The sequence below is a fragment of the Clinocottus analis genome, unplaced genomic scaffold (assembly GCF_023055335.1).
Source record: "Clinocottus analis isolate CAN_PGR_092001 unplaced genomic scaffold, fCliAna1.0.p SCAF_17, whole genome shotgun sequence".
Classification (NCBI taxonomy): Eukaryota; Metazoa; Chordata; class Actinopteri; order Perciformes; family Cottidae; genus Clinocottus; species Clinocottus analis.
The window spans coordinates 15,855,457-15,926,519 of NW_027175898.1; the positions used below are offsets into that span (position 1 = coordinate 15,855,457).

Here is a 71,063-nt window from a genome sequence, read left to right on the forward strand (position 1 = left end):
AGTATAAATCTCATGTAAACTGTGCCGGCGCCACAGCATAATGTGTGTGTGCGTGTGTGTGTGTGTGGAGATATGAAGGCCTCCTAAGTGATGCTAAATCACAGAGGAATGTGGGTCAGACTACATGAGACCTGCAGTCCGCGAGAGGAAAAAAAAAAGGGTGTTAAATCCAGCAATTTACAGCCGGTTTAAGTCTGCAATCGCTCTGCAGTTTAACGCCGCTCAGGAGACACACACACGCTGTAGACACATGAATTACCTCCCAGCCCACACACACACACACACACACACACACACACACGTCTTCAACTATAAAAACCAGATGACTTGTATGTCTTTTCAAGCTGTTGACTAACAAGCCATGGCCACAAAGATTTCCCTCTTTTTCTCTCCTCTCGGTGACTAAGTGGCTTTTGTGGGTCTTGAACGCGTCACAAATGATAAACAAGACTGTGTCCAATCACTTGAGGCCCAAAGGCAGTCGCCATCAGCCTTGTGTGTGTGTGTGTGTGTGTGTGTGGGAGGGAGGGGGGGCTTTTGCCAGTATTTGCTTGATTAGAGGCCGTGGTACTAATGTAAATAAATGTTGCCAGATGTGGAAGGAACCCCCTCCTGCTCGGCCTCCCACATGGTTTCCATTTAGTCCCGTGGACGGAGCCAGGATTCGCCCCCAAGAGGGTCTGGATTTGAGGGGGGAACGGTGGAGGGGTACGGCGACACGCTGGAGGAGAAGCTGAACAAGCTCACGGAGCGGCGTGTTGGAGGAGAAGAGGCTCGAGCACGAAGGCCACAACTTTCTGTGAGGTCTGACTTCTGAGAAACAGCCAAAAAGAAAGTGTCAGATGAAACATGTCTACTGGATTTTGTTGCGCCAGCGACTTCTGCCGTTTGATAATCCCCCCAAAAAACATCACAAATCCATGTTTGGATCATCCTGCTTTGAGTTACCCTTCCGCCCAATTACGCAATCTCTTTGCATTTCGGTTTATTCCGGAGAGGACGCTCTGCAGGCGGCTGCTCGCTCTAAATTGCTCTCGGTGCAAAGAGAGAGAGAGAAATACTGGAGATGCTGCAAGTAAACAAGGGTCTGAGGTATCAAGGCGGCATCAAAGAGTCAAGCTGCCGCCACGGAGTTCCCCCGACTCGTCTTTAAAAAGAAAGAAGAGGAGAACGGCTCCAACGGCCCTGAAGAGAAACATTGAAATAAATGATCTGCTGCGAAATAAAAGCTCCTTTTTGCATCGTTAAAATCCTGAGATTTACGCCTCTAATCTGTTTTTTTACTGTGACCTTCAAGCAGGTTTTTCATTCCTGCTAAAAAAGCAACGAGAGAAGAAGAAGTGTGGCATCTACACTATACATTGAAGGCCACGCCGCTGGGATTACACGACAAAATCCAGCTCCTCTCAGCCACAAATACAGACTCCACTGGACTCGATTCTCCTCTCATTTGTCACCCGACCGTCTCAAAAAGCAGAGGATCTGAGGTTAATCCTCTCCTCCGCTCTGTTGGGAAGCCGAAGAGGGAGAGAAAAGAGGAGAAAAAAAAAAAGGTATAATGCCAGAAAGCCCAGGCAGGCACTCGAGATTAAGCCACTAACTATTGACATTGTGTGAGTGGCAGGTAAAGTCACCTCTGCTCAGCGGCCGCCAGCGGAGAGCAACAGCTCCCCCTGGTGGCCGGCAGGGTGCATGACAGCTCTGTGATGGACAACACAGATGTCAGATGTATACGCTTGTGTTTTTAATCTTCATTATTCCTCTTATGAGTCGAGGCGACTTCAAAGTTTCCACAGCAACCTGCCGCTTCTCCTGGGAGTCACACCGACCCGCTAAAGCCGGGGAAAAGGTCACAGCCGAGTGGAGGATGATGGGGGATTATTAGGGGAATATAAAAATCGAGAGCGGCGTTTTCACATCAAATTAAGTCTCCTGCACGCCGACGGCTCCCCAGCGAGGAGGAGGGAGGAAGGTCGGCTTGAGACGAGCAGGTTTCAGATGGGATGAGTACAAAAAGTTGGAAAAAAAAAAATGTAGTAAAAGAAAAATAAAACAGATTAAAATAACCCACCGGTCGTAAAACAGGATGGGAAACGTGGAAAATGTTACAAAGTGTTGATACGGAGCAGCGGCTCCACAGGACAGAGAGGAAAACCAAATGAGGCAGATGAAAGGAGGAACAAACTAAAGATTTATTGAAGGCAGCAGAAGATGCAAAGAGACAAGAACAGAATGGCAAAAACTAAAATAAAAGAGGGGGAGGAGGGGGCGGGGCACATACAGAGACTCTTGTGTTCAGATAGGTTTAATGTCTTTGTGTTACAAAAGTTTTTTTTGCGTTTTTATTTTTTTACAGCTCCGCAGAGCTCAATAGGTCTGTATTGTTTTTATCAAAATATACATGTTTTGAACGTAAAGTGGATATAATCCAAATGATTGTGGTACAAAAACATGAATATATACAACCATCAATCCCCCGCTTCGTACAACAACCCCACCCCCACCACCCCCCCGTATAAAAGAGAGAAACATAAAAGCTTTACCAAATGAAAAAAAAACAAGACAATTAAAGGCATATAATCTTCTACACCATCAACATCACAGCTAAGACTGTGGTTCATTTAAGTATCCGCACTAAAGCAAACTATCACAGCCGGCTCTTTGTAATGTCGACCCGACGGGATGGGATACGATATACAGTATAGACTGACACCCAACACACATTTTAAACTTCATGTGACATTTAAAGTCGTCCAAGGCATCTGAGAGGCGGGGAAACCGACGCCTCGTGTACTCGTGAGAAAAGAAAAAAAAACTTTTAGAAATCACAACACTACAGAAAAAAAACAAACCAATCACAGCCGGGGGGGTAGAAGATACTTTGGTCCATAACAGCAAGAGTCGCCTGTAGCTACATGAAGCTTTTCGTTAAACCATGCATAATAATCTTTTACAAAAATAAAGAGCCAGAGTGAAAAATCTGTGTCTGGTTTCCCCCCCAAAAAACTACAGTGGTCGAAAAAAAAGGCTGCGGAGGAACCGGTGCTCGAAGGCACGCAGGAATGTGACGACGTTTTAAGACTTTCGGGCGCGACGGCGCCGAACCTGGAACCGATCGTTGAGGGAGGGGAAAAAAAAAAAAGTGCACTAAAGATACCTGGATGTGGCGGGAAAGAAAGGGCGAGGGGGCGAACCCCGCCCTGTAATCCTGAAGTTAAGATAAATGATGTATATATAGATATAAAGTAGGTTTAGGATATTGAGACACACTGTTGTTACGTTGAGTGACTCCAAGCTGCTCTCTCACAGGTATTATCACCTGAATGTACAACAACGGGATAAAGGCATCTTTGCAGAGCGGGAAAAGATAAAATCACCTGAACGAGAGGTAAACAAAGTCAACTGACCGGGGAAAAGAAAGAAAAAAAAAAAAAAGGTTTTCGGCCTCACGATTAAAAACTCAAGGCACTGTGATAATGATCAAACCCAGCCGCTACGTACGGGTATCAAGGTAAGCGTAGCAGTGATACATGTCAACACTAACATTAAAAAGAAAAAGATAAATGAATATATATAGGCGTCCACATTTATAGATGAACATAATATGGTTAAATGGCGCCCCCGGGTGGTGGGGGGCGGTACGACAGGACGGCCGGCTACAGCTCCCGACCCCCGCCACAAAAACACCTAAACAGAGCTACATCACCTAGCGAGGATATTAGGCAACTAACCGACATACATTCATAGTTTCTACGTACATTTAATGGGGATATGCGTACAAATCTATAGAAAAACTCAAGTTTTTGAATGAGCCGCTTTTCCTCCCCGATGTTTTAATGCTGGTGAACGCCACAGGGCATGAAAAAGGGGGCGTTTGAGAGCCGCGTCTTTGCCGAATGAAGCCAGAGCGATGCTTAAGGCAATCTGGTTTTGGGGGGTTAAAAAAAAGGAAGGCACGAGACTGTAGATACAGATATTGTGAGAAGAGAAGAAGCAAAAAAGAAAAGGCGTCCTTATCGAATGACTCCAGATAGTGGTGTGGATCCCCCGAAGCCAAAACAGGCGGGTACTTACAAGAAGATAAAATCAAAATGGATACTGGGATATTAAATCGTTTGGTGGTCCGTGAGCCAAAACTAAATCCTTTGTATCGAACCGTCTGACTGGCCAAACTGGGTCAAAGTGGCATCGAAAAAAAAAAAAAAAAAAAGGCACGCGCACACACAGATATATCCACATGACTATCACGATAAAAGGAATGCTGAAGTGTGTCTTGTGTGGATGTGATTCATCCACATGAACATCTGTGGTGTTGGGTGTCTTTTTCTTCTCTCTTTTGTGTTTTTTTATTTATTGAAGCGATTTGGTCTAAAGTGACAGTTCATCGGCTGCCTCTACTTCCCCTCCAATACGACAGGTTTCCTTGCAGATTGTTGCCAAGAACCCCGATCACCAACTAAATGATGGAACCAATTGTGTGGTTTGAGTACCAAGGACTTTTTTTTCTTCCCTTAACTGGAAACGAAAACGTTGATTCTGTTCACCGATTCCTGAGCCGAGTCGTTTACGTCGTCTCGGCCCGATGCGTGCGACTGGTGTTCTCGCTTATGTGGAGCGCAGCTTCACAAAAAAAGAGAGTAGTGATACGGGAAGATGTAATCCCTCAGTGGGAACACTTCCTCCCTCTCCTCTAACACACTGCGGCTCAAAGCACGCTGGTTTTAGAAGTTCCCCCGGTCAGAATCGGGTGACGTTGGCCAAAGTAACTTCAATACAAACAAGTAAAAACCAGCAACAATGAAGCTTCGTGGGGGAGGACATACTCATATTTGATTTTGTGGTAATTTAAAACACCGTAATTAACGGTTTCAAAAGAAAAATCTAATTTTTAACATGTTTTGGGGACATACGACAAAGATCAGGAATCGGGAAGCAGAATCGATTAAATGCGATACCCAAACCGATTGAGGAGAGGAATGATTAAGAATGGCGACCGGGGGGGCAACAGTCTAGAAAGAGACCTCGACCATCGAGATGCAACGGTGGGCCATTTGCCCACAGAAGGAAACCCCCCGATGGCGCTCGGAGGGAGAGGGAGGAACGGCACTCAGATGGTGGACTTTGAGAAGGACACTCGGAGGTGGTGGTTCTCTCCCAGGTCGTGGTTGTGGAACTCGATGAGGGACTCAATGGCCTCCTCGACTGAGCCCATCTGGATCAGGGCCATCTTGCGGTCTTTCCTGGTTCAATAAAGAGAGGGAACAACGGGTTATTAAAGAGTCGACATGAAGCCATTTGCATACAAGTCAAACAACCAATTAGGACGTAGCAATTGAAGAAGACGAAGTGACTGGACTCTTGACTTACTGAAAGAACTTGAAGGCTTTGACTGTGGCTCCTGAGCTGCCAAAAAGCCTCCTGAGGTCATCCTCCACCACTGAAGGTCTGAAAACAGAGGAAACACTGGACGTTTACACAAAGCTTTCACAATTTTCCGGTTTATTTACTGGTATTGTGAAACAAAGAGGGCTGATTAAATCTAAAAATGCATCTCTAGAGCAGAATAGAAAGTACGGAGCACAACTTCTTAATCCCAAGCGCCGAATATAGAAAAGAATGAGTCACGACTACAAAGGGGGAGAAAAGCTTACAGCTCAAAAGCTGCTGGAGAGAGCGGGAATGGAAATGAGGCTCTCGCGCAGGATGAACTCACGGTATGTTGGAGAGGTGGAGTGTTGCCGAGGGTGGGAAGATGTTGGAGTAGTTCTTGGAGCCGGGCTTCTTGAAGCGGTGCAGCGGTGAGTTGCTGTAGTCCTTGGTGAGGCCCTGGTCCTCGTGGCCCTCCCTGGGCAGCTGCACGGTGGTGTGTTTCGACGAGGTCACGCGCATGGCCCGGCCGTGGAGACGCTGGCCGTTCAGGTGGCTCATGGCTGAGAAAACGGCAGGATTAGTTAATCCCCATGCTTCCATTGGAGGAACGCTGTCCTCTACACAATGTACGGTAAAAGATTATGGAGGAGGAAAATGATACGGATTTGCAGGGGGGTTGGGGATTGGAGAGTAGCTACCTAGCTGAGCCTGAGTGCTATCAGACATCTGGATCAGAGCGTTCTCCTTTTTATTAAACAGGATCTTCACTCTCATCACGTCGCCGTACACACCTGCGGGAGGAAGAGGAAGGGGTCACGACACGAGTGCAACAACAGGACACAGCCTTAAGCTACAGAGCCAACCACAGCAACAAAAACAATGTAAACCATCACGTCGGGCGGCATTAATATTCACACGGCTACTAAAGAGGACACCGTCTGATTAATCAGTAATTGTCAGGCTATCCTACTAATTTTCCGTCCAATTCTGCATGGGATATCTAGAACTAAGCCGACGTAAACCTCTCGGATTACAATTACACAGACGCCGACGGTTAAAATGGTTAAGCCTGAGAAGGGAGAGGTAGTGATTTATAGGCATAAATGAAAAAAAGTAGTAAAATATGAGTGGTTTTGTTGGTTTGATCGCTATAGAGTGAAGAAAATGTTGACTACTTCACCAACTTGGGGGCTTAATAAAAGGACACATGCAGGAATAAACTAAACATGCACATACCTACATTAGAGTAACTGAGACAAACCGCAGAGGAGTAATATGGTGACATAATCGGAGGGATATGTCAACTCGCGAATCACTAAAAAGCAGCAGCATTTCATCTCTAAGTGACTCGAGGCGACCGTAGAGAAATCTACTTAGCAAAAATGGTATTCGCTGAAATTTCACGGGTTCGGGTTGGACCGTGCCGAACCAAATAAAGTGTTGACTTTTATCCTCTTCCCGAGGGAGCGACACTTTAGAATTTAGATTGCCTTCCCGCCTCAGTCGCAAAAACAAAAATTATCCCCATATTTCTATTTAGTTAGGCAAAGCTTCCATTAAGAGGGCTGTGCTCTTTGAAGATGGAAAAAAAACTAAATGTGTTGCCCGTGGACAGTAAAACCCAGCCCTGTTAGAAATGAAATGCTGCCGCTTTGTGTGGTGTTTTCACCTTACTTTCCTCACACAAACCCACAACAAACCAAAAACAGGTCATACAAAACCCCCCCAAATAAACAAAAACAGACACCCCCACCCTTCATAAGCCCTGTAGCCTGATGACGAGCCATCAGCGGTTAAAAACAACAAAACAAAGCCAACAACATGAGACAAGACATGCCCACCTTGCCAGGTAACAGTAGTAATAAAAAAAGGAGATGAAAGGATGATAACGTACCGAAAAGAATAAAGAGGCAGTGTGGCGTAACGCTCTTTAGAGACAGCAGGGGGAGCAGCGGGGCAGGGGGCCAAAGGGGGATAAGGGAACAGGGGACAGGGGAAAAGAGACGGAGCGGAGTGGAGGACAGTGGAGTGGAGTCGGGACATGTCCGCAGGCCACAGGCAGCGAGGTCCACAGGAAGGCCACAGTACCATGGAGGAAGGAGAGGCATGAGGGACGAAGAGGATGAAGAGAGAGAGAGAGGACAAGGGGAGAGGATTCAAACAGCATGAGAGAGGAGGAGGAGGAAGAGGAGGATGAGGTTGTGGAGAAGACGACAAGTAGAAGGGGTGGGGGGGGGCAGATGGTGGCAAAAATCGGGAGGGGTGGAGACCAATGAGAGAGATGCCAATGTGGTGTTTTTGTTGAGTTTACAAATTGTGGGTGGTGACCAAATTGGGCATGATGGATTTTGGGGAAGTTGTAGTAATAGACGAGTGGCAGAGGGGAGGAGGAGGAGAGAGGGAACAATTGGTCGTGGGGCGTGCGGTCAGTTGGCAAGAGTTGAGGTGAGGGGGTTGTTTTTTTAAAACAAAAGGAGGGAGAGGGGGACAGAGAAAGAAGAGAGGGAAAAAAGGAAGTAAAAAAACAAGGTCAGTATACACAAAGAAATGTAGTGCTTCAGACAGTAGTACTGGCTAAATTAAAATGCACTGTCACTATGGGAACACTAGGAGAAAAAGAAGAGAAAAAAAAAGATTAACAATGAAATACAGAAAAAAGGCAGAGACAATATGTACTTGTGATTACAGGTTGTTTGTTTAGATTAGAATAAAACAGTCAAATCTGAATGTATATTATAGTTATCCTGTTGCGACTACCAGCTGACGTAACGACTACAGTAAATGTAATGAGTGCGACAGACTACCAATACATTTTACACGCTATATATTTGTTAAAAAAAAAAGAGTGCGTTTCTTTACAAAATACAAAGTTAAAAAAGTAATATTGTCTCTCCAACAACTCAAGAATGATTTCAACTAATGGACAAAAAATGAAGATATGAAATGGTAGGTTTAAAAACAAAAAAAAGAAGTTAGTGTTTTTGAATAAACTTAAAATTCACAGTGAGCAAAAGTGGCAGGTCAGAAATGCAGCAGGTTTGGTCAAACACAGAGAGGTCCTGAAAGAGAAGACGCTTGACTCCATGACGCCCTTTTTCATTAAAAACTGTTGTGTTGAGGGGTGTGTGTGTGGGGGGGGTGTTCTCCAACTAGTCGGCTCACAGGGGAAGTGGTGGGAAGGTCAAAACAATGGAGCGCTTATATACAAGTGGATCCAGGTCAATGAGCCGTAGTGTAAACAAAATGGCACTGTAACATGTTTAACGATTCTCGGCGCTGCACTGGAGGAGGCAGAGCGGGGCTCTGTTCGGGCCCAGTGAGAGTACTGACCTCAGGGTTCAGGTTGCTGACCAACAACACGTGGTGTCCGCCGGCGGTGGCGAACCCCGTCAGGCCGAGCCGGCTGGCGGCAGCCGCGGCGGCGGCCATGCCGCCGTGGCCCACGCCCAGGGACGCCAGGCCAGGCATACCGGGCATTGACAGCCCTAAGAGGAACAAAGGGTTAACTTCATCTATGTGGATTTAACCATTACTTGCTATTCTTTTACACACTGAAGAGATCTTGTCAGGAGAAAACTGGGTAATATATATCCAGTATGTTCGCGTCAAAGCAGACAAATATTTGGATCACATACAGGGCAGCATGGTGAAATAAAGTGTGTGTGTACTGACCTGACTGCTGGATGGCGAAGGCTTGAGGGAAGCCATGCGCTGCACCATAAGGAGAGGCTGAGATTAAGCCCGGAGCAGCTGTGAGAGGAAGCAACACAAACAAAAACCACACCACAAGTGAGAACAAAGACTTCTTCCAGGGTTCTTAAAGTTGAATTTGAGACTCTTTTTAATCCCACTTCAAATTCTCTGCTCCCTCGGCCCCTTAATCTGTCCATGCAGCTTCGTTTTTAGAACGACACTTGTTTCGTCACCTCTAGCATTAGCTTGTTAGTAGCCGCGAGCGAGGCTTTTTGCTTTCTTTCCCGACAACTGACTGATAAACGCCAGTGCTCAAGCACACAGCACACTTCATGGTCAATAACATCACGCAGTAACCTAATAATACATACAAGCGGTAAAATAAGACGGGTGTAAACAAATGCGATACTTTTAAAGGCCTTCATTTGAGAATATGAAATGCAATACTTCTATTAAGACCCCACGGTGCCTTGTTCTACAAATCATGCCCCGATCTTACCAAATGCAGCAGCTGCCATGGTCTGGTGGTCAAGGGAGACCTGTGAATCAGCAGTGGGGAGGTCTGGACGGGTGTAATCCCGGCTCTTGTCGTTGTTGTACTTGACATTGAGGCTGGTGAGCTTGGAGAAGCTGATTCTCAGGGTGCAGCAGGCATTGTAGATGTTCTGTCCATCCAGAGACTAAGACAGAGAATTGAGGATTTAGACTTGAGCCAACATGAAACTGTGTTTAAACTCTAAACGACGTGGTGTAAAACACATCACACAGTTATCTTAATGGGTCTCAAGATGTTTACACTGAACTGAATCTCAACCCTTGTGCAAAAATGTCAGACTGAAAAACATCATGACAGAGCATTAGCTGTACCAGTCTTACCAGTTTGGAATGCTGAGCTGTCATGCCGTCGGCATACTGGATCAGAGCCTGGAATTGGTTGTTCTTGGTAAATGTGATGATCTTCAACACGGTGCCGAATTTAGAGAAAATCTGGGGAGGTGGAGACGGCACAATTAGGGGGAAAATCACAACACACACACACTGAAACTGTACCGGAAGATAAAGGGAGCACATTTGCATATTTTCTCTTTGAACAGCACACTTGGCAAACTGGAGACGTTTACATTGGTTGCAATGTGCAACCTTACAGCTAGATGCCGCTAAAGCCTACACACTGGCCTTTTATAAACAACAACGAGGTAACTGTAGTCTGTACCTGGTGAAGAACATCCAGGGTGACGGGGTAGAAGAGGTTTTCCACGATGACTCGGAGCACGGGGCTCTGGGACCCGGCTCCTCCCATGCTAGACACATCTGCTGGAATAGCCATGCCCCCCATCCCACCGCCATGCAGAGCATTGACCGCCTGCAGAGCTGCCTGGGCGCGCTAAAAAAGAAAAGAAAACTTCTTAGCATGGATAGAGAAAGGGTCGCAGTAATAAATTAAATCGGTGATTGTGGTGCAATGGCAACAGTAATTTAATTTGTGTGTCAGATTACAAATCCTTACCACTTGGTTGGGGGAGTTGTCGGTCTTCAGCTCCTTGTGAGTCGAGTATTGCATGTAAATGGGGTGGTTTCTGATGACGGGGGTTACAGAGGAGTAGTAGCTCACCATCGTCTGCGCACACTCCTCGCTGGTCATTTCTAAGAATGCCTGCAGGGGAGGAACAAGAGAAAAGCATTTCATTCGACGGTCCCATCACGTATACGGTGCCACACTATGGCAATGTTTAAGTGATGCAGATAATCAGGTCTGATATGAACCCTATGAGCGTTTTCATTACCCAGCACCATGTACAAAGAGCCAAAGCTCATGTGACCCCTTTGTTGTTTGACACATAACAGCATGTATTGGAAAACAGGAATTAAAGACATTCAAAATGGATTCAATGTCTCAGCTAGTACCTACTATACCATGAGATGTGACAAAAGGGTCAGTCAACATGTTTAGGACAAAGGGCAACAAAGATCTGTGGCATAAAGAGGGCCAATCACACCGGCCTGGTGGTGAAGACCGGCACTTATCAGTGTCCTTACCTGGTTTTTCCCCTTCAGCATTAGCAAATTAGTGACCTTTCCAAAGGGCAGTCCCAGGCCAATAACTTCAGCCTCATTTATGTCGTTGGGCAGCTTGCGTACGTGGACAACACGTGATGGAACACCGGGACTGCGGACGTCACCTTTGAATTTTTTGCTGTCGTTGCCATTGGCTGCAAGAAAAAAAAAAAAAAACAGAAGCAGATACAATCAGGGAGGGAACAGAGGGCTCTGGTTCTTTCGTGAATAATGGATTGATAGTCATGGCAACACAAACCGACACAAACCACAAGCACTTCAATAAAAAAAAAGAAAAAAGGATTCAACCCTCCATGGCAACAAACCCCCCGCCGCCCTCTCTTCTTACCTGGGTTCATGATATAGGGCCCGTTGGATATGCAGGTAGAAAATAGTTCGTCGGATCCCCTCTGCGGAAAGACAGAAGACAATGGTTCACTTCAGTGCATTCACCGATGCGGGCACGGCCTAGCAGGTGGAGAGCACGGCTCTCGTATTACTGAGCCATTGTGCGATGGAGCAGGAAGTAATCTGATAACCAAAAGAGGACCGAGCGAGCCCGCTTGAGAAGAACCCCACCTTCCTCGCTAGAAATAATTAAATGACCCCAGCTTGTCAGCGAGGATATTTGACTTCTCATCGTATTCTTTTTCTTCCCATACCATTTTATACTGTTCCCCAACAGTAATTCCTTGTACCAACTCGTAGCCACGGCAAAAAATAGGCCATTATTTCTGACCTCGAGGCAATGTGCCACGATATTAAATTATAATGCCAATCACACTCAGGGAGAAAAGGCTACTATTCAACCCTGAAGCATAGCAGTCAGCAAAAACATCTTAGCTGGACAGCAGCTGTCAGTCGGTACAACCCATCTTCTCATAATTCAGTATTAGGAGGAAGGATAACACACCAAAGCCCTCTGGATAGGAAGACAAGACGGGGACACTCGCAGCCCACACTAGATTACTGTCTGCTGAAACAGCCTCTTCTGTTCCGTTGCGCTCTCCAGTAGATATAAAGTGCTGTTTCAGGGCTGTTCTCGTGTTTGTGTGAGTTTGTGGTTGTGCGAGATGAAGTACAGCAGTCACAAGAAGTGGCTCAGCAGCCTAAGCTCTACAACACCCCACAATGAATGTCCTGTTCCAGCTGAGACTAGGGCCATTGTTACACGGCAGCGCACACACATATGGAGCCCCAAGGACTCTTTAGAAGTTGAAGTGTCCTGGAGCGCTTCTCGAACAACCAGTCATGCAGGTTTACAAGCATTCTACTCCACCTTGTGAATCTTGGCCTTTAATTATGCACGTTGGTGGGGTTTACAGTCAGGCTGCAAAGTCTACTCAAACAAGGCAGGAGGCATATGGTGATCTGAGAGCGCTCTGGTCATGGCTCTGACTGGTGTCGGGTACAGAGTTAGTTGCTATGAGAGCACAACACAGTATGCAGTAGAATAAACTACCCTTTGACTTCCAGATGGTTGGCCTAAATCGCTCACTCTCACTCCGGAGGCCCACACAAACGAGGTCTACTATCTAAATTCATCAACTCGGAGCAGCAATAGACATTCCTATGCCTACTTAACTGCGGCCTCTGGATCAGGGGCCCACCTACTTTGGCAAATGATCAAATCTATACATAAATGGAATGCAAATACCGAGCCAGGATTACAAAAAGGTGCAAAGTCTGACAAAAGAAAAAGGGATATATATATATATATATATATATATATATATATATATATATATATATATATATATATATATATATATATATATATATATATATATATATATATGGGAGTGACCAGTGAAAGAAGTCAAAACGACATGCGATATGTTCTCATTGGGAGGACATTGTAAAAGAAAAAACAAGACCAGATGCAAGCCATGAAGGAAATGACTCGTCTGACTGGATGCTTGTGGGCGGGCATCGTCACATTGTCAGTCAGCAGACCGACTCTAAACAGGAAGAGCAGCGATATCAGGCCTGCTTCCAGGGTTTGACTAAACTTCCTCTTGGGGACTAATGGTTCCATGGCAGGACTCCCCCCATACTTCCTTACTTCCTCATTCTAAAAATAACCACGGAGCGAAGGCTAACGACACATTAAGTGTGTAGTACAGAGCCGAAACATCAAAGTCTTAAACAAAGCAGGATGAATGTAACAAATAAATGAATATTATTATAACTCGAACGTTTGGGGGGAGTGCAGAGCAGCACAAAGTTAATTTCCAAAGCTAAGAAAAAAAGGAGCGTATAAAAAGTCGACTCCAAGGCGGTGCCAAACCCATTTTCAAACAAAAATCTGCTAAATGCGTATCGACATGTTCACGTCCTTTGTTTTCACGGGGTGTTGACGAGATAATAGCAGCTTCCAGTTAGAAGACGGTGACACATCGCTGGCCCACATGCTGAAACTGACGCGCGACTCCGTCTTACCAGCACCAGCCTACCTTTATATCCTTAAAAAAAAAAAAGGGAACATGAACTAGGGACAGTTTCCCTGCACACCTGGTTTGCATTGCATCAAAAGGGATGAGGAAAAATAACATGGGCCCTTAAAGCATTTAGGGACCTGCTTTTGGACTCTGTTGAGCGGTGGGGGTTGGTAAAAGGTAATCCTTCAAGATAAAAAACACAAAGGCGGAGAGCACAGGTATAGACATGTTTGTTCACTGTGATCAGCCTCTGCCAGTGGGGGGCAGGGAGCCTCACCATGGGACCGGAGGGGGGAGATTGGAATGTGACCGCGGAATGCCAGACACTCTGCCCAGACGGAATAATTACAGATTCCAGCAAGGCAGTACACCATAACTCAGCATTATCATTACAACAGTATATCAAATCCAGAAAGAAAAATAAATATATATATAATAAGCGTCACAGGTCAAAGTACGGCCTGCATTGTTAGAAAGTTGAAAAACACGCTTTACTGAAATGAATAGAGGGGGTGGGGTGTTTGTTTAAACAGCATAAAGACCTTTGGCCGGGACGATGAAGACAGTTGAGACGGGATGGTTACAGCCCTATGTTGAGTTCACTTACGCCTCCTACGCATATGTGCCTGAGGCCCCGTTGCCATGGATTACTACTTAGCCAGGCATTTTTATTGGGTATGCAAGTTAACAAGCAGTTTGACCACAAAAAAAAAAAACTGTGCTCTTCGCCTAACAAGTTTGCACACAAACATTAACAAGAACTGATATTCCAGGGACATAACACAACATCACTAGAGATGATAAATAATAGATGTGTGCAAAAAGAGGAACATGGGACAATGCTTTGCTGGTTTGTTTCACTGGTGTTTGGCAAAATAAGCTTGTGCGAGAAATAAGGCTGAAAAAGTAGAAGCACCGTGGCAGGATTCAGCTGCTTTCTTAACATTCCAGCGAGGCTAACATGCTATTAAGGAACACGCACACACAATAAACAGGAAGTTTCATTTCCCTGCAGCCGCACAACCCAACAGAAACAGGAAAACAAAGCCCCACATCATATAATCTATTCTAATTGAATTATCAAACGTCTCATGTCTCGAGAATTGCCGCAACATAAATGCGTCGACTGTTGCATATCATAAATCTTTAAAAAGGCAGCCTGCAACTGAAAACTCGTTACACATGAGAAATGGCTTTGGACAGCAGTTCTGTAATTATAGAGGAAGCGCTTGCAAACTGACAGACTATGCGTTTCAAGTCCCCGGTGTCGGGCGCAGTTATTTTCCATTTTCACTGACTTGTAAATGTAAAGAAAGCTCTCATGATGTCAAAGCCATTTTGATTATGATGTTATTCTAATGACAGTATTTACTTAGCAAAGGCCGTGTAAGTCGTTTTTCATGTCGACACCCACATTTGAACATGTGGCATGCATCCTGTAGTCTAGTCAGGGAAATAAGGGAAAGTGAAATGAAGCAGAGCTGCAAAATGAAGATATGCCTACCTTTGTGCCAACGGATATGTCATGGACACTGCTGTGAAAGAGAAAGAAACTTTATTATTACACAGGAAAACCAAGACAATTACCCATAATCCATGATGGGATCTTATTTTACAATTAAGAACAGCCTAACAGTCTGCACTCTGGAAACTATGCAAGTATTGATCCAAGATAGTACGGTTTAAAAGAAGAAAAAGAGGGACTTCCTTGTTCATTTCCGAAGCTTGAAAAAGCATTGCAGAAAATTGAATAATTTCAATTGAAGTATGCCGTGCAATAACAATGTACAAATACTTACTCAATTTCAGGGACGTAGCCGGTTCCCAAAGGGTACAATTCAGCGTCTAGGCGGCTGTAGTGGATAAAACAAACATAAGATCAAACTTTCAGATTATTCACTTATAAGCAATAATAAAACAATGATCAAATCTCTCAAATAAACGTCGAGCGTATTGTTGACCGAGTTCAATGCAACACTGGTTGCTGCGTTTGAAGTCTTATAAAAAAAAAACGAATTTAACTGATCAAAATGGTAAAACAACAATAATACGCTTGATTTTCAAAACACGATATTGCGTTTCCTACCCTGCGTGGACAACCAGGTATAGAAATAAGTCTCAGATTCAATCAACGTACAACGTTCAGGCCAGGGATCTTCAAACATGGCCCTGGCACTCCGCAGACAAATGAATGCGGAAATGAGACACGTTGCTTTAGCTTATAGCGCTCGAGCGCCCGTGGAACCGAGTTACCATGGTAGTTAGCCAACGTTCTATATTGTAACGGCCGCCGCGTGCTGCCACAACGTTTCCGTTAACGTTAGTATTTAGACAATACGCGTTCGTCGAGTAACGCTCGCTTTGCGTTAAGTTTCTTTTATACAAAATAAATATATATTCTGTGTCCGTTCGAGCTAGTTAGCTTACGCTCCTGCTAACTGTTGCATGTTTTGATGGTAGAGGGAGAGAGAAAAAAAAAAGGAAAAAAAAAATGTTTCAAAACTTTCTCGGTCTAACGGTTACGTGAAGCAACCGCCGCGATCAAAATACATCGTAATAATCAACATATATATGGAAATGGTTAACACGGCGGTGGGTTTGCGTTAAATAAACAAGTCTAAAGTGTGGTTCTTTTTCACTTACCCGTCCATTGCACAAGAAAAAAACTGCAGGTCTGAAGCGAAGGTAGGGCGGCAGACTTGCTTGATTTTCTTACAAAATGGCTGAACACACGGAGGCGAGCGCTGATTAGTCCAGGCACTTTCAAGAGCCCAAAGTAGGCGGGGACAAGCTTCTCCTCGAGTCGTGATTGGACAAGACGACTATCATTTTGTATAGAGGGAGAAAAAAAAGAAGAAGGCCGCGGCAAATTTCCAGAACATCATATCAAGTAGTCATGTTTTTTTTGAGTAAACCTTGATTATTTGTGAGAAGAAGATGAAAAAAAACGTACTTGATGAAATAAAAGAAGAAAAAGACGGCCAGTAATGTCGAGTTAGTCCTAAAGACGGGGCTGCGGGGTCAATAAAGGAGACGCGCTCTCATGCAATCTTATGAATATTCTTCAAGTCAGCAGCATAAACACACCTTCAAAGATGAAAACCAAGGAAGTGTCTTTAGTGGCGCATTTAAAATAAGCCACAACATCCGTGTTTAAAACTAAGAGTGCTGACAAAGTGCAGAAACCGCAAAATTGTCTTAAATCGTGCTGTAATATGACCCATGTGGGTGCGTATTTTTGAATTGAATAAGTAATGTGCATTCATGGAAGTAGCATCAGAACATGTGTTGAGAAGCTGGTTCCGATGCTACCTTCATATAAGACTGAGTAGATTAATCTACAATGCATTATATCTAAAAATGCTCATATGTTTTGTATATATGACCATCTGTAAAGTAGGTTTACATTTAGCTGTCTCATACATGTGTTGGAGTAAAATGTACAATATTGTCCCCTGAAATGTAGTTGAACTCAACAGTAAATGCACAGTATTTGAGTAGATAGTAGTTTAATTGATTTCACTACTTTAAATAGAAGAAAATGCCGGTAAGATTAGAGTCAAGCTAATGTTTGCTTACTGGTGAACCTTCAGTGTAACTTGTCGTTCAGTGTTGGGGACAATAACAAATCCAGACACGTAAAGTCATTATGACGAAACTTTGTGGATCCATTTAAATTTGCTGGTGGTTTGAAGTATTCTGATTCAGGGCACGCCCGGCCTGCAGTTTGATCACCACTCAGTGTAACGTGTGAACAACATGATTGGTTTTGGTGGGGCACAACACAATCAAGCTGGTAATTCCCCAGATACTGTCGACAAACAGTGGAAAGTATCCTGTAGAAAAACACGGTATAGTTTAAAATTGCAAAAGGGAAGAGGGGGTGACAATAACTGAAGGACACAACTTAAAACCAGAAGTAGATCACCAACATAACCAGTTAAAAGTTAATATGAACAGCTCAATACGTAATAATAAGTAGGCAAAGGCATGCAGAAGAAGAAGAAGAAGAAGAAGAAGAAGAAGAAGAAGAAGAAGAAAAAGAACTGCATCTCCTAAAATGTAAAATTGATGAGTAACAGAAACCCATAACAAGCGAATAACCGCACACAAAGTGTCGACTTGTGACAGTTGGTGATAAGTGTGAATAAGAAGTGTGTGTGCACAGTAATAGTGATACGTGTGTGTGTGTGTGTGTGTGTGTGTGTGTGTGTGTGTGTGTGTGTGTGTGTGTGTGTGTGTGTGCTGAAACACTGTTGCACCACCAAGGACGACATGGCGATGCCACTGCACGGTTCCCACAGTTATTGAGCAAGATAAAAGTTATTTTGTGGTAAATGAGGTTAGATTTGAGGAACATTAGTTTTATTGTTTCTGCTCGTGTGTCCATCCCATATTGTGTGTCTCATACAGAGCAAAGCCATTTACTGATATGCAGCAATAAGACTTTGTCCTCACAGAGCGGATTGACCTGATTTCTGTGTCTGGACGTCTAATCCTACTTTTCAAAGTGACTTCAAGTAAAAACACTGCCACCTTTCTTTTTTTCCACCAATGTGGTTTTTCTTGTTGTGTCTGTGAGAGCGTGGAAAAACACGTCGGGGGTGTGACCTAAAACAATGGCAAACAACATATTATCTGTCCCGTGATGTGGAACACCTCTGCTATGCTTCTATTGAACGCTACAATTGTCTCAACGCGTCCAAATACTGAATCCGCCACATTCATATTGACCTCACATGCATCTTGTACTTGTTGTTCTTCAGAGGCGGGACAGCTGCAGCATGAAGCGGTATGGTTATGTTTTGTTGAATGGTGCATACCTGACCTCCATCTGATGAATGCCCAGTTTAAATGCCTCCCCCTGCCTTTGTCTCCCTAGTTCACAGTATATTTGACAATTCTTTAACAGCATTAACTGCCACTCCAGAAGAAGTACGCCCTCTCGTGGCATGTTCTGGCTAGTGCATGTCACAGAATATCCAAGGCCATTTTCTGCTCTTGAATCTGCTCTTTATAACTCTATTTCATATTTATATTGCATCTTTAACATCTCATATCACACCTTACTGTACAATCATTCTTCCCCATACATGATAGGGAGTTATTTTCAATTACATACAATTATTTTCGTTATTATTTTCCCACAGAAGGTCGTCCATCTGTGGCTCCATCAGCTGAGATGTCGAAACCGCACACAAACACACACACACACACACACACACACACACACACACACACACACACACACCATTATCCGTGGCTTACATGCACCCTTCTATCTGCAATATGTGTGTGTGTGTGTGTACTACATGGGTGCATTACATACACGCTCATCTGACTTGCTGTAAACAAACAGTAGTTTTTATTCAAGATTAAACATTGAGACGACCACAGAATAGATGAACAGGCATTGGTCTAACACGAGGTTGCTTTTTCTGCTGCTGTCCCAGAGACCCACAATTAAGCAAAGCTTTTAGCTCAACAAAGATACATGTATTTCATATGCATATAGATACGCACACATGTGGATAACAGTTTGTATCCCCCGAAAAAAAAGTAATAGTTTGTCTTTTGATGAGTTTCTCGGATGTGTGGAATACAAAAGGTAATCTGTCTGTTACAGTAAAGGATACAAAGTAGTCTGCGTGTTACCGATCATCTGAGCTGCATTTACTTATAGTTATTGTTAGGAGAAAAGAGGATAATATTCTACCATATGTGTAGTACCCCCTCCAGAGTATAGAAGGCAGTGTTTCCATTGGGTCATCGTGACCGGGAGCAGAGCAGGAAAAAAGACCCCCGGTCTAAAAAATGGCGGCAGACAGACAAAGTCCAACCAACTGAACCTGACAAAGGCACCAACAATAGTCATCTTAAAAAAAAAAGAAAAGAAAAAGAAAATACACACGTCAAATACAATATACCGACCTCGCAAAGAGGCCATCGGAGAAAAAAGAAAAACAAGTCAATATTGAAAGGGGGCAAGTTGTACAAATACAGTGGAGCTGTACACATGAAAGCACAGACTGTCATTCATCCGTTCACCTCCCTTTCTGGAATGTGAGAAGGGATGGTTTCTCTGGTGGGTGAATGTAGAGGCGGGGCATGAGATAATGCATCCGGCACTGATGGTTTGCGAAAAAAAAAGACTCTCTTATTCAACGGATGCAGGAGGCAGTAGATTCCCCCACAATCCCCCTCACCAGCGGGTTGAGTAAGACAGGAGGGAGAGAGGGATGGAGGGATGGAGGGAGGCCGGAGGGGCAGTTGGTGGATGGAGAGTGTTGGACGAGTCGCGAGGGACTCCGGGGGTAGCACCAACTTTAGGAGGTTTTTTTTTTTTAGCCGCGTGTCTCCAAGCGGACCTGTGTGTGTGTGTGTGTGTGTGTGTGTGATGATGATGATGATGGTGATGGTGATGGTGAGTCAGAGACGTGGATGAGCCTCAGTAGGGCGATGGGAGTAGTGGAAGCATTTGATGTCGTAGCATCACCGACCCAGCACGTCATAACCTCGATACTGCCGAACAAATGAGGGAACTGGGACCAAAGTGTGTTTTCAAATTGTCTTTTGGGCCTTTTTGATCGCGATAGTGTACGTTTACGGATTAGCTTGCACTGGTTGGACTGGTTTTTCTCCTAGAATAAGGCCTCTTATACAATAATTGCCCAAAAAACACACACAAAAAAACAGCGTGGGGACCTGGGCACAACCAAACTCTTCATATTGTGTTTTTAGACTGAAAAGGTTTGAGGTCCCCAGAGGATATTATTATTATTATTATGATTATTATTAGTGAGAATATTCAAATGGATCCCAAATATTCCTTTTTGCCGCAAATCTATTCGAGCGCTGTCGGGCTACACAGACAAAGAGTCAGGGGTTAAACTGGGAGCGAGCAGGACACGAACCAGCAGCCGACCAACACACAGTGAAACTACAGAATATCATCAGATTTTTTATTTATTTGGTTCATAAAGAGACAAAAAAAAGCTTCTTCTTCTTTTTTTTTTTTGAACGGTGAGCTGAGCTAAGCCCTCCACTCCTCGTCACGGTAGAACTAATCCCAATTTAACCCCTGGATTTACATTCAAGTGAACGTGATAGAGTATAATTAAGACCCGACAAGTGACAAGACAAAGTCAAAACAGTTGCAAGGCTTCATGCAGTGCTACCTCATAAGATTCACATTGACTCCACGTACGTGTCGTGAGAACTAACTTATTCTAACTAAGCGTGTGTCATCGTCGCGGTTATGCTTGGCCGCCACGATCGTAAAGTAGTATCCTGTCTTATTTTGAAAAATACAAAAAGAAAAAAAGCCGTGATCTTCATGTACACGTGTCACATATAGTATCTATGAGAAGCTAATGCGGTTAGCAAGATGGCCGCCGTTCTAAAACCTCCGTGCTGCAGATTTATTTTTTTCGACGGCGAACGCAGATCTATCAAAAATTTTTCATAAACTGTTACCGACAGAAAAAAAAAACCGCGCGTGACTATAAAGATATGAGCACGTATGAGGCCGAGGAAGCACGGACGCTTGTTATGATTGTAACGCCATTCTCGGTCGCGCTCACGAGCTGACATGCAGTTAATGGTTTGGAGATGATATAGAGGACCAAAAAAAAAACAATAAATACCTTGTATAAAACATAATTTCATATCAATATATTAAAATACTATTTAAAATAATATCTTAGACAATATTGCAATATGAAATTGACCGATAAATAGTTGCCGACACAGATGAATATATATACTGTATACATATATATTTTTTAAGTATCTGTGTCCTTCATAGTTTTAGTGTTTTTGACTTTAAATGATTTTCCAGATTTCCCCCCGAGGCGGCGCAGCGGTACAATCCAGAGAGCGAATACATCTTCTTTTTTTTTTTTTCTTTCAACAATAATAACAATGAACTTACAGTACACAGTCCCATAATAAAGATATACATACTGAATACGATATAAATGTCAAGACAGAAAAATAGAAAAATATCAATAGAAATCAAAAGTCAAATACATATCGGAGAAAGTATACGGAGCAAAGTGTACTTATGAGTCTTTTTGTGGTTCTTGTTGTCGTCGCTGGAGCGCGTATTGGCTCTCATTGTTGGTCTATTGGCGGTGTAACTGTACTTCAGATATTTTTTTATTTTTCCCCCCATATACACACACACACACACACACACACACACACACACACAAACACACACACACAAAGTTACACACATTTGCAAATACAGACCCGTGCCATAGCACACATGCCTGCACAGGTGTGTACTAACCCACACCGTCGCCCTCACACCTCACACACACACACACACACACACACACACACACACACACACACACACACACACACACACGCACACACACCTCACATGACCGTGCAGCACTTGCAGCTCTGTTTCTTCTCCTTTTCCTTCTCTCCATCCTCCCCGCCCCCGTTGGCCTTCTCTTTATCCGCCATGCTCCCGTTGGGCGGGGCCTGCTCCTCCGTGGCCGCCGCCCCCTCCTCACCCCCTCCCCCTCCTGCTCCCTTCCCCTCGCCGTCCTCGATCACGACGAACTCGGCCTTGACGTTGCCGTCCACGCCCTCCATGGCGGCGCGGGACTCCTGCTCCTCCTCCACCGTCTTGTAGCCCATGAACACCAGGGTGACGGGGTTGTCGGCGCTGGCCTGGTCGGGGCTGGGGCCCAGCAGCTTGGCCTCCATGCCCGTCACCTCGCGCTTGGGGGTCTGACCCGAGCCCTGCACCACCCCGTTCTCGCCTGAGAGGGGGCGCCAGAGGGTCGCAGAGAGAGAGAGCGGAGAAAAGAGGGAAGAAGGAGGAGGAGGTTGGAGTCAGAGCGGTGAAGGAAAAGGAAAAAAGGAAATATTGTTTTAATGACCTCCGGAGGAGAGGAGCAATTTAATAGAGCAGATGAAGACGCCGCCATCGGCTTTCTCTTCCACCGCGTCGGTACTCGGCTGCGTTGCCGTGGTTTTCCCCCGTGTGATCATATGTTGCCATGGGTACAGGACTCACCTCCATTTTCTTTGGCCACGCCCTTTTTGGCTGGAGGGTCGGTCTCCAGTTCTTCAATCTCTTGCTCCAGCCTGGATCAGAGACACACACACACACACACACACACACACACACACACACACACACGGACACACACGGACACACACACGCACACACACACACACACACACACACACACACACACACGGACACACGGACACATGGACATACACGAACACACGGACACGCACACATGGACACACACAAACACACGGACACAAACAAACACACACATGGAACACAAAAACAAACACACACACACACAAGGACACACACACACACACACATGGACGCACACGGACACAAACACACACACACGGAACACAAAAACAAACACACACACGCACACACACACACACGGACATACACACACACACACACACGGACATGGACACACACACACACATATGTACACACATGGACACATGGACACACGCACACACACGCGGAGACACACACACAGACACGCACACACTCACACATACGCACACACATGGACAGACACACACACACACACACACACACATAATGAAGGATATATTTATTATTAAATTGTTCTCCTTCCTTCTGTAACGTTGGAAACATTCACCACCAGCCTTTGACCACCACAAACTCTCAATCCACCGGTTCACTTGCAGATGAAACTATTTTTCGGTCACAGAGGGTTTTCCTCCCCGGATGCTGACCTGAGGATGACCTGCTCCAGCAGTTTGGTCTTCACCTCGTCCTCGTGCAGGCGGTTCTGAGTCTCCTCCTCCGCCGGCGCTCCGTCTAACAACCAGCGCTCCCTCAGGGCCTTCGACTGCGAGAGGGACGTCACACACACATGACGCGTTGTCGAGGACCAACACGGAGACATGACAAGAGAATGACGATGATGCAGTGAAGAAAACACAATGTGTGTGTGTCTGAGTGTGTACATCGGCTATATGGTGGAACGAACACGAGGAGGCCGAGTGCTTTTACATAATCATGTTTCCTTCATCAAGGATTCAATCGGCCCCCAAAAATGCAAATTCTCCGGAGAGATTAGCGATACCTCGACGAGTCCTTTCGCTAATCTATAGCGGCGGCTGCGTCCGGCGGTCTGCTGCCACACACACTCCAACCGCCGCCAACATGGCCGCTGCCAAGTGGACTGCGTGTGCGTGTGTGTGTGTCGGCACGTGGCCAGAAAAAAAAAAAGGCCCAAACTACGGGACGCTCCTCCCGTTATACTCAATCGAGCGCGGGGGATTGGAAATCGAGATAAATCCCTAAAAGACACACACACAAAAACTAAATAGTTCCAACGCTAACGCGCATCAGACATCTTCACGGGCGAGTTGAGAGCACCGGCCGCGACTAAACCAACTAGTCTCATTATAGTCGGACAAGATAATTGAACACCGCCCCGTGTGAATTGTAATGAAGCACGACAAGGGAATAAAATGTAGCCTCCTCTCTTCTCCAGTATGTGTATTTCCAAACAGTATCCTTGTCCTCCCTCCTCCTCCTCCTCCCATCCACATTCCCTCCTGTAGATAAGCTTGAATCAAAGCGAATACTTGGCATGCTTGGAGGTAAATATAACAGTGTGTCTTACTCGCAGCTGTTAAGACCGCGCTGCTCAATTCAACCCCGCTTGGCCTGCACGGAGAAAAGTGTTAGAAAAAGCTCTCGCTTTCACGAGTTGTGTGCAGAAAATCTGGATGTGAATTCCTCTCCAGTGATGCAACGAGAAATTCTCCAGCAAAACCCCCTGTTTTTTATTTTTTTTCCTGACTCGACCCCCGCCCATTCCTCTCTCTCTCTCTCTCTTGCATGCATCCATCATGAAGTTCATGAACTTGGTGGTCTGTGCATGTGACTGTGGGCGAGGTGGTGCATCTGTTTGTGTGTGTGTGTGTGTGTGTTGTTTCTGTTTCCACTCTTACTTTCCCTCGTCGAGTAGCTCGGCTCCAGACACGCGGCTCAGCAGAGCTTCACAGCGCACACACACTCTCACGGTGTAACTCAACACTCTTCATACCCGGCGCGGTCTCCAGGGCGCCGGATCTTACCCCCGTTTCCCTCTCGCCCCGCCCTGCTACCCCAACACCACGTAATGTACTCACTCATGTGCACACACACACACAGACAGACACACACACGGACGCACACACACCAGTCGTAAAGCCAGAGCACTGAAGTTACGTCTCTCTCCATTGTTCTTTGGAGTAAAAGCTGCTAACGTAGCACAGACAAAGGGCGGAACTGTGACACACACACACACACACACACACACACACACGGACACACACACACACATGGACACTCACACACACTTACACACGCACCTCCAAATGTAATCAGCAGCTGTAGGGAAAAGAGCTAAATCACGTTAGCTAAATTATTTTTAGCATCTTCCGCTTCTATACAAAATTGAAATCCCAAAACTTTATTCACAAATAATAATCATAATTTTATCAACTATTTTCCTCCTTTAAATATTATTTAAAGCAACAGTTCACCATTTTGAAGAAAAACCTTCCTGCCGTGAGCTAAATGAGACGAGTTCTCCTCGGTAAATATGCTAGGAGATGGTTAGCTTAGGTTAGCATTAACACAGGTAACAGGGGAAACAGCTCGCCATGGCTTATGTCATTTCCTTTTGGGACATTGCGTTACATGCTGCCCAGTAAACTGTGCCTTTCACATATTTGGAGCATGTTGTAATTAAAGAGACGGCCAGCTGCTGCGAGCATAATCATATCTGCCATGGCGGCCTAATTAAAAACAGAACTCCTATCAATGCTTTCTGTGTTAACAACATTGCATTAGTTCATCTCGCCATACCGACTGCACTGTGTGTGTGTGTGTGTGTGTTGTGTGTGTGTGTGTGATCTTGTATTAGTGTGATTTAATGGTGGGGCAGGTAGACCCATATAAAAAAAAAGGTGGTGAGTAAACGGAGACATTTATTGGGTTTTCCACATGAAAGTCGCCTCTGGAAAAGCAATACGTGCTGTGGTTTGCACAAAGGCCCTTTTAATGCTGCTGTACAGCATGATTACACTTCCCCTCTGTGTGTGTGTGTTTCCAAAATGTGTGTGTGTGAGTGTGTGAGACGAAAGCGGGGTGCGGTGGGTGTAGGAACCCTTTCCTGTTGGTGGGAGTGGGACAAAAATCTGTTTCCTCTGCCAAATCCCTCTGCATTGTCTGAGGCTTTTTGTGTTCTTTTATGAACACACACAGACACACACACACACACACACAAGCCCAACACGCACACACTCACACATAAAGGTTCGCTCTGTAAATAGAAAACGTGAGCGCACGCTCAGGCAGCGGCACAGGTCACAGGCACTTTTGACACACACACACACACACATACACACACACACACGCTTCGACGCCGGCGCACACACGCCACAACCTTTCTCTCCGTATCTGTGACCTGCCCAATTGTCCGGGGCTGAAATAGCTCTGATAGTGCTGACACACACGCTGACAAAAGCCTTGGCTCTGATATAATGAGTGTGTGTGTCCACTCGTGTGTGTGTGTGTGTGTGTGTGGAGGAGCTGCCGCTCTTATCTGCGGTCCGTTCAGAACATTCCGTGACAGCGGCGGTCGGGGGAGTATCTCGCTGTGTGGGACTGATGGGTTTAAAAGGAGTTTGGTCATTTGGCCGCGGTGCAACACTCACAATGTAATGAGTCAACGTGGCGCTGCAGGTTACACCTCCTGGAAGGAGTTGTATTCATGAATACACTCATCTTCATCAGCGTGGGAGTGCAGTGCTCTCAGAGGACGGTCATCGCCGGCTTCTTTGCAGAATCACAGGGTTAAAGATTTAAAATCTACTGGATGGACGACCGGCCTTCTCGCATAGTGTTTGTGCCGTGTTTTAAAATCCCCGCGTCCTCCTTCCAGCACAGATCTGGACTCTGTGATCGAGTCCTCTGTGGCGATCAAAGCTCAATCTGGTGCAACAATTATTGGGTCTCAGATCCACGATTTCCCCCCCTGTGGGAACGTCCTAGTGTTTCACTGTGTTTGTTGTGAACTGCCTGCTTGTTAAAGTAACACAACACGAGGTGACAATGAGAGCGTCACAACCCTTCTGACTGTGAGGGAGGCAACAAACTCACGTTTTCACCAGTTTGCAGACTTTTTTATTATCAAATGAGTAAGCAAAATGAGTGCAGTAGTACACATGGGCCATGTGCAAAAGGTCAGCATGTGTGTGTGTGTGTATTTGTGTGTGTGTGTACCTTGAGATGCTGGAGTTGTCGTCGGTCATCATCCAGCTGCCTCCTCTTGTTTTCAATCTCTGTCTGCCTCTTCCTTTTGTCCTGTTACAACACACGCACACGCACACACAAACACACACACACACACACACACACACACACACACACACACACACACACACACACACACACACATCATCATCATCATTACTGTGCAAGTGCACAGAACATCAATGTTTTTTTGTGTCCTGAATGAAGTGTTAGAGCTGAAACTGATGGAAAAAATGGCCGCCTCTCTCTTCATGGAAGCACTGTGTAATAATGGCAACTGTTATGTGTCAGTCAATGTTTATTGTTCGTGTTTCTAATGCACCTGGACGGATTTCTCCAGGTGTTGACGTTTCAGCAAATTGAGATTACATATCGATGTGCAAAAAACACAAGTTTGAAGGCGCATCGATAACTCTGTCTGCCGCTGAGTCTCAAAGGCTCCGCGAAGACGTCTCAACCAACATAATTACACCGGGCAGAGAACCTATAGATGCTGTTTGTCGGAAAAGAGAGAGACAGAGAGAGACAGAGAGAAAGAGAGAAAGAGTGGATGAGACCAATAGAGCGAGAGGCCGGGCAGAGAGATGCTGAGAGCCGCTGCATTAGCGCTCCATGTCCTTAATGGTGGAGGGATATGGGATCTAAAAGGTTCGGTCATTAAGGCGGGCGGTCACATCCTGACAATGATTTGCTGCTACGACGGCCATCAGTGTGTCCTGACGTGCACTCTGTGTGTGTGTGTCTGTGTGTGTGTTCAAGAGAGAGAGACACAAATAACTCACAGCGATGGCCTGGAGTTTCTCCTCTTGGGACACCTCAGCCATCCTTAAGGAGAGAGAGAGGCAGAGAGAGAGAGAGGGATTCAACCACATGACATCAGACGTGACACACAGTGACAAACAACCTCAGTCATTTACCTTCCAGACCCCTCCCCCCCCCCCCCTCCCTCCCCTCAGGTGACTGGGGTTAAATATCTGTCTGCTCGCACTAAATCAGTGTCTCTTTCCTGTGAGGGCGAGCCGGGGGAAGGCATGCTAATGCTAATGTGCTAGCTGGAGATTCCTGATCTAATGGGTTCCAGACCCTGAGTGCCAGGATGGAGGAAGAGGAGGAGGAGGAGGGACCGGCTGCTCCTGTGAGGCGGGACAGAGCTGTCACAGTGTCATATATATGACCTCAAGACTTTACATATCAATAAGATGCTTTTATAAAAGGGAATTTAATGACATCCTTATATAAGATGAAGCAATATTCACTTGTGTGAATAAGTCACAGACTCCCTCAGTGAGGGCTGTGTGTGTGTAAAGGGATATATGATTGTAATGCGTATAATATCTATAACTTTCTCTTATGAACATGAGAATTGTACATACTAATTGATTAATCTATGAATTGATCAGCAGTACATTGAGGTTAGCGACAAATTGAGAGTTTTTGGACCGTGAGAAACCTTTTTTTCTTACAGTTTTCTGTTGTTTTACAGATCCAAAGAACCATCGATAGCTTGAAAATGCTAAATAACCCATAATGCATATAGTTGTATAGAACCTTTAGGGATGAGCATGTCACCTTCACATTGATTTCATTATTGTGTCGTGATAAAAGCCTCTTTAAACTGTGTGTGACTATAATGTGTGAAGACACTCTTTCCGCAGATTGGCGGCTGCAACATTTCACCAGCGGGGCGTCTTTTCCAGCCCAAACTGCATCGCTCGCGGCGCCGTACGGGGGTTCTGATCCCTCTGCACACACTCTCACCAAACAGCTATGACACAACTCCTCTACACACACCGAGCAGAGCCAGTGAAATGTGCTAAACGTGTGTCACTCCTCCTGACGAGCGGCCAGGACGCCCACCGTTACCGCCAGTCCGCTTGCATCACTTCACCCAAAAATGAATAACGACAAAGCTCGGGTCGTGAACACATCACTCCAGAAATAAAAAACGACTTCTATCGTGCCCTCGCGAGCGCACAAAAGCATGCAACGCAGCGACAACGGCTCCTCTCAGGATGTAAAGAAGCATACAGTTTTGGTCATGAGTGTGCGTCCACTCTGCAGGAAGAGACTCACAAACACCTCGGGGGGGTTTTATGATGGGAGGACGCTTTGTGACATTAATGCACACTCATTCAAACCCACAACATCAGCATCACATGGGGGAAAAGGGAACACCACAATCCTCTGACACACACACACACATACACACACACTGTACTGTCGAGTTCACACATTCTTTGTGAATTTTCAACTTCCCCTCCGGAAGAACCGGGGAAAAAAAACATCTGGAGATGCAGAACGAAACTAAATTAAGGCTCCGAATTCAGAAGTGCTGCACGTAGTGTTGTGGTGAGCTTCATGCAGGTATTCTGTGCATTAATGCTGTTTTTTGAAAGTATTTTCTGACTTATTTTACCCCCTTAATCTCCTCTCCTCCCTGGCACTGGAAGCAGCTAAAGCTGAGCATCTGGATCAGTTCATCGTGGTATGAGTGAAGGCCTGGAAGTGGGAGAGGTCGCCGTGAGCCTCAGCAGAGTCGAGGCACAACAGGTTTTATATATTATTTAATATATTTATTTGTTAGTAGCCGCTGTTGGAAACGTCGGGTGTGAAAATGCAGCGTTGCGACTTTAAATCCCGTTTAGTGTTACGCTACTCAAAGGTTTATTGGTGACAAACGAAAGAGTCACGCACCTCTGACACGAAGTGAAAGTCATGTTTTTATTGTGTTTCACATTAACAGGGTCGTCAGTTCACAGAGGATTTAAACAGTGGTTCTCAAACTGTGGGGCGCGACCCTCTAGTGGGGCGCGGAGGTATTACAGGTGGGGCGCGGGGGAGATGCAGATTCTTTAAATAATTAAAATAAAAAATAAAAACATTTTAAGAAGCCCATTTCCGCCACAAAATGTCATGACCTCCAAAAAAATAGGACAAAAAAAAACGAAAAACAAAAACGAAAAAAAAAAAATTATGACCCAAAAAAATTCATGACAAAAATATCGATATATATATATATATATGACTAATAAAAACATTTCAATATTTTTTTGACAAAATATTAAAAAATAAAATATTAGAACAGTGTGCAGCATCTCTTTTGACAGATTGAGGACTACTTTAAATGTGGCTTTACAAACAGATGAAATACTTCAAATGCTTGCTAATTCACATGGGATTGAACTAACAAACGCACTCTAAAAAAAAGTTGACAAAAAAAAGTCATCGAAAAAAAAGGAAAAAAAAGCAACCAAAAAAAAAAAAATTTGACCAAAAAAAAAAATTCATGGCAAAAATATCTAAATATATATATGACTAATAAAAAAATTTCAATTTTTTTTTTTACCAAAAAAATGAAAAAAAAAATTTGGACAAAACCACAAGAGTGTGAAGCAGCTCTTTTGACAGGTTCCCCTCTGCCTGAGATAGAAATGCATTGTGAGAGAAGACTACTTTAAACAGATTAGATACTTCAAATGCTTCCTAATTCACATGGGATTGAACTAAGATAGCGCACCCGAGAAGAAAGTCGACAAAAAAAAGTCAACCAAAAAAAAAAAAAAAAATTTATTCTTTTTTTTTTTTGTCAATTCTTTTTTTTTTGTTGAACATTTTGTTCCCTCCAAAGTGGAGCGCCACAGAAAAAGTTTGAGAACCACTGACTTACGTTTCCCTGCTACTAATTTATCAGTGCAATGAAACCAAATGTTCCAAAGCCAATCAGCAATCTCTAACTGGAGACCCGAGAACACTTTTAATATCCACTGGTGTCAAATTTAGTCTTTATTTGACAGTTTTATTTAGTCGACCTTGAGTCAAAACTACGAAAGTGCGGTTCAAATAAAGAATGATCTGCACAGAAAAATACGTTTTCCAGAGCAGAAATCTGACGGCTTCGACGCTGCGGGACGCCGAATCAACCCTCAACAAACAGTGTAAAAAAACACACACACACATCTGTGTGGGTCTGTGAGCGTCACGATCACAACGAGCTCGTGCCAAAGCGAACAACAGATGTCCGGCTGGACCAGCTGAGAGTTCAGAGCTCGGGTGTTCAAACCCCACAAAGCCCCGCGTCTCTAACCTCCGGCCTGCAGCTGTAAAGCATCTTTTTAAGACGCGTCGGTGCCTTGTCGGAGTAAAACATCGCGGGGGGCCTTTCGTCTTGCCGCCTCCCTCATGAATTATGGACGACACCCAAAGACGAGCATAATTACATTTTACCAGCGAGAAAGGAAGACGTCCAGCTGAGCCGCTAACGGACGACATGTTGAGACAGAAAGCTGTAACACCGCCGCCGAGGGGAGGAAGCCCTCTCCTCCGGCGGCCCGCACGCAAATCACAAATGTTTCTTGTCGATATATCTCAAGGGCAGCGAGAGAGAAAGAAACGGACTAATGACCAGCCCCGTTCCTGGTTGAGTGCACTGTGCTGATGCAGCATTTCCAGGAACACATTACGTTCCTGCGTAGAGCGACCGAGCAGCCTCCTGCTAATAGCATCACGGCGCTCTGGCACCAGCAGTCACTTTGCACTCTCTCTCTCTCTCTCTCTCTCTCTCTCTCTCTCTCTCTCTCTCTCTCTCTCTCTCTGGACTCAAATGCCCAAAAAAGTGATTATCTTCCTGTCCGAAGGCGCTCCATGAATGGTGATCCTGGTGGTCGTATTTGTTTAGGGATATCGTGACGACCTAAAGGGACAGACTTTTGTTTGTGACGCCCCACCGGCGCCAAGAAATTTGGGACAAAATGGTCCATGCTGAATTTTAAATGTAAGTTAAATGTGGAGATTAATTTCCCCACCTGCAGTACCTCCGCAGCCCACTAGAGGGGTGCGCCCCACAGACTTTTTCTGAAGCGAAATGTTTGTGCCCCAGCAACATTGCAACAAAATTGTCCAACTTTTTGTGACTCCATCCTGCTTTTTTAATTAATAGATTAAAGAACATTGAAATCTCAGATTTCTCCATCAGACTAATAAACTAATAACATGAACAATCACTTTGTTAGAACAAAGTTCTATCTGTGCAAAAAATAACTAATATTTAGCACAAAAAAAATATTTTATCTCCTACATCCACGTCCCACCTGCAGTACCTCCGCAGCCCACTAGAGGGGCGCGCCCCACAGTTTGAGAACTCACTGCTCTAAGGGGAGAAGCGATGATTTTCTTTCTATTTTTTTTTACAAAAATTTGTGTCTGCTGCAGCTGAAACCATTCGACACTTTTAAAAGCTTTTTCTTCTTTTATTTGTCGTAAATGAAGCAAGTATGTTGCATCTAACCGCATCAATGTGCTACGAAATGTCGGTAAAGAAACATTGTACTCGAGAGTCTGCGAGTTAAAAGGTCAGTAAGTGCGCACCGTGTACTGATCGGGGAGGCGTCCACAATGCGACCATCTGTCGGTCGACAGGGGGAGTTATTGAAGGACGAGGTCATACAATAAAATGTGATAAAACTATTTTAAACATTAATGAGCGACACGGTTGCTGCTAACATGTCCCTTCATTACGGTAAACATGGGCACTGTAGTTTGTTTTAATTCAATCCCCAAAAACTGACTCGTGCACTGAATCCGCCGCTGAAAATAGTCCCTGTTAAATCCACAACTTTAAGTAGTGTTAACAAAATAACAACAGTGTCCAGATGGTTGTGAAATAGCTAAAAAAGTTCATATTAACAACATGATTTTAACGATTTTGAATCCGTAAACAAAGGGGTTCAGAGCCGAGAGCCACAGAGGAGGAGCATTGCTCTTTTCATGGGTTGACGATGGCAAACACGAACATATAAAACATAAAATATTGATTGAAGCGTCAGAAGCTCGTTGGCCAATTAGAAACCGTCTCCTCCTCCAATCAGAGAGCAGAGCGGCGATGACTCGCAGGAACAGGTGCGACGTCATGAAGACGAGACGAAGGAGCCGAGCAGAAAAAACACCGTTCGCTTATTCACATCACGCAACAAATTACAAACCAAAAAAAACCTTGAAAGCCTGTAAATGGATCCAGTTCCACAACACGCAGCATCTCCAGCGACGACCTCACTCTGCATTTCCCTTCTCGCAAAAGGGAAACGTGTTCACGCAGGTGTTAATTCATGACAGCTGGAGCCACTTAACTAATACTGCGCTGTCATAATGAAACTCCCCCAACACACACACACACACACACACACACACACTCGGTGAACTTGATTTCTGGCTTTTCTTGAATGAAAAAAAGCAAATACCAGTGAATAAAAGGGCAAAAAACACCCGAGTGACATCACAGTTTTGATAAAAAAAACAACTCCATGCTCACTTATACTAGTCAAGTCACACAGCGCAAAAAAAAAAGTCCTCTTCAGATTGAATAATGACTGTGAAAATGTCTCTCGAGCCTAATGAGCTTTAGAAAACCACGAGGGTCTGAAAGAGGAAACTAATCTGAAATCTCCTTCACACTCCCTGAGTTGGAGTGGCACTTCTTCCTCCTCCTCTCTGCTCCCCACTTCCACTGCTTCCTTCCTCCAGGCCAAAAGAGCACAGGGACAACAACACTCCTCCCTCCCAGGCCACACACACACACACACACACACACACACACACACAGAACACACACACACACAAAATCGTCCCGGGTCAGCACACACATGCACGCGACTCGCTCCGCGTCCTTCTATCTCAGGCGTAACACAAATTCTGTCCGCAACAGTTCGCTGCCGACACGAAAAATTTGAGGAAGTCCTCTGAGGTCACATGTTAGTGCAACAGGGAGGGGTCAGAGGTCAAAAGCTCCTTCGACTCCCTCAAGAGGTCACCCATAAATACAACTCAGTCAGTACAGCGAGGAGACAACGTGTGAGGCGGGACGAGGCGGCACTCGCTTCTTTGCTTTTCGTTATCCTAGCTCTTGAAACGCAGACTACCCACAATGCACCTGCGGCAAATGGCGGTTTGTACGCGGGCTCTCGCGTGCAACACGGACACGAGACGTCTTCAAGCGCAAGCTGAGAGGACTCGCCGGCATCACTCGGTCTGGAGACCGTCCACGACGACAGAAGGGATTTAAATTCGGTAAAATCGGTGCGAAGCCCTCGAGTGTTTTGTGCTTTTGTTTTAATGTTTGTTTTCCTCGCGGTCAAGCTCCAGAAGCGCCGACTTCCCATGATGCACCCGCGGCGAATAGCGGTTCGGTGGACACCACCATTTTGGGCCAGAAGTGATTCAAATCGGCGAAATCGGCGCAAAGCCCCGGAGGGTTTTGTGCTGGGACGGCGGTCGTCTGCACCACCGATTCATTTTGTTTTTCCACAATTAAACAATCACGCCTGCCTTTGGTGTCTCGCGGCCGTGTGGAACGTGACTCAAACATCAACCGATCTCTCTTTTGATGTCCGGAAAGGTGACTGGACGTTGCCTCCGTGAAGAAGCCCCTGTGTCGGATCTCCCTGAGGGGAAAAGGGGCTTCAGACGCTGTTGAACTGTGTTCATAGTTTCAGTTCTTTATCAGTTCCTTCTAGAAACCTCTTTGTAAGTCTCGACTCTTCTTTCTTCCTCCGCATGGACTCGACTCGTTTCTCCACTCGACCGCACTCGACCTCCATTACTTCCACGACGGTAAACCTTCACGCTTCGAATCTGCTCGCCGGTTGTGTTTGCTTGTTAATTTTTTTCCGATACATCCGCTGGAGTCCGCTGACACTTTAATCGATCGCATGCGTCTTGATTTGCAGCCGCCGCACGAAGGCTGTGATGTCACAGATGAGGCCTGCGGTTAGTTTACTGCTCGGAGGATCTAAAACTTGGGCAACGGGAAGAGGTTAATGAGTGAAATGGGGGGGGTGTGGTGTGATGGGAATGGCAGGAAATGGGTTTCTGCGAGGCAGGAAGTAGAGGCAGCAGGTGGGGGGAAGTCCGCGGGCATCTGGTGGACAGGTAGGCCGACGATGAGACAACGCAAACACATCTCGGGTGAATAAATACTCCATGTTCTTGACCTCTTGACAGCGCTTAAGGAATGTTGATCACACACAATGTTGCACAGAAATGCCACAAAAGCCCGTTTGTTCCTCTGGCGGACGCTTCCAGAGCAGAGAGTCGAAGCGGCTTCAATAAGTCGGTGCTTCTCGGCATCGATCGGCGTCAGAGGCCCCTGCTGACGGCACCGCTTCTGCGCTTACGGACCGGCGGCGTCCGGTCGATCGGCCTCCTCCACGCATCCGGACGGAGGAAGAGCCGCTCCATGTTGACACAGGAACCATTAGGACGAGGAGGGGCCGTCCCTTAATGGCAGGAGAAGAGCCCGAAGCCCACTTAAGACCCTCCAGAGGCTCAGAGATCGCTAATGCTAATGCTAACGCTAGTGTGTTTGTCCAGCGTCACACAGTCACATCTCCTCTGGGATCAGACACAAATAAAATAAAAGTATGCTTCATTTATAAAGGGACAAAAGCTTCCATTCATTCTGCTGCTTTTCCCCCTGAAACCAGATGTGTGTGTGTCTGTGTGTGTGTGTGTGTGTCTGTGTGTGTGTGTGTGTGTGTGTGTGTGCTGTTAGTTTCAGGTTATCTACAGTCTACTTATCAATAGTGCTCTTGATAGCATCTTTGCAACAACACTGATGACCGTCATATGAGCGCACGGGTGTGCTCAGGGAGGGGTGCATAACACACACACACACACACACACACACACACACACACACACACACACACACACACACACACACACTGCTGAGCACATTTTCCTCAGAGATTAAAATGACTTAGTGGCTAAAAATGACAGTTTATCAAGAAGAAAGACCATCTGCCGGGAAGAGAGAAAGAAAAAAGAAATCCTCTCTGGTCTTATCTGTCATGACAAAGCAGTGAGGAGGAAGAGGAGGAAGAAGAGGAGGAAGAGGAGGAAGAAGAGGAGGAGGGAGGGTGGGGTTGTAATGAGAGACAGTCGGGAAGAAAAAGTTATAAAAAGTGACGATGCAGGAAGAAAAGAGGAGGCAGAGATGAATAGAAATGAGGCGGATTGTGTCACATGATCACGTTTCACATCTTGAACATCGGCCCAGATGTTGCTCCTCGAAAAGCTTCCACTCCCCTCGTTTACCTCGCAGCAACCCGCAAAGCTTCCTGGACGTGTGATTTCATCACCGCTGCACGCGTCGCTTCTTGATGCCGTCCAACCGACCGGCTCCGCCGCCTCGAAAACACTCGCAAATTACCGCTTAGCGGCCGCGGCGCTACGGCTACGCGCTGAAAGCTAACTGTTAGTTTCCTGTGTCACTCTGAATGGAGACGTCACCTCTAACGTGCATTAGCTGTGAGCACAGCGCCGGCTTTTACTGGAAGATGACACGATGAACGCGTCAGCAAACACTTGTTTATGGGATGAGATTAACCGCCGACTCCTGGAGGAGGAAATGAAACTGCTAAACGAGGAAAAGGCCCCTCACGGTGGGATTTGTTGCCTCAACGTAACGTCTGCGACGGCTTTTCTTCAATCCAACTCGTTATTTTGAGTTGACTCAACTTAAATCCGTGCTGTTTTTCTTAAACTTCACTTTTTCGTGGTCTAAATCTACTTTTTGCTTCGTCGTCCTGCACAAGAAGCCGAGCTACAACTCATGCACCTGCACGCTGGAAGCAACAGATTGCAATTCGTGACTATTTCACAAGCAAGTTGCCCTTTCACGCAGCAATTTGATTCATTGTTAAGATAAACGAGTGTGTGGGCTGCATGTGTGACTTGACTGTAGTGTAAGTGAGCATTAGGTTGTATTTTTGCATTAATATCAGCAACAAAACTAGTTGCCAAGAGCTGTTTATCAGTTATTGAGCTCTTTTTTTTTCCCCACTTTCACTCCATATGGGACCAGTTTCCTCCCAGTTCAGCTCACCCATGACTTCTTTCAGGGGCTCTGACTCGTTTGGTAAAAAAGAGCGTTCACTTATTCACATTTCACCTCATTTTTTTATTGATAGTCCAACAATGAGGATGAATGACCTTCCGGTTGCCAAAAACAGATCCATCCCACTGGGGCCAGGACACAACGGCACACGTCAGCCATCTTTTTTTCCTCCCCTCCCCGCTGGCAAACAAGCAAAAAAAAAAAGACAAAAGCACACAAAACCTGACGCACAGAAATGCGGCCGTCCAGACTCGCAACGCCGTGATTGGCTCGGACAGGACAAGTGCCGTCAGCGCTCTGCGGACACGACACAGAGCGGCCGCCCGGATGCACAGAGCCCCCCCCCCCCCACCCACCCACGGGCGTCGCACACAGCCGGGTGAGGCCTCCAGGGGGAAAGAACAGACAACAAACAGGACGCAGCGTCGTGGAATCGCTCCTTAACGCACTTTGTTTATTGACTCTTCGTCTCTGCCGAGAACGCCGACAGCCACGAAGACTTTTCTGTCCCATCGTTTCCCCCGAAAACACATTCTCTGCACTTGTGACGTTGTAAGACTGGGATGCTTTGTCACTCAAACAGGTGTCACTGCAGCCGAGGGGGCAAAAAACCACGAGTCGGCGTCTTGTACTTGGAGGGATTTGATGTCTCAGGGTGTGTTGCGTTTGAGGACTCACGGCGACGTGTGTGTCAACGAGGATGTTAGTACACAACGGAGACGTCTGTTCGCAGGCCAGACACCCAGGAGAAACAATGGACACACACACACACACAAACACACACTTTTTTGTGTCTGGTGTCACCTGCTGTGATCAAACACACTGTCACGAAAAGCGGAGTCGAAAAATGTAGTCGGTCCAAAATGATATTGTTCTATTCAGAGACTGGAATAGAAACAGAAAGATCACACACACACACACACACACACACACACACACACACACACACACACACACACACACACACACACACACACAGGAAAATGTGATACTCTGGGAGGACGGAGGGGCCAGAGTCTATCACAGTGGCAACATGAGCTGGAATGAATTTGAGCTAAATGGAGGATGCACACTCTCATTCTCTGCTATGCTAAACACACACACACACACACACACACACACACACACACACACACACACACACACACACACACACACACACACACACACAGAAAACGCCCGCCTGGTCCACTGCACAGTGTAAATTCCAGACAGGAGTATGTAATGGCCATGGTTTTTTTTTTTTTTTTTTTTCATGCTCATGAGCGCCATGTTGGAGCAGACTGCTCACATCACAACACACACACACTCACACACACACACACACACCGTTACTCTCCTGCACAGCCCGCGGGGCCGGTCAGCATCCCATCAGCCCGTCGACAACACAAACAACCCGACATCCTCTCCTCTTCCTCCTCCTCCTCTTCCTCCTCCTCCTCCTCCTCACAGATCGATGTGACGTGACGCGCGACATGTCGTCCCGTTACACCTGTTCGGCCTCGGCTGATGTCACGGCTCCAAACACAAGTGCAGTGAGGATACAGTGAGCGGCCCTCTGGGGGGCTTTTGACGTGACATGATCCTGCAGCTTCTTCTTCTTCTCTCTCTCTTTTACCCAGCAAACCAGCGCGTGACTTTATTGTGAGCTCGTGTTTATCATCGGAGGATGCTGCGCCTCTCTGTGTGATTACAGAGTTGTTACCTCATATTACAGAGCAGCGGCCGTGTTTACAGGGAGAGCAGCAATATTGTCCTTGTTTATTCCACCCCCCCTACACACACACACACACACGGTCACACACACACACACACACACACCTCGTCTCCATCCCTCCGTCCCGCTCTGCCATGCCTCCAAGCCCGAGTTAAAAGGATGCTGCCGGAGGGCTGGAGGCTTTAAATATTGCGCCGCTGCACACACGAGCCACCACCAAGCAAAATAAATAAATAAAAAACAGCTCATCTTCAGCTAAACAAACACAGTAAATCACGACTTACTCAGTTGCAGATGCCTTTCCCTTTCCCGCCACGGACGTCTTCCAAAAAACAGGCTGTTTATTTTCTGAGCGTCAATTCAGGAATACGCTAACACCCCTTCCTCTCCCCCTCCTCCTCCTCCTCCTCCCCTTCCTCCTCCTCCTCCTCTTCTTCTTCTCCTTCTTCTTCTGGCTGGCACCCTCTTCTGCTATCGCCGAGGTGATGCCGTGGGCAGCATGAGCGCGCGCACAACAGTCAGAGCCCGATGGTTTTCCTCCTGGAGCGTAAAAAGGACGCGCGGCTCTTCTGCGCTGAGAGGCGGCGGGGCGTCGTCTGTAGCAGGTTGTAGTGTAGTTAGTGTATGAGAGAGAGGGGAGAGAGAGAGGTATGTGAAGGGGAGTGGGAGAGAGAGAGAGGGGGGGAAGGATACGCCTCCCTGGTGGAGATAAAGGGGGCCCTGGCTGCGCGCGGTCCTCCTCTCCAAACGGGGGCTGGCTCTCCTCCAGCCTTATCTTATGACGTCCAGGGAACCGGGCTGTCTGCTTTTCTTTTTCAAGGGGGCTGCAGGAGAGGAGTGTATACGTGCAGCCGAGAAATTGGGATGAAATCCAGCTCTGCTGGAGGAGAAAGGACCATTCTGTCTCTCTCCGCCGCTCCACTGCGCCATCTAGCGGCGGAGAGGCGCCACGTCAGGGCTTCTCGAGGCGTTACGTAAACAACATCAGGCTCTGAGGCCTTTCCAGACTCCTTTATGTATTCTTTATGAGTCTTTATGTTTTTAATCGAGTCAGATATACATTAAATGAATGGCTGGGCTATAAAAACACATTTCCACTATTTCTTTGCAGCCTCCTACTCTCGTCTGACCCAAATTATTCTGTCACATCTGCATCCTGACATAATAGGTTGCACCTGCACTCCGCGTCCAGCAGGTGGCGCTGGTGCTCCAGACACGTCCCCTCTCATTGTTCTTTATGTTTATTACATCCCGTGTACAACGGCACAAAGATATTTACTGTGAATTATTCTACATTAGTTACAGTTCTAGATCATAAAACTATAAGATTATGGGACAGAAGGAACATTATGCAACACATTTGTGTGTTAGTATCTTTATTAAATGGGTTTCTGTTCTATAAACGACAAACTGTATTAATTCCATGTGGTTTCTTCCTGTAAATATTTAAAATGTATTCATGTCTCAGGTACATTTTCCTTTTAAATTAGTCATTTATGAATAATAAAGTCTACAAAAACCTGGGTTTAAGATGTCTCTAACATTAAACATGTATTTCTAAGTAAGCAAAGTCAAGAGTGAGAACATTTGAAGTGTTATTTATTGAGAGTTTCACATTAAAATACTGAGCTGATCTTAAATGTTTACAGAGATTCACCGACGAGGATTTGCAGGTGACGTCTGCATCGAGTCCGGACTAAACGTGATTATAAGTTAGAGTTATTTTAGGCGTCCGGGTTACAGCGGCTCAGTTAAGATGTCTTTCACCTGCAAATCATTAAAATCAACGCACGCTGCGTTGATTGCGTTCATAACAGCACGTTGAGTTCATCCCCGTCGTCCCTGTAAAGAACACCGATGGTGTGACTACACGACACCTTTTAGTCCTTTGACACAGTCTGTGGAGCTGGAAACTAGATTAAAACCTGCACGTGTCATAACATGCCTCATTATTCTAAAGGACAGGACTCAGACGCCGTCATTTAACCCCTTGAAAACTGTGGAAACCATTTTTTCTCCAGACCTCTCCAGAAATGTAAATCTGCAAAAAGTAAATCACTTCTAAAAGATATTTGATGGTAACTATGAACATCCAGCATGATATGAGCCAGATTCCCCTAAAAAGCCTCCTGGAGCGTCAATAAGACACCTTTTTGGAAAGATTAGGACCTAAAGAATCAGAATCTTCAACAAAAATCACAATAAAACAAAGTCTTGTCCTGTTAGGAAGGAGTTTTAGTCAAAAAACTGTGTCGTTCGGTTCAAAAATGGAACAAAATTACGCATTTTTTGCCAAAAGATTGTCTGAATGGGGCATGCTGGGACTTAAAATGGGAACAGGAGGATTTTCCAAAAGGTTAAACTGCAAATCAGCATCTCCAAGTAGGCAGCATACAAATACAACTACACGATCAGGAGCCCCTATGTGTGTGTGTGTGTGTGTGTGTCATGACATCATGATGAACACTGCTTTGACAGATGAGGGTCAGACATGTTTTGGCGCTGACATCTCAAAAAATACAAAATGATTTTCTCCTCGACAAACAACAGCGGGTGTTTCAGGAGCCAAACTCTCTCTCGGTTAGAGACACCGAGAGAGAGAGAGAGAGAGAGAGAGAGAGAGAGAGAGAGAGAGAGAGAGAGAGAGAGAGAGAGTGTCTTCAAACATGTGCCGTAAGCTGCTCCACCGGTGTTGATGCTCAGGCCCTCGAGGGCCCGGCTCAGACACTCGGCTTCCTTATCTCGCTCTCTCACAACCTCGGGCGAGAATAAACATCGGCTGGAATCAGAAATTACCCCGACGTGAAAATAACTGAGTGGAGTTTTTGGGAGGAGGAGGCGGGTGTGAGTCCACAGCGGAGGGGGGAGGGGCTGTGGAGAAAGTGAATGGATAAGAGAGGGAGAGGGAGGGAGGGAGCTGAAAGGCAGAGCGAGGCCTGTGGGGGGAAACGAGTAGAGTTTCCTCTCGACTGGAAGATACTCGCAGAAAAAAAGCCAAAATGTTCCTTTTTCCTCTTCCTCCGTCTCCCTCACTCCATCTGTGTCTCTCACTGTGTGCTTTAAAATGTCAATTACGCCTCTGTGGGCTTCTGTTTGTTCTGTACGCTGGTGTGTGTGTGTGTGTGTGTGTGTGTGTGTGTGTGTGTGTGTGTGTGTGGGAGTTGGAGAGATTGTGCACTTTTTGTTGCTCTGCTTGGTAATGAGCTGTTCCACTGGAGAGCATCAAAACACAATGTTTTCCTCCAGTCCCTCTTTCTTTTCCACCTCTTCCCGTCCACTGTGTGTCTTTCTTCCTCCTCTTCTCTCTCTCTCTCTCTCCTTCTTTCCTCCTTCTCTCCACGGCGGCAGAACACCGCCACGAAACCAGACATGAATAATGAACGATCAGCACTTGGTCTCCGTCTGAATCACTTTTCTCTCTCGATGTAAAACGTTCTTTTAATAATCTGAATATGAACAAAAAACACACATCAGTCTGCTCCAGAGAATAATGATGATCATGACAACAGAAATGTGTGTGAACCGATGTCTCGGACCCCATTACACACACACACACACACACACACACACACACTAGAATTCAGGTAAATCGTGATGTGGGGACTTGCGGCAAAAGCGTTACTTGTGAGGACATGTGTGTGTCCTCACATGTCCGTCATGTCCTCACAGAGTGAACATGTACACATGTTAAACATCTTTATACCCCAGCCGTACCGACGCACGCGAGCACACACACCGACACACACACACACACACACACTAGAATTCAGGTAAATTGTGATGTGGGGACTTGCGGCGAAAAACTGGGAGGTACTTGTGAGGACATGTGTGTGTCCTCACAGGTCCATCATGTCCTCACAGAGTGAACATGTACACATGTTAAATCATCAAAAAATAGAATAAAAGTTGCATATAAAATGCCGTAGTGACGCACAGACATTGATATCCTTCAATGTAGTTCAATTGAAGACAACAGCCAATAGAAAACGTCTTCTCAGCAGCTGTCTGTCTTACATGTCGACGCTAAGCCCCGCCCCCTTCCCGTGGTGCTGGATCAAGTTGGCAGCAGATGTGCCAGCGTGTTAAGCGTGTTAAACGTGTTAAACGTGTTAAACGTGTTGATGGCTGCTCTGCAGGTCAGCGAGTGTCGTGGGGAAGCCGGTGATCCATCATCAGCTCGATGGGAGCCTCAGCGGAGCGATTGCTCTTTTATTTCCCTCTTTTTCATCCACAAAGTCAATTGAAGCTTCTTCACCCTTTTTGGTTCCTTTCATTTTTGCTTCCTTCTTCCTTTCCTTACCTCCTTTGCTTAATGCATTTCCTCCCCTCTCTCTCCATCTTTTGTTTCACCTCCCTGAATCCTTTTTCTTTATTCCGTCATACTTAGTTTTTTTTTTAGCTTTTTACCTTCATTTCTTATACAACGCCATTCTCTCTTTTGTTCCTCTCACTCCATTCATCCCTTAATCCCTTCCCCTCTTTTCCTTTGCTTACTTGATACCCTTTTAATTCTCCTCCCGTCATTTCATTTCTTCGGCCCTTGTGGCTTGTTTTCTTAATTCCTTTTTTTTCATCCCCCCGCTCTGTCATTTCTTCTATTCTCTCCTTTGCCTCCTTCTTTGCTCTCTTTCTCCTCCTCCTTTCTTCCCCCTTTCTTCATTGTGCTTCTCATTTGTTTGTTCATTCCTTTCCTCTTTCTTCTCCTCCCTGTTTCTCTTGACTCGCCCTCTCTCCACTCTTCAATACTTCATTCATTTATCTAATAACTCCTTCATTTATTTCTTCTGTGTATTAAAGTATCATCCTTTCCTTCTTCTCTCTCTGCATTCCTCTTTCATTCTCAATCCTTCATCCCTCCTTCCTCTCGCACTCCAGACGTTTCATTTTTCATCAATCAGTGCATATTCGAACTCTCATCCGCCCCGCTGATCATCACTCACCGATAACAAGACGCTGCACGACCGCCGGGCCGGGAAACTACTCAGAAACAGTCAGACGCACTTAGACGCAGTCAGATACATTCAGACGCAGGCTTTGTCTCCCGAGATATGGACCAGCATGCATTGCGGTCACGAGTACAGAGGAGTACGGCGCCGCGGCGCTCTGATTTACTCATTACGCTGAAGCGTCCGCGCCGACCGCTTCTGATTTATTAACTATATACGAAATGTGCAACTTGTGACCGTGTCCGTGCAACGCTGCAGAGTTCTTTGAATGTTTGTTGTGTGTGTGTGTTTGTGTGTGTTTTGTATAATATCCCTCAGCATCTTCCCCAAAACTGGGTCATCTGGTTGCTTGAGTGCGTGATCGTCTGCCAAGAGCTCCCTTAGAAAAAAAAACAAACTCTGACACATCTGACGGTTTATTTTCCCGGCAGGAGAGAAGCATTTCATGCATTTGAGGAGACGTACGGGCGCGGAGGTGAGACAGGGAGGTTTGTTTCATGTGACGTGTGCAGACGAATCCACGTTGGAGGAGGTGAGAGGCCGCTGAAGGAGAGCAGACGTAGTGTGTGTCGGGAGGAGCGCAGTTACACACAAATGCACGAAGAAAGGGTCGCACATACATTAAGACATGCATGGATCTCCTCTACATGCACACACACGCCCATGCTAACACTTACACACACACACACACACACACACACACACACACACACACACACACACACACACACACACACACACACACACACACACCAAATTAGTCCGGTCTGATAACTGTGTCAGTGTGTTACAACTCATTGCGATGCCTGCAGGCTATCGGAGCCATGTACTGTAGTCTTACTCATGCATATAAGGCCACAACCACATCAGCCCACTCAAGCGCACACACACACACACACACACACACACACACACACACACACACACACACTGCCCCTCCTTCCCCCTTGCCTCTACAAGACAAAATAGCACGAGGGCAAAAGTATGCAGGAGCATGAACGTGAATTTGTTTGCGTCTGTCAGTGTTATTCAGTGTTTATCTTCAAATCTCCAGATCTGCAGCGTGTTGCTGCCGATGTTCACGTGCACGACAGTGTGTGTGTGCATGTGTATGCATGTAGGGTAAAAGGGAGGAGGGGGGGGTACAGCGTTTCCATCTCCGACGCCATCTTTAACCGGCTCAGTCCTCAGAGGAAGACAGCCGAGCAGACGCGTCGAGTATAATTGGAGAAAGCGAGCGGGGACCGAACCGCTTCGTGCTTTCCTGGCTTTGTCGAGCATCGCTAAGCTGTCACATGAAAGCTGAGCATCTTTGCAAAGTCAACTTTCCAGGAATTTTTAGAAACAGTATTTTCTGTGTGTGTTGCAGACTCTCAGCCACGTCTTTTATTTCTATTCTGAACACGATGGCGGTGCGCTTCTTGTGATGTCTTGTCAGTCTGTTGACCCACACAAACATCTCTAAACAACTCCATGGATGTTCTTTGTAGAGGATGGACTTGTATGCTGCACTGATTATTGGATTAATAGCCAAGAAGGTTCAGTAAAGATGTTCATCCCCCTTCAGGATTCATTTGAATCACTTTGACGATCCTCTAGCTCTTCATCAGGTGAAAAACATTCATTAGCAAATGCTTGCAAAACTGTAAGGAGAATCCCAACAGCCTCAGCTGTGCACGAAACAAAGATGGCGGACACCAGCCTAGCATTAGCTTGTTAGCATTGGGCTCAGAGCAACACTGTGTCTCAGTAGAGCCTCACTAGTTAGTAGACTCTTGTTTTCTGAAGCTTGAGAAAGAAAAGAAAAGGTCCACGTTGGGATTATCTAACGGATTTTAAATGAAAGTTAAGCTCCTGTAAAGACAATAAAAACAACTCAATACTGAGCTAACACAGTGCCGCTTGGTGTACGACGCGTATCTCCCTTGCTAGCATGAGGGATGAAGCCTATATCCGCGTAGGGAAGTCATTCCCGTCTTGCATTCGGGGATGTCGTGTTACATTAGCAGCTAATTTGACAGCTAACTCCATCACGACTTTATTGTCTGTTTGACCGCATAAAAAAAACAACAACAAACTGGTGAAATGAAGATTTTTTTCGTCTCGGACCCCCTGAGAAAGAAAACAGCCTCTGACTCAGTGAATGTCAGCGTTAGCCTCCAGCTAACTTGGCGGCAGACGGCTGACTGGCACATTAAGGCTGGTTATCGTCGGGTGAAGAGCTCGACCGCGAGGTCTCGGCCCCGGTGAAGTGACAGGATTTCTCTAACGTGGCCTAATAAGCCCTCGTGAGACCCGCCGAAAAATCTACTCCACCGGCGGAGAAGGAATAACCTTTTTTAAGAGCTGGGTATGTGAGCTATGGCGACCTTTTCATGCAGAAACTAACTAAATAAACCCCTGATTTTGTTTTGTATTGATCTGACTGAACGTAAGGAGACCCTTTAGACTCATAATCCCTCATTCAAGGAGCAGGATATAAGCTCTCGAGGCTCCATATCCTCGTCCTCCACATGGGGAAAGGTTTCCCGAGCAGCCGGGTGGGATGGCAGCCGGGTAGGTAGAGCCAGAGTGACAAAGTGTTGGCGGAGAAACAGAAAAAACAGCAAACAAAAGGCTTTTTGTGCTGCTCTGCGGTGGTAAATCTGTCCCTGAGAAGACTGTCAGCAGCTTCCCCTGGACAGCAACACACACACACACACACACACACACACACACACACACACACACACACACACACACGGATATAAGCATATACACAGGCTGGCACAAAAATAGAAGCATGCATAAAGACAGCTCAGCTCGCATTTTCTGTTGCTTCCTGCCGTCACACACAAATACACACTTGTTGTGTTGCGCTTTCTGGGACACTGAAGAGAGAGAGAGAGAGAGAGAGAGAGAGAGAGAGAGAGAGAGAGAGAGAGAGAGAGAGAGAGCTGCTGGCTTGCTGAGTGTGAGTCATGGACAGGCTGATCGTCCTCGGGCCTCAGTACGCCATCTGCACCCCCACTGCCTGTACGGCCTCATCACACAGCTCAACGCTCCGAAGCACTGGACACACACACACACACACACACACACACACACACACACACACACACACACACACACACATATGCATACAAGCCGAAACAAACACTCAAACATGCATATAGATGGAAAAAGAAATGCACAAATGTGACGCATCGCTGCATCCTCATCCAGCTTCACGCACCTGAATCATGCTGTGATTTAAATATCAGAATACACTAAAGGGACACACACACACACACACACACACACACACACACACACACACACACACACACACGCCCTGACCCTGCAGGTCATCTGAGATGGGCCAACACTCGTGCAGACTTCATTACGGAAACCTGAAACTCGCCCGCAGGAGGAAAAAAAAAATCAGGAGCAAATGTGCGTATCAGTGTGGTTGTGTGTGATTGTGTGTGTCGTTGTGCGAGAGCACCAAAGTACTCATGAGCCACGAATCAATGGAGGAGATGCTTTTCATTAGAGCGGCCCCGGCATCGAACACGACATGAAACCTCGGGTTAAGAAGTCTTTGTTTTTTTTATTCAATCGGTTATTCTTGTTACACATCACCACAGATAAAAAAACAAACATTAGCCCATAAAAGAGGACTGCGTAGTCATAATAATAACAGTATTAATTCATAATATCAGGTAATATCAAGTATTTTTACAGTCAAAATGGAGGAGCAGTACGACAATCAGCCCGTTAAAGATATCGGGGACTCGAACCACAGAAGTAGAGTTCATAAAAAAACACGCTCGTACACACATGCAGCACAGACCGACACGCAAACACCATCTAGCAGCTCCTCGTGCGAGGAGCGCCGCTACTAAACACAAGCCCCGCCCCCTTTTTCCTTTTCCTAGCACGACGTCAGACTCCAATAACGATCCGGGCACGATCTAGAAATAAAAGCACTTGTCGTCGGACGCTAGAAATAAAACTTTTGGATGTACGAAATCATAAGTATGCAAGAAAACGACTTTATACAGTTTTTTAAGTACAACGAGTATCCGGAGCGACACACACTTCCTCTCAACGGATGTGGAGCGCGTCCCTTCAGGGCCGAGACGACTGATTATGTTCATTATCAGTTAATAATTGGATTAATTCTACGGTTTAATCACTAATCGTTTTGTCTAAAAAAAAATAAAAAATCTCAAAATCGGTTGTGTGTTTCTAATAAGGCGTCCTGAAAGGAGGGCGGCGCCGCCACCGGCTGGCGATCTCTGCTGATAAAAGGGTTGAGATAAACGGGGGAATGAAGGATTGCATTGCATCCGCCTTCCTGCAGAGCTCCACACCTGCAACAAACTAAAGAGCAGGATTTAAAAAGACAATGAAAGATATCTTTTTGCTAATATAGAAGACGTTCGTACGACCTCACTTCTGACCTATAAAAGCACAAATGACAACTCACAAAAATGACGAACGCGAGGCGAGAACCGGAGCTTTGTGGTTCTGAAACAGGTTTAAAAACAGAGTGTGTTGCCGGGTTTGCTTCCCAAAAAGAGAGAAAGAGTGCAGGAGCACGGCTTGATGAACAAAACGTTCATCTCCTCCTTCGAGCGGCTTGGTTTCTTTTTTCCTGCAGAGACTCTCAGCCTCCCTCTTCACTTGAGGAGCACGACTCTCCCTCCATCCCTCCGCCTCTCATGTTTACAACAGTAATCCATTCAATGACGTCTGTATAGGGGCGCCCGACTGTGCGTGATCCTCCTTATGCCCACCCCTCCTCCTCCTCTTCCTCCTCTTCCTCACACCACACACCAGAGAGCGACGCCTCCTAAAGCCGGCTCAGTCTGGTGGATGCTGACAGATTTGCTGGGTGTCAAAGATACATTTCATATTCAGATTGGGGGCAAAAAAAAAAAAGAGGCTCATGCTTTTGTGGGTTCGTGGCTTGATGCTCTTCAACTTGACGTTCTCGCAGAGCTCCGTATCGCCCCGCGGTTGTTTTGTTTTTCTCCGTCTCGTCCCTCCTCTCCAGGGAGACTTGATTCAGCGGATCCCCAGAGCCTTCGCTGTGTCGGTATCTCCCCTTCAGCTCGCGGCCTCTTCGGCTCCTCTTGAGGAAGAACACGTAGGAATGTGGCGTCGAAATCAGGTGAACGAGAGTCTTTTTCTTCTGAGTTTTCCCAGTCGGAAGCGCTAACCCGAACCCGTGCACGTGAGCGCCGCCCCGTGATCCTCCGCCCGCCGTCCCTCCCTTCATTTCCAAGTCTCTAAACCGTTCTCGCCATTTTTTTCTCCTCCAAAAGTCTTGAATCTCTCTTCGCCGCCCCCCCCCCCCGCCATCTTTCCCGCTGTCTCTTCCAGCCCGCCGGCCGTCGCTACAACATGCGCTCGTTCTGCATGGCCTTGTAGTAGTGCTCCTGCTCGGCGTGGCTGCGGGCGGAGGGCCGGCGGGGCAAGGTGGAGGAGCGGGACAGCGCCTGGCTGTGGCCGTCCATCAGCAGGTCCGGGTGCGGGGGAGGCGGGAGCATGCCGGAGCAGGACGGGTGAGGCGGCGGCGGCAACAACGGGGAGGAGGACGGGTGCGGCGGGGGCGGCGGCATCGGGCAGGAGAACGGGTGGGGGAGGGGCGGCATTTGACAGGCAGAGGGGTGAGGGGGCGGCGGCATCTGACAGGAGGACGGGTGGAGGGTCGGCGGCATCGGGGAGGGTGGCGGGAGGGGCGGCGGCGGCGCCATCTGGGAGGACAGGTGAGGAGGGGGAGGCATGTGGGAGGAGGCCGGGTGAGGGAGCGGGGGGAATATGGGAGAGGGGCTCGGGTGGGGAGGCAACGGGGAGGTGGACGAGTGAGGGGGCGGAGGCGGCAGCGGGGACGACAGCAGAGGAGGGTGGGGCAGAGGGGAGGAGGAGGTGGGGAGAGGCGGGGGAGGCAACTCCGGCCCCCCGTCGGCGCCGCCGCCGCCGCCGGAGGAGGAGCCGTGCGAGTCCGTTTTCATGGGCAGCGTCCGGTAATCCCGGTAGTGGTTGACGTTGTCCTGCCGCTGCAGCGACACGCGGTGCTTGCCGTCGCCCGCCAGGTCGGCGGACATCATGTTGCCGCTGATGGTGTTCCTCCACTCCCACGGCTTGCCGTTGGCGGCCGACACGCGCACCACCGGGTGGTGCGGCGCGTGGGCGTCGATGGTGACGATGCTGCCGCTGCCCGCGATGCTGCCCGGGTTGCTGCCCGTGCAGCTGTCCCGGTCGGACGGGATGCGGTAGTACGGCGACTCGGAGCAGCTGGAGCTGCCGCCGCCGCCGGAGGAGGAGGAGCCGCCGCCGCCGCCTTCCGACGTCTTGGCGGACGAGGAGGCCGCTCCGTGACCCTGCTGCTTGGACATGGCTATCACCTGGAGGAGGGGAAGAGGAGCGAGTCAACTGATGTTTCCAAGACTAAAGTACCGTAAAAGTCGGGTTACGAGCCGCTACCACCTTCGGTTGGGTGTCCTCCCGCTGTAGCGAGCTAGCGCTGCTGCTAGCTCCCCGCTAGCTGCTGCTGTCCCGCTACCTTCAGTGGTTCTCGGGGAGCTAGCAGCAGGGCTAGCGGAGAGCTAGCAGCAGCACTAGTGGAGAGCTAGCAGCAGGGCTAGCGGAGAGCTAGCAGCAGCACTAGTGGAGAGCTAGCAGCAGGGCTAGCGGAGAGCTAGCAGCAGCGCTAGCTGGCTACAGCAGGGAGCTAGCAAGGGGACACCCACCGAAGGCAGTAGCGGCTGGTAACCCGACTTTTTTTTTGTTAAATCAGCTCTGGGTTGGAATAAACACTGTAAAATGTAATAGTAACATGTTTAATATCCCTCACAGACATTATTTTTAATGTAACTGTAATAAGTTTTTAAACCCTTGAGAGAGTATTTCATACTGTAAAGTAATCCGGGGAAAAATGCCTCAGGGTTTGTTGTTCTGTTTTTCGTTTTCACCGACAGAATAAATCATCCGGGGCTATTAAATCTCCGCCCCTGTCTAATCTATATTTTCCCAGAACTGGCAGCGCGCCGCTCGACAGCAAAGAATGAAAAATGGCCGCTGGAAAAACAATGTAATTATTGTGATTTAGCGGGCGCTCATTCTCCCATTCCCTCCTCACCTGAGTGACTCTCTGCTGGCCGGGCTGCGTGTTGGGCACGCGTGGCGTGGACACCGCGATAGGCCCCGCCCCCGGCTCCTTGCCGCCGCCCCCCTCGGTGAGCGACAGCCACTTGGCGCGGGTCTTGGCGCTCTTCGGGGAGACGGGCGGCGGGCGGGAGGCCTCCTCGGGGATGTGAACGAGCGGCGGCGCCACCGCCATCCGGGCTCCCGGCGGCGTCGGCGTCGGCGTGGCCGTGCCCTTGTTGGCCTGCACCGTCGGGTAAAGAGACGGAGGCATCTCCTGGTCGCCCTCTCCCGCCGCCGCCGCCGCTCCTCCTCCTCCTCCGTCCTCCCCTCCGTCCATCCCCTCGTCCTCGTCTCGCGAGCTCTGGCTGCGCAGCTCCAGCGAGCGCTGCCGCCACTCCGTCACCAGCTGCCGCGACCTCTGGGGGTCGAAGGGCACGTGGAAGGTCATGTGGCGCTGCGCCGCCGGCGGCTCGTCCGAGGGGGAGATGGGGCTGTTGCCGTTGGCCACGCGGGGCAACGTGTTGCTGAAGGTCACCATGGTCTCCTTGCCCATGGGCCCGCGGGTCGCCAGGAGGTCCACGTCGGCGCTCGCCCGCTTCAGGGAGGCGAGCGAGGCCTTCTCCCGCCGCACCTTGCAGCGCGCCCCGGACCCGCCGAGCCCCGCCCCCAGCTCCTCCCGGCTCTCGGACGCCCGGGGGGTCTTCCGGTACAGCGAGTCGTGGCTCCGCTGGTTCAGCACCCGCAGGCCGTCCTTCGGCTGAGCCGGGGCCGGCTTCTGGAAAGACGGGGCGTCTTCCTCCGACGCTTTGAAGTTGCCCACCGCGAACACCGCCTGACAAAAAGAGAGAGAGAGAGAGAGAGAGAGAGAGAGAGAGGGGGGGGGGGGAGGAAGTACCCAGCATGTTAAATAAAGACTGACGCATGAAAATGTGTGTTTTCTTTTCATCTTTGGAAGAAAATGCATATTCCTATTAGCGGTGGAAGCGAGGGCATGAATGAGCGTTTCCTCTTGCATGATTCACTCTCTCTGAATTCGTCCTTTAATGATGGAGAGAAGCCCCCCCCCCCCCCCCCCCCCCGCACATCCCGCCACCTTCTTAAAATAAAATGGGAACGACGAGAGAGGGAAGAGAGCGAGAGGAGGCGGAAAAGGGAGCGTGGAAAATGGCAACGGCAAGTTTTTCTTAAAATGATATGTGTGAAATTGTTCCAGAGAATTCTTATCGGATTATTCATTCTCTCTCTCTCTCTCTCTCTCTCTCTCTCTGTAATAGAAAAAGCTATATTTAGAGCCCACCAAGGAGAAGAGGCAGAGGAAATGTATGAAAGCCACGCGGAGGTGATTTAAAAAAAGAAGCGTTTGTTAGCACACGCCGCGTTAGCGTTAGCGTCGCACAATGGAACAATTCAGTCACAGCAAAAACAACCAAACGGCTTCATTAAAGAGCAACAAATGATCTATTTGTGTGTGTGTTTGGTCATTCCCACCACGCTGCTCCTCAAAGGCCTGCACACACACACACACACACACACACACACACACACACACACACACACACACACAGGTAGGAAAGGGAAATCCACTTTCAAGACCATTTCCCTTGTGAAGCGGCATGAAAAGGGGCCATTATTTTGAAAACCAGCAACAATAAATCGGGCATATCAATATGAATTTCTCCTCCCGGAGGCGCCACGTCATGTTTTTCCACCCGTAACTCACCAGGTAGACTCCGATGCCGGCTCCGATGACGTAGCCCACGTACACGTCGATCGGGTGGCTGCGGTGCTGCGTGATCTGCGTGAGGCCGGCGAGGCCCGCCGCCATGCAGAACGCAAACACCAGCAGCGGCTTCAGCAGCTTGGTGGTGCCGCTGATGCTGGCGTTGAAATACATCTGCAGAGAGAGAGAGAGAGAGAGAGAGAGAGAGAGAGAGAGAGAGAGAGGGGGGGGGGGGGGGGCATGGCGAGGTGGATATGTCATTAAAAGGCATTTAAAGACGGATCACTGCAACACGCGCTCCACATCAGCGGGAAAACAAGAAGAGAACGGAGGAGATGGACGCACATATGAGCGGCCGCGGTTAGCTTAGCTTAGCTTAGCACGAAGACCAGAAGCAGCTGAGCTCGCCGTGTCATTTCAAAAGGGAATGATCGTATTCATTTTGGAGAATTCTCTCTCTTTGTGGGACATTTTGTTGAACAAGTAAAACGTTTTTTTGTGTGATTGTTTCAGCTGTTTGGAGGAACAGAAAGTGTCCAACATGTGAGGTAAACGGGGCCATTGGGATGAATTTGACAGTAAAAGCGAGGAAGCGAGCAGCAGCTCTACATTTACATGGACGGTCCCGGCGTGCACGCTTTAGCTCGTACGTTACAGGAAGTGGACGACAGCTGAGTGACAGAGAAGCAGGCGCTGCAAAAACCAAAAAATCCACTTTAACAAGCTTGTCCGTCTCGTCGAGGGGAAACTTTTCCTCCAGCGAGAATCTGTCAAGACGAGGTGACGTTTACAGAGTCAAATGTCTTTTTTATCAGGTAATCAGCTTTTTCTGTCGGGTTTGCAGAGAAACTATGGGAACAAGTAGGAACTATTTAACGGCGTTACAACAGAGATCTATTTATACACGAGGTGGGCAGCGCAGAGACAAATAATACAGACATCTGACAGCAGTGGTAATGGTCTGCAGCCTTCAGATAACACGCTGTAACTCTAGCAACCAAAACAGCTGCTTCCCTTCTTCCTCCTCCTCCTCCTCCTCCTCCTCCTCCTCCTCCTCCTCTTCCTCCTCCTCCTCCTCCTCCTCTTCTTCTCTCTTCCTCTCATCAGAAACCGGTCTGGTGAGCTTTAACGAGCTCACTCAGTGAGGCAGCAGCGATATGACCAGTAGCTCCAGTAGCCATCGGTGGAGGAGAGTGTGTGTGTGTGTGTGTGTGTGTGTGTGTGTGGAGGTGTGTTATCTCGTTGGAACATTACAGCGTATACTTTGCTGTACAGTCCACATACCAGAATAGCGAGAACATACGACCGCTTTGCGTTAGCATGAAGCAGCGAACAGACGCGTCTCTTGAACGTCTCCGTTGTTTTTATTGATGTGAGACTCGTTTGACTCGAGGCCTGAAGGCTTTGCGGTCTGAGATCCGGATATCTCTCAGTGAGTAAACGTAATTGTGATTTATGTACGAAGTGACAGAGATTTCAATTCCAGCTTCGGATCCTCCGATATGCCGGCAGCTACGCGTTCATTACTAATAAGTAGAAGAACATCTGGGGTCGTTATCGTGAACAGATTACTGAACACAAACTCGGGACATTAAAAAGAAAGTTATGAGGATCTTAAGATGCGTCGTTACGGGTGCTGCATGCTAAATTCAGAGCGTAGCTATGATTTCAGGATTGACTCTGTACGGCTCTCAACATGGAGGTTCGCTGCGACATTAACGACTGAATTTGTAATTTAGCAGCTTTAATGCATCACAACGTGTTTTACCAAAATGTAAAACAGAACAGGATTAACTATTCACACACACACACACACACACACACACACACACACACACACACACACACACACAGGCACACAGTGTATGATGCAAACACAAAAGAGCTTACGGAGATATAGACAGCAGCGAAGCCAGAGAGCGTTGCATGCTGGGACGGAAATGTTTTCCTAAAGGGGGAGAGCAGGAAAAAGGGGGAGAAAAGGGGGAGAAAAAGGGGAAATTTAGTGGTGAATGAGTGAAGGCAAAGAGACAAAGAGTGAACTTTTCTAGAGAATGCATGATGAATATTTGGGTCCTCACAAGTATAGAAGTAAAACGTGTGTGTTTGTGCTGCTACGATTATCAGCTATATTTATAATTTGTACTGGCATTGTAAGTAAGTAAATAATCACTTCACTTTATCAAGCAGCATATCATTAATAAGCAAATATTGTATTAAAAAATAAATAAATCCAACTGTCACACTAATTTCCCTCTTCCGCTGTTTTTAATCTCCTGTAATCCTCTTCAAATGCAGATTTAATTCTGACTCCTCGCCTCAGTTTGAGCAGCGATGAGAGCTGTGATACCAGCGAGCGAGTTCAAGATAACGACGTCGTGGACGACCGACAAGAAGCTGAACTGACGAGTCGTCAAAGCTCGACGGGATGTTTCTTTTCTTCTCTGTGACTCTGCACCTGCAGCTCCGCCTCCTACCTGGCGGACATGATGGCGTACGGGTCTTTGCCCGTGCAGACGTCGCGCGTGACGTAGGCGTTGCTGTCGCACGACACCCCCGGGGCCGTGTAGTTGGGCTGGCAGACGGTGAGGAAGAACGGGGCGTGGTAACCCGTGGCCAGCTGGATGACGTCCGTCACCAGGGCCGTCGCCAGGAGCCCGAACACGTGCACACCTGTGGGAGGAGGGCGGGGGGGGGGGAGGCATCGTTTAGGGGGGGAGGTGAGCCGAAGGCCCCTCGAGGACGTCTTCTACCTGTTGCCTCATGAACACCTGCCGGTTTGAAGCAACAACTAGAAGCGACACCGCGAGCCTCCGACGTTTTTTACGCACTTTTAAATTTGGCAAGGTGAATTAATTACTGTTTCCACTTCAAAGCGCAAAGTTTGCCCGGGGATATCTCCCGTGGAGCGATGCATCATGCCTATTTTATTTATTTTTCCAGTCACCCTTCCTTTAATTCATGTAATTAGCTTATTTTAAAAGTGGAATCAAGTCAGGGGGGGGTCGGTAAATGGAGTAATTTGTCTGAGCCTGAAAACTGATTTACATCTTCAAAACAACAGTTTTGTTCTTTACCAAGTTGGCGCTGTTGTTTTTGGCCCCCGTGAGGATCGAATGTAAGCTGGATATTCACACGGGGAGATGATAATCTGCCCCTGACCTCACGGTGAAGGATTAGTCCAGTCGATACAACACATACGTCAACGTTTCCCCCGAGCAGAAACATCAACAATCGCTACTCGTCAAAAGGCTCATGAACATAATTGACCTTTACTACCATATTTTATACATGTGTACAGTTGTTCCCACAGGGAAAAACAAAGAGATATATGTATATATGGGTGAAATGGGAAATATTGCTTCTGCAACGCTGTCACACTCGCGCAGTTACCAATTAAATGAGCCCACACACCGCGCGCGGCGGCGCTTCAGAGGCACTTAAAACCCTCACCGGCAAAATAAATACACATCTGCGGGAAAATAAACGCGGTTTTGACGAACCATGCGGTTAATGGGACGCTCTGAAGGGCGAGCTGCAACCGCAGCAACGGCAACGGCAACGGCAACCTATTCCACTCCCTCTCCCCCAAAAAAAAGGCAAAAAAAAGGACCGTCCGTTGGTCGACGTACCCACGAAGCGCACGGTTCTGCGCAGGAAGGAGTTGAAGCTGCAGCCTCCGGCGTTGATGCTGCTCTCGGACTTGGGGCAGGTCTTCAGTTTGGACTGCATGCAGTACATCAGGCCCTCGCCCATCATGATCTACAGACGGGACGAGCAGCGCCGAGGTCAAGAGAGGAGGGAAAAGAAGCTGCAGGAGACGACGCAAAGGCGCCGAGAGAGACACATGCATATGGAAAAAACAACGGAAAGAAACAGAAAGAAAGAGCAGAAGCGCGATAAATGTCAAATATCCATTTGTGTGCTCGTGATCTACGGTGAGAGAGAGAGTGTGAGAATGGAGGCAAGGTGTTATCGAATAGTGATCACATCCAATCTGAGTGATAGATGAGTGTTGGAGGGCGCTGCTCGTTTCAATGCCGGTGATGGATTAGCAGCGTGTGTGTGTGTGTGTGTGTGTGTGTGTGTATTGATCGGGGGTTGCCTGTGGCATGCTTGATGGTGTGTGTTGGAACGTCAGGTGTGTATTTATCAATGTGTCCATTGATTTTTGCATTCCTGAGGGGAAGATTGAATTTGCTTTGCGAGTGTTGGAGAAGCTGTACGTCTGCATATTTGGGTGATTTGTGTGTTTGTCTGCACACACAAAGCGTTAGAACGCACAAACAACCCCCCCCCCCCCCCACCCGAAACCCAGAGACACGTGTGTAGCGTCACCGGCTGAGTTATGCTCTGAAGTCTTTAACTGACGGTTCAATAATGAACTCACCGTGAGAACTACGAAGAAACAACGGAAAGAGCAGTTAGCTAGCTTTAGCTCTGACACAATACCAGGTGGCTAGCTTTAGCTCTGACACAACAGCTGTTGGTTAGCTTTAGCTCTGATACAATAGCTGTTAGCTAGCTTTAGCTCTGACACAACAGCTGTTGGTTAGCTTTAGCTCTGACACAACAGCTGTTGGTTAGCTTTAGCTCTGACACAATAGCAGGTGGCTAGCTTTAGCTCTGACACAATAGCAGTTGGCTAGCTTTAGCTCTGACACAATAGCAGTTGGCTAGCTTTAGCTCTGACACAATAGCAGTTGGCTAGCTTTAGCTCTGACACAATAGCAGGTGGCTCGCTTTAGCTCTGACACAATAGCAGTTGGCTAGCTTTAGCTCTGACACAATAGCAGTTGGCTAGCTTTAGCTCTGACACAATAGCAGGTGGCTAGCTTTAGCTCTGACACAATAGCAGGTGGCTCGCTTTAGCTTTTCCATGACTTTAAACCAAATGTTCATAATCAAACATTGTGTGAAATGTGTGTGTAACCAGTAAAAAGTGATAAAATGTAGTATTTAAACTAACAATGAGGATTCAAAGCATACAGTAAACCTTAAATGACTCAAATGAATGAGAGACAATAGTTTGATTAACAGAATAAACATTTATATAGATGCCTGTATGTATGCTGCTGATACTTTGAGCCTCTTTCTTTTAGAAGCAGATTCATTATTTAAACTAAATGAACGTCATGAACACATGAATATAACACATTTACACCACTTTTACAGGTTTTCCTTGACCTTAAGAACCCTGTGTGTGTGTGTGTGTGTGTGTGTGTGTGTGTGTGTGTGTGTGTGTGTGTGTGATGGACGTACGGACGCTGCAGGACCGGCGAAGGCCAAACTCAGCAGCATCAGCAGCGGGATGAGCTCGTCGCCCGTCTCCACGTAGGGCATGGACAGCTCACGGTCACGGCAGCGGAAACCCACCATCGCCGGAGACAACACGTCTGTCAGCTCCAGGAAGTACAGCGACACCAAGGAGGACAGGACGATGGGGAGCTACACACACACACACACACACACACACACACACACAGGCACGCCATAAAATGTGCTTGTGATAAAAACAAACATCAGCTGCATCCAGATGCAATTAATATTATTAAAAATAACTCAGGACGAGTATGACAGCACACACGGAGAGATTTATTGATCCATCGACACATACCTCTACAAAATAAAAGCACGGCAGCAGCGTCATGCTGTCTTTGGGCTGTTTCTTCTTGGCTTTGTTCTTGGGGGACGTCATCTTGGGGTGGGACCAGTCGAGGCCTGTCGGGGGGGAACACATCGAGAGGAGAGAGATGTGTGTCAGGAAGCGCATCAATATTTCTGAAAGCATCAAAAAGAAGATCTTCCAACGTCTGCCAGGCCTGGGCCTTTTCTGATCTATGAAACATGAGCTGGAGAGGTGTTCGAGGGCTGGTTTAAAGGGACAGTTCACCTCCAAAAAATGTGAAATAAATCCATATTTGACCGCTTAACCGTGACGCTGTTTATCAAGATTGTTGTAACGAGGTCTGTGGGCTTGACTTCCCGATTAATTTACATGTTTATTATATTATATTCAAGAGAAGGCCGACATCTCTGTGACTCATATCTCCAAAACGATCTAAACACTACAGGTGAGAGGAAAAATAGGTACTGTCCCTTTAAGAACTCATTAAAACGCTTTAGTTTGGAGATATGAGCCCTCTTGCTCCTAAAATGTATTCTGAGCATTTTTTGGGATATTGTGTTGTGTGTTAATGAGGTGCGTTATTAGTGCACGAAGGACACACACACACACACACACACACACACACACACACGAAGATGCTGAAAAGTCACGGCCAAAAATCTGCACGCAGAATATTAATTGGTAATTCAAAGAGGAAACTTTTATCAACTTCCCGAATGTTTTTCCCAAACACACACACACACACACACACACACACACACACACACACACACACACACACACACACACACACACACACACACCATCAGTAACCTGGAGGCGATCAGATGGCCTCAGAGCGACGTTGGAGCCAAAGACCCGAATGGAAAACTAAACAGAGTTAAACATTCACAGCTCTCTCTCTCTCTCTCTCTCTCTCTCTCTCTCTCTCTCGCTCTCTCGCTCTCTCTCTCGCTCTCTCGCTCTCTCTCTCTCTCTCTTTCTATCTCTACATCTGTCCGTTGCACATATCATTCCTCCTCCCTCGCTCAATCTCACACCATTTACCTCTCGGCGTCCCATCTTCCTTATCGCTTCCTCAATCACCTTCCTTCCTTCCATCCTTCCTCTTCCTCTTCCTCTCCCCCTTCCCTTCCTTTTACCAACACTTTTCTCCCAACTTCTCCCGATGTTTCTTCCTCTTGCTGTTGTTCCTCAGTATTGACCCTCTCCTGATAGAAACCCAGACCACACGAGGCCGGTCTGATGGAGATGGAGGAGCGTCTGCTTCTGGCCTCAAACCCGCCGCCCGTCGAGTCACCGACCGCTGAGCCGACACAAAAATGTAATTACGCGATTAAAGAACGAGTGTCAGTGGAGAGTCTTTCTCGCAATTTCTCTTCTTCTTCTTCTTCTTCTTCTTCTTCTTCTTCTTTTCCCTTCTCCTCCTTCTCCTGCTGGCTCGTGGATCCACAGACGTCGGGCAGATTGAATGTGAGCACAAAGTCTGCTGATCTGAGGCTTCGATCCAGAAACACTCCCCTGAAAGAAAGCTGTCGCTCGCCCTTTCATCTCCAATCTCTCCATTGTGTCCTCCTCGGCTCTGTTTTTGCTTAGCGTCGCTCTTCTCTCTCTCTCTCTCTCTCTCTCTCTCTCTCTCTCTCTCTCTCTCTCTCTCTCTCTCTCTCTCTCTCTCTCTCTCTCTCTCTGCCTTTCTTTCTCTTCACCGTTTTTTGTGTCATTGTTTTTTTTATCTCCGCTGATGAATTCCCACATCTGCCTCTTCGACCTTTCTCCACCTTCCCTCTCGCCACCCGTCCTTCTGTCTCAACACCTCTCTCTTCCCTTCTTTTCTCTCTCCATCCGTCTGTTCTCTCTCTCTCTCTCTCTCTCTCTCTCTCTCTCTCTCTCTCTCCGAGATAAGAGGGCTTGACCCCGAGGCGGCGAGCGGCACGGAGAAATCAAAGACTTCTGCAGTCTAATTTCCATGACCGCTAGAAATGAAAAGAGAGAGAGAGAGAGAGAGAGAGAGAGAGAGAGAGAGAGAGAGAGAGAGAGAGAGAGAGAGAGAGAGAGGAAAGGAGAATAGGAGAACAAGATAAGCGGAGATCAAAGACGTTAGGAAAAAGAAGAATGATGAAAGAAGAAGAGCGTGGCTCCGGTTTGTGTATTGGGTTGCTATCAGAGAGAGAGGGGGGGGGGGGTGGTGGAGAGATGGAGGGATGGAGAGATGGAGAGATGGAGGGATGGAGAGATGGAGGGATGGAGAGATGGAGGGATGGAGAGATGGAGGGATAGATTTCGGCGTCGCTGGAAGCAGCTTAGGAAAGACGCCGGGTTCTGGGTCTCACTCTCGCAGCCGCTTGGTCTCAGTGACCTACTCCAGTCAGCACTTATAAACCTCTCTCTCACACACACACACACACACACACACACACACACACACACACACACACACACACACAGACAGAAAATGAGCCTCTTTACTGAAGAAGGAGGCCCGTTTATCTATCACAGCAGCATTTGTCCTTTGGGGCACAACATGCGTGTGTGACTGCAAAGTGTGTGTGTGTTGCCGACATCACAGCGCTGTTTGCATGGTTGTGTAGTCTTAGCAATGCACGTGTGTGTGTGTGTGTGTGTGTGTGTGTGTGTGTGTGTGTGTGTGTGTGTGAGAGAGAGAGAGGTGGGTTGTATAGCCTGCGGTGGACACAAACAATCTGTCAGTCTGTGAGCCAGAGAGGAAGATACAAGACTCAGTGACCACCGAAGCACCGGAGCGGCGGCGGTGGAGGCGTTAGCGCCGGTTCAGACCAGGAGGGTATTATGGGATGGCACAGTACGTTGCTTTTGTACCTCGTAAGACTGCGGAGGTCATGGTGTAGCATTACATGTGTGTAGACGTACGCTACCGGTGACAAATTGACCGAAAAGCAATCGTCAGCTGTCTCACGAGGTGTTAAAGCTTCATATAGATTTGATATAAATCCTCAAAGTGTCTGGAAGTCCGCCGGAGGGATTAACGGCCTCCTTCCACACATGGATCTGTGTTTTTGCGTGTTCGTGGTGGTGGTGGAGCTCTCAAACACGCGGGGTCCCATCGGTGTTTAGCTCATTTGTAATAACAAAAGGCCGTTCGTGTTCACGCTCAACCGTTCAGTTATCTGCTTTTGTGAGCTTCCTCTGCTCATTTATTCAGTTTTTCCTTCTGTGTGTGTGTGTGTGTGTGTGTGTCCCATTTGTATACTACTTCATGCATACTTGAGAGTGTTGTTGTGTAGTAGTATTGCGATACATTTGAGCGCAGCGCCGCGTGACGTTGAGCTAAAACGATCAGACGATCAAACAGGCAGGACGTCAATCTGCAGCTCGCTTCAGAACTATTTAAGTCATTTTTCAGGAAAAAAAAACAAACTTGACCTCGTTTCAGGTTCTCAGATGTGACGATTTGATGCTTTTTTGTCTTTGTGTTGTGTGATAGCAAATTTGATATATTTGGGCTTTTTTCATGATATTTTGAAAGAAAAAAAGAACCCGTCTTTGCAGCCTTCACGTAGAGTCGAGTGTGTGAGCTTAAAAGATGTAAAAGCAGACGGGAAAACATGCCCGCCACATCCATTTATTATGCTGATTGTGTCTTTTGATGAACGAGGAACGTCTTGAAGAGGCAATGTAGTAGAAATGTTCTTAAGAATGTATGTTTTTGTTTTAATAAACGCATTTAATTACAGAAAAGTGCTGAGCATGAAACGTATTTTTGGTCAAAGTAAAAGAAAATCATTCCGTTATGATATTAGCAGACGGTATAGTTAGCATATCTGCCATTAGCATCACGTTGTAAAGTCACTGTTCTTGTCGCTAACACGCATGAACCTGAAAATGAATACTTGAGGTGAACATAAAGTGTAACATATTCATTTTCCATCCACCGTGTGACTAAAGGTTGCAGAGCTGCTCGTGTGTCCATGAGCTGCAGGGCCCCGAGACACATGAAGGGCCCCATGCTGCAAGTTTTGTGGAACAATTTAGCTCTCCTCTAAATGCAACCCTCATTTTCAATCTCATGTCAATCCTTTGATATAAATTCAACAATATGTTTAAAATGGTTATGATGGCTGCATCTTTCCTGCTGGAGGGAAAAGCATGTTTTCACATCAATGTGTGTTGTAGCATGTAGCATGTTTTCACATCAATGTGTGTTGTAGCATGTAGCATGTTTTCACATCAATATGTGTTGTAGCATGTAGCATGTTTTCACATCAATGTGTGTTGTAGCATGTAGCATGTTTTCACATCAATATGTGTTGTAGCATGTAGCATGTTTTCACATCAATGTGTGTTGTAGCATGTAGCATGTTTTCACATCAATGTGTGTTGTAGCATGTAGCATGTTTTCACATCAATGTGTGTTGTAGCATGTAGCATGTTTTCACATCAATATGTGTTGTAGCATGTAGCATGTTTTCACATGCATATGTGTTGTAGCACGTAGCATGTGTTTACATCAATGTGTTGTAGCATGTAGCATGTTTTCACATGCATTTGTGTTGTAGCATGTAGCATGTTTTACAAGCATTTGTATTCTAGTATGTAGCACGTTTTTAAATGCATTTGTGTTGTAGCATGTTTTTGTGTTGTGGCATTATTTTCATTCATTTGTGTTGTAGCACAATTTTACATGCACTTGTGTAGCACACTTTTACATGCATTAGTGTAGCATGTAGCATGTTTGTACATGCATTTGTGTTGTAGCATGTTTTACATGCATTAGTGTAGCATGTAGCATGTTTGTACATGCATTTGTGCTGTAGCATGCTTGCACATGCCTTGGTGCTGTAGTAGCCGTCGCCTCCCCCTCTCCTTCTATGGTTCCAACCCGTCATAGCTGCAGAAGGAGCCGCACCACAGCAGCGCGGCGGTGCTTATTGATAACAGCCGTGACTCCAACGCACAGCAGAAATCATCAGATCGCGTCTGAGATCATGAATTATGAACATAAAAACCATGTGCTGATCCCCCCTGCATGCTCGCTGCCCTCTCGGCTCTCTGCCGGGGTGCATGCATGCAGGGTGGTGGTGTGGTGGTGGTGGTGGGGTGCAGAGAGAGACCGGACAGCCAGAGACACTCACCTCTGTCCCGGGGGCTCCGTGAATTCACCGAGTCCCGTCGCCCCCTCCCCCCCCGGCGTGCTCGCGCGTGCTGCTCCAGTTTGGCGGCGCGGCGTCCCTTTAATCCATCTCCTGGCGTCCCTCAAGTCACCCAGAAATCACCCCCCAAAAAACGCCCCCACCTCCTCTCCACCTCCACCGCCGCCGCCGATATTCAGGGAGCGCTCCGGTGTGAGGCTATTCTGGGATCCCGCAAGGAGACCGGGAGGATGAGGCTGGATGGGAGGAAGTGGGGAGACCTGCGGAGGAGGAGCAGGGATGGCGAGAGGAGAGGAGAAAAGGAGAGGAGGAGAGAGAGAGAGAGAGAGAGAGAGAGAGAGAGAGAGAGAGAGAGAGAGAGAGAGAGAGAGAGAGAGAGAGAGAGAGGAGGGGTGCTGATGGTGGAAAGTCCAATTTGCTGGATCCGCGTTTCCTTCCTTCCTTCTGTATTTCCTGGCTGTGGAGAGAAGTGAGACACTCACGTGCGTCCACCCGGGTTCTCCTCTTCACTTCCCCCTGCAACTTCCCTTATTCCTCCAAAAGAACACCAAGAAAAAAAACCCCAAAGAAGAAGAAGAAGAAGCTTATTTCCTACGCGAGGCATCCGTCACACGGTTTTCGGGTACGCAGCGAACACACACTCACATACACACTCACACACACAAAGGCATGGGGGGCGAGCATGGCTGTGGAGGTGGAGGAGGATGGAGGGAGGAGGAGGAGGAGGGGGGGGGGGGTGCTCAGGGGGAGGAGAGAGTGTGGTGTGTGCGTTTATGGTGGGGGAGGAGACAGTCTGGTCCATACATACACACTCCTCTCCTCCGCTCCCTGCTGGATTCCTGTTCCGGGGCTACGGCCGAGACAAAGGGGTAGATGTGGGAATGTGTGTGTGTACGTGTGTGAGAGAGTGTGTGTAGAGCTAAAGCGGCCTGCGCATGTGTGCGTAAAAGAGAGAGGGAGCGTTTTTTCATGTGTGTGTGTGATGATAACCCCTCATCTATAAGCAGCGGCCAATTTCATTGTAATTATAATATTAGGCTCGCCGTCAGACCCTCAGCTCCTCTCTGTCTCCCCCTTCCCTCCCCCTCCCTCCCTCGGGGATGGGGGCTCAGATTGCTCCCATCATGCCTTTGTTGACTCCAGAAGGGTGTGGCACGCACGCGCCTGACCACGGTGGACCTCCACAGGCACGTGCACAGACGCCTCTGCATCCCCTGACTCACCATCAGGCTAACATACACACGTGTGTGTGTGTGTGTGTGTGTGTGTGTGTGTGTGTGTGTGTGTGTGTGTGTGTGTGGTCGCTGAAGATGCACACACGCCTGCAAGATGTCTATATCTTTTGCTCCCACAGTTATCAATTCTTAATGGGGGGTTTAAAACTGAACTTAAACATCCATTCAGCTCCCACATGCCCCGCCCCCTTTTTCCCTCTCTTTCTCTTTCTCTCACCCGTCAATCATCCTGATGCTCAGGTTGTTGTGACACATTCTGGGACGCCGCCACGTTGATATCCGTGCGGGCTAATTTGAGAGGATGCTGACCCCACACACACACACACACACACACACACACACACACACACACACACACACACCCTAAATCTCAGTCATTTGGCTCTGTGCGGCTCGCTGCTAGACGGATGGGGGGTTGATCCCGTCTCTGGTTGCCAGGGAGTTTCTTTTTGGTTCTCATGGGGTACTCCCTTCTCGTCTCCTCCCCCCTCCCGCCCTCCATCCCTCCTTTCCTCCCTCTCTCCCTCCCTCCCTCCCTAGCCCAGACACCGCCACACCGCTATACCCCCGGCCAGGATTACCCAAGGGACGGTCACAGCTGGCAGGAGCTAATAAACTCATCACTCACAGTGCATGGCTCCTATTTACCTACGAGACAAAGCATTACAGGGAGGGGGGGAGGGAAGGGGGAGGGAGGGAGGGAGGGAGGTGGAGGTGCATTAACACTCTCTGCTGCTTCCCACAGACTCCTCACGCTCCTCTCAACATGGTGGGTTCGGTCACGGTGCCTCTCGAGAAGCAGGAATTGGCCGCATGTACTATCAGGAAAATAGTGCATCATCAGCACTCTTTGCTGTTCAACCCCAGTTGGAGGAACTTGCTGCAGGGTGTGTGTGTGTGTGTGTGTGTGGTGTATTTTTTCCCCTTCAGTTTGATTAGGATGATTCTCCTTGACTGCTGTTCACAATCGTGACCCAATTACTAGTCTGAGCAAAAGGCCGAGCATCTACACACACACACACACACGCACACACACACACACACACACACACGCGCACACACACACATGCAGCACACGTGTGTGTGTGTGTGCATTATAGGGACACACCTACTACGTCCATGCACACACACACACACACACACACACACGTGTGTGTGTGTGCATTATAGGGACACACCTACTACGTCCATGCACACACACACACACACATCTCTCCATGCGTGTAGTTGTGTAACACTCCATGTGTCGCATTGAGAGAAGCGATAGCTCCGTGCACGTGGACACACACTCGTCCGTCCATCAGAGACAACAATATATATTTTTTTTTTAAACAACCCGTCGTTCAATTTTTATTACAGCGAGGAGAATCCTTGAATGTGCAGCGATCATGTGATCGATTGACTTCAACACGACGCGATTATCTTCACTCTGCAGGTCGATCTCTCTCTCTCTCTTTCTCTCTCTCTCTCCCTCTCCCTCTCCCTCTCTCTCTCTCTCATCCTCTTCAAACATCCCACAGGCTGTTAGCTCTCACCTGCTCTGGAGATTTGTGTGTGTGTGTGTGTGTGTGGTATTTATTTAAACATTTGCGTCGCCAAATTACAAAGCGTATTAATGCTCACGTGGGGAAGAAAAGGCCATTGTAGCGACAGATCAATACGGGTGGAGTGTGTAACAGTGATTTGTTATCTAGGACGCCGACACGGGGCGACACACACACACACACACACACACACACACACACGCACACGAACACGCACCTTTTTGAGAAAACGTTTGGAAATGAGCTCCCCTCTCATCAGCATCACACACAGGATGTGTGTGTGTGTTTGTGTGTTTCTCTGCAGGTGTGTGTGTCACCTGCAGTACCGCTCTGTGCCTGTAGGCGGCGGCGGGTTCAAGTGCCTCTGCGCGGCTGAAAGCTGTCATCACACAACACGTCTAACGGGACCGTGACACCCGCGGGTGCAGCTCACAGCATCCTGAGTGGCCTCTGGAACAAAAGGCATTGTTTAGAGAAACAACTGATATGCATACACCTCTCATTGTGTGTGTGTGTGTGTGTGTGTGTGTGTGTGTGTGTGTGTGTGTGTGTGTGTGTGTGTGTGTGATGCAGTCTCACAGGCACTAGATGGATTTCAATAAGTTAGAGTATCACTATCTGGTTGCATAATCCTATTTCTTCAATGAAGCGTCAGCGTGGAGAGTGTTGAGCCTGTTGAAGCTGCGTTACATGAGAGCTCGTTAATGAACACACACACCTGCACACACACACACACACAGGTCAGTAGTGTGTGTGTGTGTGCAGGTGTGTGTTTCCTTTTTTCTTCTCCACATACTACAGTACTGTGCCCAAAATATGCAGATCAATCTGCCCACTCTGATGCTCAGCAGCGCTAAAGAGAGGAGGAGGAGGAAGAGGAGGAGGAGGAAGAGGAGGAGGAGGAAGAGGAGGAGGACATTTTCACATGTTCTGCTCTGAATAATATCCAAAAAGCACAAAAAATGAAATACAATCCATCTTAAAATCTCAGCTACATGTTTTCTATATGAATACATCACAATACCATATATATATATATATATATATATATATATATATATATATATATATATATATATATACATGATTTTAATAACTTTTCCATATATTCCATAAGGATGTGAACAAGCTGTGATTCATGTATTGTTGTTTATTTATCTCCTGGTTACCATATTTGCTCGTCTTTTTATTTTTATTTTTTAGCTATTTTCATTATTCATTGTCATCCTGAGTATTTATTTTAGATGTTTTTACGTCAGCACACAGCATCACGTCGCTTTAACAACCTGATTGTTCTTCTCACACACGTGTTCAAGTTCTACTTGTGTTATTTTATATCTTTTTTTTTACAGATTTTTAATTTTTTTTAATAACATCCAACATGATTCTGAGTAAGATTTGCCCAAAATTTGCCTCAAGTGGTCCCTGAGTTTTTCCACCTCCATGGTTCATGGCCTTAACAACATCCCACATACTCATAACACACCTTTCTGGAAAGGTTATAACCTGAGGAACCAGAATCCACAACACAAATCACTGCAAAACAAAGCTTTGACATATTTTGAAGGTGTTTTCATAAAAAAAAGTGTTGTTTGGTTCAAAAATAGAAAAGTTACCTGTCCTATGGGAAAACATTGTTGGAAACATTCATCCGCCGTTCTGCGGCCCCTTTGTGACTTTAATAGGAGGTTTATATGAATATGGATTACTTTGTTAGATTCCCACAAGCCTCTCGGTTACGTGGATGTGTTTGTTAGTGAAATGCGACTTTGTTAAGGGAACTTATCACAAGTTTAGTGAAATAAATATATACATAAAGGTCAAAGTCTTTAAGGTCAATATCGTCGTCGTTGCTTCTGCTCTTCACACCAAACACATGAGATAATGCCAGTAAATAAGTATATAAATGTTTATTTCAAAAAACATGAGAATGATCAATATGATAAAATTCAATAATATGCGTATACATTTTTTAAATTTTTTTTATACAAGGGGTAAAATTGAAAAGTATTTCTTTAAATATCCGATACCACGAGCTCTTTCCTCGTTAAAGACCTAAAATATATATTTTGTTCCTCGTAAACACCATGGCATGTGAACACAACCACTTCACACCACAGCAAAAGTTTGAAACGTTTAAATGTACATCAGTACGGCGGCGGCGTGTCACACCTGAAGCTCGCGGCACCTGTTCACCTCCATGGAGTACCGCGCCAGCATCCCGGTGGCGTCTGCGTTGTGATTTCACAAAAGGCCTTGTTTCCCTCCAGGTCCTCTGAACAACAACATAAAATGCCGCTTCCCACCCGTCACATTGATTTAAGTACTTTTGTCAGAATAAAAACCTCAAATCCACCAACTCTCCTTTGCCCATAGCCGTGGGAAGCAAAGGATGCAGCGCCCTCTGGTGGCCGACGGAGAAACTGAGACCGGAGTCCCGATATATTCATCCTCTCTTCATCTTTGACACGGAGCATTAAAACTTTACTTTGTTTTATGTGAAAGCAACAAAAAAAAGCTTTATCTGAGTGGAAACGGTGTAAAAATTGTCTATTTTAATGTTTAATAATGATAAAAAAAAGCCTTGAAAAAAAGCTTGAGTTATATATCTGCAGGGAGATGAATTATAATCAGTGTGAATTCATGCGCAACACACTCACTGAGCGCAAAAACATTTGTTGCCAGATTCATGAGAAGTACCTTCAGCGATGGATATGGGTGAACTAATTAATTCCACGTTGACGGCGCTGGTGCAGTGGCAGATGTACGCGGCCATGTTTCTGAGCTTGTTCGGGACGATAATTGAAGGTTCAGGGAAATGAATTTCAGATCAAGCAAATGTTTTCTTTCTTTTCCTGTGTTTTCCTCATGGCTGCACACCAACACGACGCTGGAGTCTCATTTCTAACAGTCTGACGCAGATGAAACAAGAAAAGAAAGCACCGTCTTTGAGAATATGCAACCAAATAACACGACTCTGACCCCGACGTCGCTGCAGCGGGAGGTCAACACATTGCACGTCAATGGGACGGCCGGCAACCCATAAAGAACATACTTTAATTAAAGGGGTATTGCTGTGATTTAGTTTTCCACTTCCATAAAGTTGCAGAGCTCACAAGAGGCCTGACTTTTTGTCTCTAACGTAAAAATGAATATTGTCTGTATTGCCCTGAAGAATCTTATTAATAGTGGAGGAGGGTCACACACCTTTGTGTTGAAGTCCATCTCCATATGATTATTTGTCACCAGGTATTATTTTCTCAGACATATATGAGCTCTAGAAGACTTTAGACTCTTGCTTTGTGCAATGGTACTTTGAGTTACTGTTGTGAGATGAGCTGCAGGTATGTGTTTTCCGTTATTGCACATTTTCCCGCCATATTCCTGTTAATGCACATTTTCCCGCCATATTCCTGTTAATGCACATTTTCCCGCCATATTCCTGTTAATGCGCATTTTCCCGCCAAATTCCCGTTATTGCACATTTTCCCACCATATTCCTGTTAATGCACATTTTCCCGCCATATTCCCGTTGATGCGCATTTTCCCGCCATATTCCTTTTAATGCACATTTTCCCGCCATATTCCTGTTAATGCACATTTTCCCGCCATATTCCCGTTGATTTGCATTTCCCTGTCATATTATGATGATTTTATTCAGTAAACCATCAAAACACCGAAGTAATTACCGCCTCGAAGCATCTGCTTTGGACGGGCTCGCATTTTTTTTTTATAGTTTTGACACATTTCTACGAGGTTTTGCAATAGAAATATCCCCCAAAAAGTGTTTTTCATTCGTGTTACAGTGTTAAAGGCGGGACGACACACACGAGGACACCAGGTGTCAACACAAAAAAAGGCTTTTTCTTTAATTTAACACGTTTTTTTACTTCTGGTCCATTGATTTTGGGCTGTATCGCTACTTCTTCACAGTTTTCTTCCTTTATCGTTCACATTTTTTGGGAAATTATTACTTGAATTACTTAAAATATATATATAGCGTCTGTATCTCATGTTCCATGTGTATTTTCCAAATAGCTTTTTCTATATTTTTCCTATCTCCCTGTGCTCTTGTCGCTGATGTCACCGTGTGCTTCTCGGCCTCTTTTAGCCAATGAAGTGGGCCGGATTATTATCAGATGATGGGCTTTTACTTTTTTTTTTAGCATTAACCGTATCTTCACGGCTACATATGCAGATTTCTGATCTGTTTTTCTTCTGAAAAAAAATATATATATAGGCTTTCATTCCAAAAAGTACATAGCTTATTAATAACGATTTCATGGATGATGTGTAGACATTTAACAAGTTCTTTAAATTGCAGTTAAAGTTTTTTTAGTTGGAATTTTAGTGTGAAAAGAAAACGGTGTGAGTTAATGTAACAGCGTCTCCACCCGTTCCCCCTCCGCCCGCCCGACAAATCCATCTTCCCACGGCTACGCCTCCAAAAAAAAAGAAAGAAAAAGAAGCGCCACCTCCTCCGCTCCCTTCTTAAGTCTCACTGCCGACACCCGACGGGTCGCCCGTCCTTCTCCAGAGCGTTCAGAGTGCGCGACAGGTTCGCCATCTGTCTGTCCAGGCTGGAAGAAGTAGAAGAAGAAGAAGCAGCGGCGGCGGCGGCGGCGGCGGCGGCGGCGGCGGCGTCCCTCGGTTGGACGGCTGCGTTCCCGGCGCCCGGCTGGTTGACCCGTCTCCGCTCCAAACTGGCGGAGGCTCGCGACTGGACGGTCCTCTCCCCCGTCAGGGCGTTGACGGCGCGCGGCTGGTTCGCTCGCCCTCGGTCCAAACTGTTCACCGTGTTCAACTGGCTGCTCCTCCCGCGCTCAAGGGGCCAGCCGCCGCCGCCGCCGCCGCCGCCGCCGCCGCCGCCGCCGCCGCCGCCGCCGCCGCCGCCGCCGCCACCTGATTGGTTCTCCCTCCCCGCCGCCGCCGCCACCACCTGTTGATTATTGAGCGTCTGCAGCTGGCCGGTCCTGTCCCTCTCGGCGGGTTTTGGCTGCTGGGCGGAGCTGCTCCTGTCCGTGTTGATGGTCGGCGTCCTCCCGCGGTCCCGCTCCCTCTCCAGGCTGGTGTCGCGGCGCACCAGGCCGCACCGCTCCCTCTCCAGGCTGCTCTGGATCTCCGCCCTCCTGGCCAGGGCGTCCCTCAGCTGGGTGCGGAACGTCTCGATCTTCCCCTGGAGGTCCTGGAGCTCGCCCTCCCACAGGCTGGTCTGCGCCACCCCGCCGGCGCCG

The 71,063-nt window shown here is 47.0% G+C and overlaps 4 protein-coding genes and 1 long non-coding RNA gene across 8 annotated transcripts in view; 1 reads left to right on the plus strand and 4 right to left on the minus strand.

Moving 5' to 3' along the window:
- Window positions 1-2,508: 2,508 nt before the first annotated feature.
- ptbp1a (polypyrimidine tract binding protein 1a) lies at window positions 2,509-16,625 on the minus strand. Of its 4 annotated transcripts, none has more exons than XM_068580000.1 (17): window positions 16,513-16,625; window positions 16,203-16,381; window positions 15,359-15,412; window positions 15,064-15,091; window positions 11,468-11,528; window positions 11,101-11,273; window positions 10,571-10,717; window positions 10,277-10,447; window positions 9,940-10,050; window positions 9,563-9,743; window positions 9,043-9,120; window positions 8,701-8,855; window positions 7,265-7,298; window positions 6,069-6,161; window positions 5,714-5,930; window positions 5,368-5,445; window positions 2,509-5,240 (listed from the first exon to the last, which is right to left on the minus strand). In XM_068580000.1, the coding sequence occupies exons 2-17, from the start codon at window positions 16,208-16,210 to the stop codon at window positions 5,108-5,110; spliced, it is 1,722 nt and encodes a 573-aa protein (XP_068436101.1). In that variant the 5' UTR covers window positions 16,211-16,381; window positions 16,513-16,625; the 3' UTR covers window positions 2,509-5,107. The 4 variants fall into 4 exon arrangements, with proteins under 4 accessions (XP_068436101.1, XP_068436099.1, XP_068436102.1 ...); XM_068579998.1 differs by having other exon boundaries at window positions 15,064-15,094; window positions 16,513-16,623; XM_068580001.1 differs by lacking the exons at window positions 16,203-16,381; window positions 16,513-16,625 and adding an exon at window positions 15,646-15,746 and having other exon boundaries at window positions 15,064-15,094.
- A 2,276-nt stretch (window positions 16,626-18,901) lies between these two features.
- palm1b (paralemmin 1b) lies at window positions 18,902-39,334 on the minus strand. Its single transcript, XM_068580206.1, has 6 exons — window positions 38,795-39,334; window positions 27,687-27,729; window positions 26,875-26,955; window positions 23,325-23,440; window positions 22,600-22,670; window positions 18,902-22,342 (listed from the first exon to the last, which is right to left on the minus strand). The coding sequence occupies exons 2-6, from the start codon at window positions 27,726-27,728 to the stop codon at window positions 21,948-21,950; spliced, it is 705 nt and encodes a 234-aa protein (XP_068436307.1). The 5' UTR covers window position 27,729; window positions 38,795-39,334; the 3' UTR covers window positions 18,902-21,947.
- Window positions 39,335-48,730: 9,396 nt separating this feature from the next.
- Window positions 48,731-63,152, minus strand: LOC137788178 (phospholipid phosphatase-related protein type 3-like). The gene is made up of 9 exons (XM_068581025.1): window positions 63,033-63,152; window positions 57,913-58,016; window positions 57,558-57,743; window positions 55,928-56,057; window positions 54,773-54,968; window positions 54,186-54,243; window positions 52,296-52,469; window positions 50,568-51,407; window positions 48,731-49,833 (listed from the first exon to the last, which is right to left on the minus strand). Exons 2-9 carry the CDS (start codon window positions 57,991-57,993, stop codon window positions 48,823-48,825), a joined length of 2,676 nt encoding a protein of 891 aa, XP_068437126.1. The 5' UTR covers window positions 57,994-58,016; window positions 63,033-63,152; the 3' UTR covers window positions 48,731-48,822.
- Window positions 55,929-57,879, plus strand: LOC137788179 (uncharacterized). Its single transcript, XR_011077718.1, has 2 exons — window positions 55,929-56,233; window positions 57,569-57,879. It is a non-coding gene; the product is annotated as an uncharacterized lncRNA (long non-coding RNA).
- A 6,408-nt stretch (window positions 63,153-69,560) lies between the features above and the next one.
- The window catches only part of LOC137787842 (glutamate receptor ionotropic, NMDA 3B-like), a 40,772-nt gene continuing 39,269 nt past the window's right edge, over window positions 69,561-71,063 (minus strand). Inside the window, exon 12 of the mRNA XM_068580579.1 lies at window positions 69,561-71,063. This exon is cut by the window's right edge and continues 405 nt beyond it. Coding sequence (XP_068436680.1) covers window positions 70,328-71,063 — 736 coding nt within the window. The 3' untranslated portion in view covers window positions 69,561-70,327.

Coding starts and splice junctions, on each gene's coding strand:
- ptbp1a (XM_068579998.1), bottom strand. Junction 9,121..9,562: donor CATGGCAGCTGCTGCATTTG/GTAAGATCGGGG, acceptor TTCCTCTCACAG/CTGCTCCGGGCTTAATCTCA. Junction 5,931..6,068: donor TAGCACTCAGGCTCAGCTAG/GTAGCTACTCTC, acceptor CCGTTTTCTCAG/CCATGAGCCACCTGAACGGC.
- palm1b (XM_068580206.1), bottom strand. CDS start 27,728: ATGGCTGAGGTGTCCCAAGAGGAGAAACTCCAGGCCATCGCT. Junction 22,671..23,324: donor CTGGAGCAGGTCATCCTCAG/GTCAGCATCCGG, acceptor TCTCTGATCCAG/GCTGGAGCAAGAGATTGAAG. Junction 22,343..22,599: donor CGTGGCCAAAGAAAATGGAG/GTGAGTCCTGTA, acceptor GCCCCCTCTCAG/GCGAGAACGGGGTGGTGCAG.
- LOC137788178 (XM_068581025.1), bottom strand. CDS start 57,993: ATGACGTCCCCCAAGAACAAAGCCAAGAAGAAACAGCCCAAAGACAGC. Junction 54,244..54,772: donor TACGCCATCATGTCCGCCAG/GTAGGAGGCGGA, acceptor CTCCCCCTTTAG/GAAAACATTTCCGTCCCAGC. Junction 49,834..50,567: donor GCCAGCAGAGAGTCACTCAG/GTGAGGAGGGAA, acceptor CCCCTCCTCCAG/GTGATAGCCATGTCCAAGCA.